This window comes from Schistocerca cancellata, chromosome 1 (assembly GCF_023864275.1).
Source record: "Schistocerca cancellata isolate TAMUIC-IGC-003103 chromosome 1, iqSchCanc2.1, whole genome shotgun sequence".
Classification (NCBI taxonomy): domain Eukaryota; kingdom Metazoa; phylum Arthropoda; class Insecta; order Orthoptera; family Acrididae; genus Schistocerca; species Schistocerca cancellata.
In genome coordinates this window covers 928,704,806-928,776,894 of record NC_064626.1, presented here as the reverse complement: position 1 = coordinate 928,776,894, position 72,089 = coordinate 928,704,806, and positions in this window count along the sequence as shown.

Genomic DNA, 72,089 nt, shown 5'->3' with positions numbered 1-72,089 from the left:
TCCGTATTTTTAAGAGCTTGGTATCATACGAGGTAAATCTTAGTTTAATACATGCTGTTAGTACGTCATTCGTCTATAATTCCTAACTCCTGTGGTGTCGTATCATAAATACAGAACATAGCAGTCTAGAGTTCAATTACAAATTCCATTATACCATGAGATAAGCTGATAAAAAGTATCCCCTCAGTGTTGTCGTCAGTCCAGACCACAGATGCAAACTGTGATAAAAGGCGTCTTGCTGTTCCCTATCAGCTGCTCTTTAAAAGTATTTATTTTCCTGTCTACGATTCGGGCATATAACCATCTTCAGTAGCATCTGGCCTAGAGGAGAAACAAAGAAATGAAAAAATGTCAATGTCTGTAACATAAGAACATTTTTTGTTCATTACAGTACAAGAACAAGACTACTTTCGTATTCTGTACGTCTGTATCAAATGACGTGTGTGTCATGTATGAAATCTTTATGACAGAAAATAGAGTATCCCGTAGATTAAAAACCTAATGATAACTACACTGTCCAATCACATTAATGTGACCATTTGTCAGAACCCTGAATATCGACATTTTTCAGGGCCGACAGCAGCGAGAGGTGCAGAAGTAGTGTCAGTGAGGTTCTGGAAGATGCATACAGGGATGTGGAGCAATGAATTTACACTTAAGTCAATACAATGAAATGAATACCCCTAGATGCATACAGGCGCTGATATAAGTCAACGGGGACAGCTGAAAATGTGTGCCCCGACCGGGACTCGAATCCGGGAGCTCCAACTTGCATGGCAGATGCTCTATCCATCTGAGCCACGTAGGACACATACGACAGTGCGACTGGAGGGACTTATCTCTGGCAAGCTTCCCGTGAAACCCACATTCCCAGCTTATTGTCCCGCAGTATATTCATAGTGCCCATGTCCATTACACACATTACTCGCGTCTTTATCAATTCCCGCAAGAGTTCGGGCAATGTGTGTGCATCCGCATTGTAGATAGTCAAATGGCCCGTGAGTCTTTAACTATTTACGGAGTGAAAAGTATTTAAACAGACAAACTCTGGAAGGTTGTAGGAGACATAAAAACAAATATTTTCCCTAATGTCATTTTTTCCGATGATGATTATTTAAACCAAGTGGAGGGCGTATTACGCTCTTCAGTTGTAGGCAAGTGCTGTCCACCAGTGTAATACGGCATTGTCTCTGTTTGCTAATGGAGTGATACACCTGGAGTGAGTACACTGATATGGTTAGTGCGTACTATGTAGCGCACCACGATGGACCAGCTGCACAACGGGTTTATCAATAATATCCTAATCGCCGTATTCCGCATCGTACGACCTTCGATGCTGTGTACCAACGTCTGCGTGAGACCGGGTCATTTAGCAGATTACCTGGACAGGGACATCGTCGCACGGTAAGAACCCTGCAATTTGAGGAAGCTGTCTTGCAGCATGTGGAGCGGGGTCCTTCAATCAGCACTCGTGCAATTGCACGTAACATAGGGACGAATTAGACGAATGTAAGAACAGTCCTTCGAGAGCGATTGTTACGTCCGTTTCACTTACAGCATGTCCACAACCTGGAACTAGTTGATTATCCATCTAGAGCACAGTTTTCGCAGTGGTACATGGAACTGCATCCTACATTTCCATCCGCTGTGTTGTTTACCGATGAAGCAACGTTCGGGCGTGATGGAGTCTTCAACATGCACAATTCGCATATTTGGATTGAAGATAACTTACATGCCACTGTCACTAGCGCTCAAGTGCGGATCTTCGTTAATGTGTGGGTCGGTGTTGTTGGGGAATGTTTAGCTGGGCTGTATCTCCTACCCAGGCCATTAAATGGCAGGCACTATTACAATTTTCTCGCCAGAGCATTGCCAGAATTGCTCAACATGACGGGGCGCCGGCACTTTTCGGTCGTCGTGTGCGTCTATTCCTGGACCGACGGTTCCCAGAAACGTGGATTGGCAGAGGTGGTCCTGTACCATGGCCTGCTCGATCCCCAGATATGTCCCCTCTGGACTTTTTTGTGTGGGGAGAGATGCGCAACCTTGTTTACGCAACTCCTGTTGCATCAGAAGAGGATGTGGTTCCCCGGATAGTAGCAGCAGCAGGAACAATTCAGGATACTTCTGGGGTTTCTGCCCGTGTCAGACAGAACATGATCTGACGGTGTAACCTTTGTTTACGTGTCAATAGGCATTTTTGAAAATCTACTGTAATTGAAATTGGGTTGTGTTAATGTGTTGTCCCCTGGTCATAAAACATGGGAAAGTGTTTGTTCGTTTAATTAATTTGCCACCAGAGAAATCTTCCTCTTCCGATTTAACTACTCCTCAAAGGAAAAAATGATATTAGGGAAAATATTTGTTTTGATGTCTTCTACAACCTCCGAGAGTTGGTCGGTTTAAATACTTTTCACCCTGTATATGAAGATGGTATCTGTTCTATCGGGCATGTCCGAAAGAATAGATACCATCGGTGACCGTGCAGCTCGTTACAATGAATTTACAATTAAAGGCTCACCGGCTCAGATGAACAGAGCATCTTCCATATAAGCAGGAAATCCCGGATTCGAGTCCCGGTCGGGGCACACATTTTCAACTGTCTCTGCTGACGTATATCAACGCCTATATGCAGCTGAGGGTATTCATTTCATTGTATTGATTTAATAGTAAATTCATTCTAACGACCTGCATGGTCACCAATGGTATCTGTTCTTTTTGGACGTGTTCGAAAGAACAGATACCGTCTTCATATATGTGGAGCCATGTCGACTCCATTTTTCGTCTACGGTTCCATGTCGCGAACAGCTCGAGCGATGTGGTCTCAAAGAATATCGTTTAGTTTTAACCCGAGTTGTTTGGTAGCCAAGGAAGTACCGTAAACCCACCCTGGTGCTTATCGAGACACGCACGTACGCTAAGAGTTGTGTGACACGCTGCAGTGTACTGCTGGTTGATGCCATCGTACCGAGAAAAAGGGTCACATAAAAAGTTGCTGGATTTGGACGGGTTACTCCTGTAACTGAAATATAAGATCTGAAGATGGTTCTGAATGAACCGAAACCGGTCATATGTATAAAAAATTTGCAATCAAGACGGATTTTAAGTAACATTATAAAATCACTGATTGCTGTTATCCCATAAGACATTATGTCTGTTTTTGCAAGGATGTAGATGTAGATGTAGCAAGACACTCACCAACGAGCAGAACCTTCGATTTAGAAATGTTAAGAGAATTACCCGATGCCTCCCCATATGTCGCCACCTAAGTAAGCGCCACGCGAACATCGTCTACATTGCGGAGGTAGAGGACTAGATCGTCAGCATAGGCTGTAAAACAGTAGCGGTGCCCATGGAATGTCGGGCCCACCGGGCGTTGGCGAAGCCACTGGAGTAGGGGCTCTAATGCCAAAGCATACAGTATCGTGGAAAGTTGGAAACCCTGTCTGACAGAGCACTCGATCGCTAGAGGCGCAGTGAGGCGACCATTACTGAGCATTCTTGAAGTCGGGCTCCTCAAGAGCCGCATTCCCAATGTTACTATACGAGCCGGAAAACCCATGCGTTGGAGGACGGATTTCAGAAAGGTATGGTCGACACGGTCAAATGCTTGACTGAAGCCCAGCAATGCTAATGCGCCAGGTAAACCTTGCGACCGCGCGAGTGCGGTCATGTCCCTGTAAAGGCAAAGGGCCGTACGGATGTTGTTGTAACCGCCCAGCCAAGTCTGATCAAGGGAGGTGACGGATCTTGCTGCCTTCTTCAGTCGTGAGGCCAACAAGTGAGTAAAAATTTTCATATCACTGTTGAGTAGAGTGATGGGCCGATAACCACAGATCGATGAATGCCATGTGGCTTAGGGACCAGGATGATGACCCCATCAAGGCAGGTGGCTGGGATCGTCATTGTGGGTGACATCAGCTCACGACAGATGGACGTCCAAGTAGGTACCAAAAGATAGCTAAAACACTTGTAAAATTCAAGGGGGAGGCTGTCAGGTCCAGGGGACTTCTTTGCAGCTCCCACCTTGACAGTATCTAGAACTTTATTGGAGCTCACTTGTTCCTGAAGTTCTTGAACCGTATCCTCTGGCATGGTGTTGACAGTCAGAGCTGCTACCTCCTTTGTTGAGGTCGGGGGATGTGGGACGGCAGCGTACAACCGGCGGAAATGAGAATAGAAAGCGTGACTAATGGCGCACTGCGTAGTGTATCGTCGTCCTTCCGCTTCGGTGAGGTCGTGGATGAGGTCTCGACGATGACGTCGGCGTTGTGTGAGGAGGTGGTACATCGATGGCGTTCCGTGAAGCATATGGTCACGAGTGCAGGATCTGACAAGGGCCCCTTCCAAGTGTCGTCGCATGAGTGAAGTGACCTGCGCTTTAGCATGATGCACTATCATCTGATGGACAGGAGAGAATGCCATCGAAGTACAGTTACAAAGCACCGCATAAAAAAAGTCTATGGTGCTCGCTTGCCAAGCTTTGAAGTCTTTGCCATATCCCAATAGTGCCTTGTGTAGAGCTGGTTTCGTGCAGGATAGCCACCAGAATAATGTGGATATGTATGTGGGGCTAGGCCGACGACAGAGGGCCCACGCATCCTCAACGATATGTCGGCAGTCAGGAACAGTGAGGTAGAATCTCTACAGACCGCGGCTGTGCCACACCTTTTGGTAGGCAAGGACGACATGGCAGATGTAAGTGTCGTGGTCAGAGAAAGTCAGAGGCCATACTTCGGCATGTCAAGTGAAGACAGCAAGGGAACGTTTGAGGTATATGTGATCGAGGCGACTCGACGAATGCGTTGTATCTTTTTCCATGTGTGAACAAGCTGAAGTCTGTCAATGATGACGGAGAGGATCGAACACGAGGAATGACGTGGAGTTGGTCAGCAGGCTCTTGTGTGGAGTTGAAATCGCCGACGTCAACCATTTCATCCAGGGGATCCTCAAAAAGCGGCGTTACCTCGTCAGCAAAGAAGTTGGAGACGACGTCGACTGGAGCCGGATGGCGCATACACATTGAGGATGCGGACGCCGAACAGCGTCAGAACCATACCTCTAGCATTAGGAAGGTAAAACCCTGTTCAGCAGGGAGTCCAGAACGGAGGAGGATGGCGACTCCACTACCGTTGTCAGAAGCATGGGAGATGTTTGCCGTGTAGTTAGTGGGGGCGTAGAAATCAGCGACGATCAATTCTTGGAGGAGGGCAATGTCGACATCAGCAGCATAAATGGTCTCTCGGAACATTACCAGTTTATGTGAAACCCGAATGGTGGCCAGATTCATCGTCGCGATGCGGTAGTGTTGTGGGCTGCTCCCACCATTGGCACAGATGTTCTGGCAGAGATGTCTGGCTGGCGTGTAACATCTGGCACAGTCACTGTAGCCGCAATCACTTCGTGGAAGGTGGGTCAGCCACCTCCAAGGGCACTGCCTAACAAGAGGGCCACCATCTCGATCTGCTCCATCAGCCCAGGAGACTGGAACAGGTGGTAAGCAACTGTCGTGCTCATCAAGGGCGAGGTGTGGTGACGCTTCTGGAGTGGGGTCCAGGGACTCTCCCTCCATGGAATCTATTATTGTTGGGTGAGATCGGTCCTCAGATGGGCCAACAGGAGCGACCACTCCTGTCGTCAGAGCGCTCGAATGGAGATCATTGTCTTGTACCCGCTCCGTTGCCTGTGATGCCATATGAAGAAGTGTGTCATCGGATGGCGTTTGACTACTCTTCTTCCGTTTTCGGGGCGACCATTGCTTTCGGAGGTGGTGTTATGTATCAGAAGGTGGACGTTTAATGTCTGAAGTCGCGCCCGTCTGAAGAAAAGCAGACGTAGGCGCCGCACTTGCATCGATGTCCAATGCAGCGGGCGGGCTGGTCATCGAGCTCTGGAGAGTTGGTGGTCTCGTAGCCGTCGGAGGGGGTAGTGCCGAGCGGGAGCTGAGTCACTGGTCGGGACCTAGAGCAAACTTCGGCGGAGACAGTCTGAACGAACATGGTCCTCTTGTCCGCAACCTGCACACGTCCGTGGCTGAACATCATACATAACGATGGCTCCCACTCCAACCATCTGCAGATAGGATGGTACATGTTTGGAGAGTTCAATTTTGATTTGGCGGACACCATTCAACACGTGGTATGTCGTGAATGTCTGCCATTTTTCCGCGATGTGGCCCACAACATTGCCGTAGGGTCGGAAAGCTTCGACGACCACATCTTGTGGCACATGGAAAAGGGAGCTCAAAGACCCGAATTGTTCAAAGACCGAAACCAGCGTGCGTGTTGTCGAACTACCTCAGCACATGGTTCCTCCGTCATCATTTTAATATAGACTACACTGCCAGTTATAGAGAAGTGAGTAAGTATTACTTTCTGGAGGTCCAGAATAACTTGTTCAATTTCACTAGTGAGTGTTAGTGCATTTTCGGAATGGAATGGTATTTTAAGCGTCGCTCGGCGGTAACACTGCGCCATGAGTTGCAGTAATAATACACGCTACACAGCACGAAATACCGCGACGCAGAAGTAAACAACTGCGTTGCGCTGTCCGGCTCGCGGAACGGTCCGCACGCGACCACGGCCGAGAGCCGACTGAGAGCACTCGGCAACGGAGACGGACACCGGGATCTAAGAATGAACTAACGTACCTTGTCAAAATTTAGTCAAATTTACTTACAGGAAAACAGAGAAAACCCGATCTGTACTTATTTTGTTAAAACGTTCTTAAAATTTTGTGTATACACATTATTGCGTATCGCTCTCTGTCCATTAATGATATTTTACGGACATTTGTCATGTTAAGGTAGTTATCTAGTACTTATAGCATAGTCAATAATCTACCTTTCCTTGCCTGGCGAAGTGATATCATTGACACAATGTTTGCACTCTGTCAGATGAGCAGTAAATGCTTAGAAATTAGATTCACTAACCTCATTTTGGAGTTTTTTCTGTTTTGCCAAACATTTAACTTATGACAGTGCAAACTGATAGCGTAGACCAAAACATTCTGCTACAAGAAAACAATCTGGACATCAGAGCCGCGCGGGTAGCCGCGCGGTCTTGAGCGTCTTGTCACGGTTCGTGCGGCTTCCCCCGTCGGAGGTTCGAGTCCTCCCTCGGGCATGGGTGTGCGTGTTGTCTTCGGTGTAAGTTAGTTTAAGTTTGATGAAGTAGTGCGTAAGCTTAGGGACTGATGACCTCAGCAGTTTGGTCCCATAAGACGTTACCACAAATTTCCAAATTGGACATCAGATGGCCCTGTAGATCGCTTGAGAAAAGAAAAAATTGTTATAAAATAAAAGACAATAGCATGGTAAATCCTTCACACATTGATGTGCTATGTCTTTACAAAGATCACATCGTATGTTATAATTAAACAGTGACAATTATTAAACTATATGAAATAAAATCGCAATAACTTCTGAAAGGTTTGCGTTAGAACGTTCAAACTGCACGGATGACCGTGGGGCAGAATGGGAATTAGTATGAGCATGAATGGTTTGGTATAGCGACGAAGCGCACTTTCATTTGGATGGGTTCGTGAATAAGCAGAATTGGCACTTGGGTGACCGAGAATACGCATTTCGCAATCGAGGCCTCTTCACCCTCAATAGGTGACTGTGTACTGTGCAGTTTCCAGTCACGGAGTAATAGCCCAAATTGACCCTGATTTCGACAACATGTGGTTCATGTAAGACCCCATCAAAGCAGGAGAGTGTCTGATACCGTGGGGACTGCATACTGGCTCTGGGATACCCAGAGGCCACTGGCATGGTCGTCGACTCGCCGCCATATTCTCCGGATCTGAACACATGCGACTCCTATTTTGGGGGCTGCATTAAAGACAAGGTGTACAGAAATAACCCCAAAAGCGCTACTGAGCTTAAAACAGTCATTCAAGAGGTCATCGAGTGCATCGATATTCCGACACTTCTGCTGGTCATGCAGATTGTCGCTATTCGTCTGCGCTTATCATCGCCAGTGATGGTTGGCATATCGAACATGTCATAACCTAAATCCAAATTTCTTTAGTGACGTTTATATGTTGAATAACATGTGTGCACGCCGTATCTTGTAGCTAATTAGGTTTTTTTCATGTAGTTCAATAACTGTCACTCTGTAGAAGATAATGCTGGATACAATAATGCACAATGAATAAGACAAACATTAATCGATCAATGCAACAACTATAATGCTATTGTAATACAAGGCTTTTGGTATGATATGAAACTCCGATCTGCTGTGATAAACCACCTGCACCCCAGTACTCGCTTGAATTTTGACATTTCGGGTAAATTTTTCTCCATGTGCCCTAGAGTTCTGACCGGCCCACCGCATTACAAATATGGTTAAATTTATTATTACTTAGTTGAGATCCTATCACGCCTTCCACGTAGATCTGATACACAGTTCCAGGCCGTGTGGGGACCTAATTGGCGAATAGTTTGAATACTGTCGATTCTCAAAACGATATGGTTCAATTATTCAAATTGCCATTTCTATGACCTCGTCCAGGCTGCCGGTGTTCGCTGTTTCGGCTGCCCCAGGAGCGCCTGTATGTCGAATGCACTTTGTCACCTGGCAGATAATCTGTGTCTCGGCCACAGGGGCGGGAAGGTATGTCCACTTCTCAGTCCGTACCTCACGCAAACGGGGTGAACGGCGTTTATTGTTTAACTGTCAGAACAAGTTACTACTCAGAATTCTTGGAACAGTACTGGCAACGTTTACACAAAACTTGAAACGTCCCCTTAGAAAAATTATGAATGACTGTGCTTAAACTGACACACAATATTTTGAGCGCAACACAATCTGACTTTCAAAAATCCCTACAACAGAATGGCCCTGACTAACATTAACCTATACGTTTCACACATCACTTACCTCACAAAAATCTTCGTTACTCGAACTACTGCAATACAGCTAAATAAAAGATTCAAGCTACTGAAGGCACTAACTACTGATAGGCATAGTTAGCAAATGAAAGATTTTGATAGAGAACAATCAATGTATTTACCTTAGTATTGTTCAAAAGTCATATTATATATAGCAGTTCATGACATCCATTCATACAAATGTACTGTTTCTGATGGACACACGTCCCGATCATCCGCTCTCAAAAATCCGCCATCTCACTTCCCCACATCCACCACTGCTGGCGGCTCACCTCCAACTGCGCAACACTACTCGCTGTTAACAGCCAACAGCCTAACACTACAATAGCGAATATTACAACAATGCCATCCAGTCACAGACTGCACACAGAACAGCCAGTGATTTTCATACAGTGTACTACGTGGCGTTACCAATATAAAACCGGAAACAGCCTACTTACAAACTGCTCGACTTCACTGGAGAAGCAGCAACGCCGAAAGTAGCAGTGCTGTGAGACAATTCCCAGTCTTCAAAAACTCTGGAACCACAAACGTGCATTCACCCAGATAATAGGGTACTATACTAAAGCAAAAGCAGAAACTACAGCTGTGATCAGGTTTTAGTCAGTAGCAGCAATCAGAATAGTTCTTTTAGTTACTGAGACTCTCAGAGCAAACTAATGTTCAAGTTACATATAACTATTTTGTAGGAAATCAAATTCGTCAACTCTTAAGGCATTTATGAAGTGTTACTTAATAAACTGATGCAGTAAACGTTGACTCACTAGGGACATATGTGTTTCTGCCCCACCTGATGGATATTATTCATTTCTTGGCGATCTCGACGACGCAGCATCCTCGGTAACTGCGACTACCTTATACAGGGTGTTTCAAAAATGACCGGTATATTTGAAACGGCAATAAAAACTAAACGAGCAGCGATAGAAATACACCGTTTGTTGCAATATGCTTGGGACAACAGTACATTTTCACGCGGACAAACTTTCGAAATTACAGTAGTTACAATTTTCAACAACAGATGGCGCTGCAAGTGATGTGAAAGATATAGAAGACAACGCAGTCTGTGGGTGCGCCATTCTGTACGTCGTCTTTCTGCTGTAAGCGTGTGCTGTTCACAACGTGCAAGTGTGCTGTAGACAACATGGTTTATACCTTAGAACAGAGGATTTTTCTGGTGTTGGAATTCCACCGCCTAGAACACAGTGTTGTTGCAACAAGACGAAGTTTTCAACGGAGGTTTAATGTAACCAAAGGACCGAAAAGCGATACAATAAAGGATCTGTTTGAAAAATTTCAATGGACTGGGAACGTGACGGATGAACGTGCTGGAAAGGTAGGGCGACCGCGTATGGCAACCACAGAGGGCAACGCGCAGCTAGTGCAGCAGGTGATCCAACAGCGACCTCGGGTTTCCGTTCGCCGTGTTGCAGCTGCAGTCCAAATGACGCCAACGTCCACGTATCGTCTCATGCGCCAGAGTTTACACCTCTATCCATACAAAATTCAAACGTGGCAAACCCTCAGCGCCGCTACCATTGCTGCACGAGAGATATTCGCTAACGATATAGTGCACAGGATTGATGACGGCGATATGCATGTGGGCAGCATTTGGTTTACTGACGAAGCTTATTTTTACCTGGACGGCTTCGTCAATAAACAGAACTGGCGCATATGGGGAACCGAAAAGCCCCATGTTGCAGTCCCATCGTCCCTGCATCCTCAAAAAGTACTGGTCTGGGCCGCCATTTCTTCCAAAGGAATCATTGGCCCACTTTTCAGATCCGAAACGATTACTGCATCACGCTATCTGGACATTCTTCGTGAATTTGTGGCGGTACAAACTGCCTTAGACAACACAGCGTACACCTCGTGCTTTATGCAAGATGGTGCCCGGCCACATCGCACGGCCGACGTCTTTAATTTCCTGAATGAATATTTCGATGATCGTGTGATTGCTTTGGGCTATCCGAAACATACAGGAGGCGGCGTGGATTGGCCTCCCTATTCGCCAGACATGAACCCCTGTGACTTCTTTCTGTGGGGACACTTGAAAGACCAGGTGTACCGCCAGAATCCAGAAACAATTGAACAGCTGAAGCAGTACATCTCATCTGCATGTGAAGCCATTCCGCCAGACACGTTGTCAAAGGTTTCGGGTAATTTCATTCAGAGACTACGCCATATTATTGCTACGCATGGTGGATATGTGGAAAATATCGTACTATAGTTACCCAGACCGCAGCGCCATCTGTTGTTGAAAATTGTAACTACTGTAATTTCGAAAGTTTGTCTGCCTGAAAATGTACTGTTGTCCCAAGCATATTGCAACAAACGGTGTATTTCTATCGCTGCTCGTTTAGTTTTTATTGCCGTTTCAAATATACCGGCCATTTTGGAAACACCCTGTACTTCGTTCCCATAAATTCCTTATCTCTCGACGTATATCTGTATTCCGCAAACTGGAAAAGCGCTCTAATATGTGTTTGGACCCTACCCCCCCCCCCATGAACCATGAACCATGGACGTTGCCGTTGGTGGGGAGGCTTGTGTGCCTCAGCGATACAGATAGCCGTACCGTAGGTGCAACCACAACGGAGGGGTATCTGTAGAGAGGCCTGACAAACGCGTGGTTCCTGAAGAGGGGCAGCAGCCTTTTCAGTAACTGCAGGGGCAACAGTCTGGATGATTGACAGATCTGGCCTTGTAACACTAACCAAAACGGCCTTGCTGTGCTGGTACTGCGTACGGTTGAAAGCAAGGGGAAACTACAGCCGTAATTTTTCCCGAGGGCATGCAGCTTTACTGTATGGTTAATGATGATGGCGTCCTCTTGGGTAAAAAATTCCGGAGGTAAAATAGTCGCCCATTCGGATCTCCGGGCGGGGACTACTCAAGAGGACGTCTTTATCAGGAGAATGAAAACTGGCGTTCTACGGATCGGAGCGTGGAATGTCAGATCCCTTAATCGGGCAGGTATGTTAGAAAATTTAAAAAGGGAAATGGATAGGTTAATGTTAGATCTATTGGGAATTAGTGAAGTTCGGTGGCAGGAGGAACAAGACATTTGGTGAGGCGAATACAGGGTTATAAATACAAAGCCAAATAAGGGTAATACAGAAGTAGGTTTAATAACGAATAAAAAAATAGGAATGCGGGTAAGCTACTACAAACAGCATAGTGAACGCATTATTGTGGCCAAGATAGACACGAAGCCCACGCCTCCTACAGTAGTACAAGTTTATATGCCAACTAGCTCTGCAGATGACGAAGAAATTGAAGAAATGTATGATGAAATAAAAGAAATTATTAAGATAGTGAAGGGAAACGAAAATTTAATAGTCATGGGTGCCTGGAATTCGGTAGTAGGAAAAGGAAACGTAGTAGGTGAATATGGATTGGGGGTAAGAAATGAAAGAGGAAGCCGCCTGGTAGAATTTTGCACAGAGCACAACTTAATCATAGCTAACACTTGGTTCAAGAATCATAAAAGAAGGTTGTACACATGGAAGAATCCTGGAAATACTAGAAGGTATCAGATAGATCATGTAATGGTAAGACAGAGATTTAGGAATCAGGTATTAAATTGTAAGACATTTCCAGGGGCAGATATGCACTCTGACCACCATCTATTGGTTATGAACTGTAGATTAAAGCCGGCCGCGGTGGTCTAGCGGTTCTAGGCGCGCAGTCCGGAACCGCGGGACTGCTACGGTCGCAGGTTCGAATCCTGCCTCGGGCATGGATGTGTGTGATGTCCTTAGGTTAGTTAGGTTTAAGTAGTTCTAAGTTCTAGGGGACTGATGACCACAGAAGTTAAGTCCCATAGTGCTCAGAGCCATTTGAACCATTTTGTAGATTAAAACTGAAGAAACTGCAAAAAGGTGGGAATTTAAGGAGATGGGACCTGGACAAACTGATTAAACCAGAGGTTGTACAGAGTTTCAGGGAGTGCATTAGGGAACAATTGTCACAAATGGGGGAAAGAAATACAGTAGAAGAAGAATGGGTAGCTCTGAGGAATGGAGTAGTGAAGCCAGCAGAGGATCAAGTAGGTAAAAAGACGAGCGCTGGTAGAAATCCTTGGGTAACAGAAGAAATATTGAATTTAATTGATGAAAGGAGAAAATATAAAAATGCAGTAAATGAAGCAGGCAAAAAGGAATACAAACGTCTCAAAAATGAGACCGATAGGAAGTGCAAAATGGCTAAGCAGGGATGGCTAGAGGACAAATGTAAGGATGTAGAGGCTTATCTCACTAGGGGTAGGATAAATACTGCCTACAGGAAAATTAAAGAGACCTTTGGAGATAAGAGAACCACTTATATGAATATCAAGACCTCAGATGGAAACCCAGTTCTAAGCAAAGAACAGAAAGCAGAAAGGTGGAGGAGTATATAAAGGGTCTATACAAGGGCGACGTACTTGAGGACAATATTCTGGAAATGGAAGAGAATGTAGATAAAGATGAAATGGGAGATACGATACTGCGTGAAGAGTTTGACAGAGCACTGAAAGACCTGAGTCGAAACAAGGCCCCGGGAGTAGACAACATACCATTAGAACTACTGACGGCCTTGGGAGAGCCAGTCCTGACAAAACTCTACCATCTGGTGAGCAAGATGTATGAGATAGGCGAAAAACCCTCAGACTTCAAGAAGAATATAATAATTCCAATCCCAAAGAAAGCATGTGCTGACAGATGTGAAAATTACCGAACAATCAGTTTAATAAGCCACAGCTGCAAAATACTAACACGAATTCTTTACAGACAAATGGAAAACCTAGTAGAAGCCGACCTTGGGGAAGTTCAGTTTGGATTCCGAAGAAATATTGGAACACGTGAGGCAATACTCACCTTACGACTTATCTTAGAAGAAAGATTAAGGAAAGGCAAACCTACGTTTATAGCATTTGTAGACTTAGAGAAAGCTTTTGACAATGTTGACTGGAATACTCTCTTTCAAATTCTAAAGGTGGCAGGGGTAAAATACAGGGAGCGAAAGACTATTTACAACTTGTACAGAAAGCAGATGGCAGTTATAAGAGTCGAGGGACATGAAAGGGAAGCAGTGGTTGGGAAGGGAGTAAGACAGGGTGTAGCCTCTCCCCGATGCTATTCAATCTGTATATTGAGCAAGCAGTAAAGGAAACAAAAGAAAAATTCGGAGTAGGTATTAAAATCCATGGAGAAGAAATAAAAACTTTGAGGTTCGCCGATGACATTGTAATTCTGTCAGAGACAGCAAAGGACTTGAAAGAGCATTTGAACGGAATGGACAGTGCCTTGAAAGGAGGATGTAAGATGAACATCAACAAAAGCAAAACGAAGATAATGGAATGTAGTCGAATTCAATCGGGTGATGTTGAGGGTATTAGATTAGGAAATGAGACACTTAAAGTAGTAAAGGAGTTTTGCTATTTGGGAGCAAAATAACTGATGATGGTCGAAGTAGAGAGGATATAAAATGTAGACTGGCAATGGGAAGGAAAGCGTTTCTGGAGAAGAGAAATTTGTTAACATCGAGTATAGATTTAAGTGTCAGGAAGTCGTTTCTGAAAGTATTAGTATGGAGTGTAGCCATGTATGGAAGTGAAACATGGACGATAAATAGTTTGGACAAGAAGAGAATAGAAGCTTTCGAAATGTGGTTCTACAGAAGAATGCTGAAGATTAGATGGGTAGATCACATAACTAATGAGGAGGTGTCGAATAGGATTGGGGAGAAGAGAAGTTTGTGGCACAACTTGACTAGAAGAAGGGATCGGTTGGTAGGACATGTTCTGAAGCATCAAGGGATCACCAATTTAGTATTGTAGGGCAGCGTGGAGGGTAAAAATCGTAGAGGGAGACCAAGAGACGAATAGACCAAGCAGATTCAGAAGGATGTAGGTTGCAGTAGGTACTGGGAGATGAAGCTTGCGCAGGTTAGAGTGGCATGGAGAGCTGCGTCAAACCAGTCTCAGGACCGAAGACCACAACAACAACAACAACAACAACAACAACATGTGTTTAGAACCAAATAACATATTGGGATACTCGCCAGCGTATTAGTAACAAAATGCATTTGATGTCCAATCGGCAGCTGTGTTATTTCCCTTGGACAGTTCACTATGGATACACAAAACAATCCCTAATGAATGAAGCCCACCTCACGTGGATCTCGTCAGTTTCCTTGGCGTATTCTAGACACTCAATGACGCTCGAAACACGACATACAGAGTGACAATTCTTCAGTTGAAACTTCCGGGCTGAGAGGCCGTGGTCGATGTATAAAATTTCCGCACTTTCGTCTCCATCTGCGGGAGACATATTCGGAGGTCGTCCGGCTACTGCCACTGAGGCACTGCACTGCACTGCACTGCACTGCAAATCTCTGGTGACATCAACCAGGAGTGAAACAGGCTAAGCAGCGAAGCCGCTGTTCCTGTGTGGACCTCAAGAACGATTTCTGGCCGCACGGGTGGGATTGGCCTGTGTGAGCGGCCGCGTGGGAGCGGACGCCTCGTCAAAAGCGTGATCGGGGCCGCGGAAGAAACTACTCCCGCAGCAGATCAGGCCAACGCGTGGTCGGCCTGTGGTGGACTTGGTGTCTCAGTCCACGATTAAGACGACTGCCAGAGTGTTCGGCAGAGGCATAGAACACCCTGGCGGACTGCCAGAAGCGCCACTGAGGCTCCAGGTAGTCTCGCATTTATGCAGCGCATAGAGGGCACCACCATTCGTCACGTGATGCCGGCGGTATGCCTATCTTTGTAAGGCGTCACCATTCTCACGATTCGATGTTAGTGGAAGTGTCTGGGTGCACTCAGCCCTTGTGAACCAAACTGAGGAGTTAATTGACTGAGAAGCAGCGGCCCCCGGTCTCGTAAAGTGACATACGTCCGGGAGAGCAGTGTTCTAACCACATGCCCCTCCATATCCGCATCTAGTGACGCCTGTTGGCCGAGGATGACGGTCGGTACCGTTGGGAATTTATGGCCTGTTCGGACGCAGGTCTTTTCTTATTTTTTATTTTTTTTATTTTTATAAAGTTCAGTTTAAACTACTCCGCACGGATTTGAGCTTCGTTATTCAATAACGGCTACACTGGTCTAAACACTTCGCCGGCATTCCAATCGCCAACAATTTACACAACAGATAGCAGAGAGGAATACACCATGGTTTCAGTCCGTCAGTCGGCAGCTATGCCTACCTGTATCTGTTTCACTAACAGTGTATTACAAACGCTGAAAGACAGCCGATGAGGTTGTGTAACTAAATGCCAGAATTCATGCTAAGCTCTTAAATACAGTACTCTGGCAGTGCGCATGAGGTTTGAAACTAGAGAACATATAGTTTGAAAAATTACGCTTGAAAACTGCCGACTAGAGTAATAACTAGGAGAACACGAAGATATTTTGAAGAATTACCGGACGATGATCGGTTTGTTCCAGTGAGGAAAAGGTACCACGTAGCAAATCTCACAATGTGCTCAGTAACGGGAATATATCGAAGAGAGGAAACTTTTCTAGAATCTGAGGCGCTAGAGAAACCCATCGGCAATGTAAGAGTCGGCAATCCTTAGGAAACTGCGACTAAAGTATAAAAACAAGCGAATAAACTAAGACATCAACAAATCCCAATTAATAGTAATAAAAGTGGAAGCTGAAGAAAGATAAATTGAGGTTAATAAGTGTATAATGCAGAGCTATAACTTATTGCTGCAGCTGTTAGATATGAAGTAATCTAAGAAAGTTTCGGAAAAAGAATAAAAATTAAAAAGGTATAGATTCCAAGGTTAAGTCGCAGACGATGTAGGCCTTCTGATATGATGCAGTGGAGAAGCAAGACAGCTGTTAAAATGATTGGAAAATATGCAGAGTACAAAGGAAAACAAAATTAAGACTATATGGGTGTATTCACTCTTCGCCTTTGTGACTACTTGGTATCTGCTGGCGATACTTTCAGTGGAGGAATGACAAATCAGTTTTCGTCACAGCCGGAACCAGAGGAGATAGCGATGTTGGACGCTGGGTCTGGAGCGATGTCGAAGATCTAATTCACACAAGAGGTGTTCCACTGAGTTCAGTTCGGCACTCAGTCCGAACCAGTCCATTTCAGGAATGTTTTTGTTCACAAACAATTGCTTCACAGATGCGTCTTTATGACCCGGTGCTTGCTGACACAACCATCATCTTTGAAACGTTCCTCTAATGTACTCATTAAACATCATTGTAAAATTTGTTCAAATCCTTTCACAATTAGCTTTTTCTTAAGCACAATAAAGGTGACTCAACCACGGAAAACACCACCTCCTCCGTACTTCACTGTTGCCACTAGACACGATTCCAGGTAAATTTGTCCAGACAGCCACCACATGCAAGTGACCAAATGCGCGTAAGATACAAACAGGCAGCTGAAAAAATCGGTAAAAGATAGGACAGCGTTGAGGACAGCAGGAAACTCATCGGAAGACTGATGATTTTTAAAGGAAAGTGTAACCTACGTACTACAGATGCTTAAAAGTGACATGTAATGCTGATTGTAAACTTATTCAAGAAGATACCTGATAATCCATACCATTCCCGAGAGGAAAAAAAATTGTATGTCTGGAAGCCTACAGTGGTGGCTACGAGAATCTATTTGGGTTCCCAACAGCATTTCACTCATGCTCTTCGGTGGCCAATTAAGAGATCGTTCTCCTCGACTGCACAGCCGTTCGACATTAACGGTTTCATCCTCCATGATGAGTAAATCAAATTTAGAAGTTTTACTAAGAGTAAAGGGTGTAGAAGGGCTTACGCTAGATGTATATCACATAAATAGCGAGTAACAATGATCGTGACAAATACAGAAAACATGACAGCAAGGATATTGGAGCTTCCAAGGACTGCACTCCGTGCATCTATACTGTACACCATCAGTAGTTGATGGTTTGGTAACTATCAACTGAAAATACACTGCCAAATAAAAGAAGTTGAGCATCCACGAATGGAGGAGAAAAAGAAATGAAACCTTATAGGTTGAGAGGGTATGTGATGTTATTTCACTGATTAAAAATCGAGGGAAGTTTACAAAGAACTTAACACTATGACGTTGCAAACCGTCTGGCCTAGATAAATGCATTGATACAGTTAGGAACGGCGTCACACAGACGTTGAAACCTCTCCTGTGGCAAGCCGGGTCACAGTTGTTGTAACAGGTTTAGCTGTGGTTGTTACTTCGCACGTCAACTTTAAAACATCATCATCGCAGTTCACAGTACCTCGATACTGCCACTGGTACGAAATTGACGCACAAACTGTTCTGTCACGGAAAGACCTGGAGATCAGCTGGCCGCAGCTGTACCTAAACATGACGCAGACAGTTCATAGAACCACGCGTCAAGTGCATTGTCCTGTTGAAAAATGTCACTCCGATAATGTGGAATGAAAGGTAACACACTAGGACACCAAATGACCATGACGCACTGTTGTGATGTCAGGGATCCATCAGTCACTACCAAGCGTGACCTGAAATGGTACACGTTGGTTCTCCACAACGTGACGGCACGACTAAGGCTGCGGTCTCAGTGGCACCGATATCTGTGGATTCTACCGACAGCCGACATCGCCCGAAGACGGCCAATCGTTTCACATCACTCCGCCACTACGTGCGCAGTTACATCGTCCGAACGTGCATATTTCGGACGACAACTGCTGAAATTCAAATCAGTTTCTTTTGTCATAACAGCCGACACATGAACTGTGAGAATCTGATAAGTTTAGTCAAAGGCGGAGTTTGTGGCATCCTGAACATAAAAAATATCATGACTGGGATACAGTTCGGAATCTATGTACTGAAATAGCAATTTTATTGGAAATCGCAACCAGGCAAAATCTTTATCAGAAATTTTAGTTGTGGATCTGGAAAAATAATTTGTCAAGTGACAAAGAGGGATTACCTTTCACTTAAAGTTACTGCAGTGGATCTTTTTGGGTTGTAGTAGGTGGACATCAGCTGTCTACAAATTATTATTACTGCTTATTGGCGTTGTTTTTACGGCAGTAGGGTGGTGATTCTGTTATGTCCAGTGATTTGCAAATGTGGTGTACGTATGTGTTTCCACTTTTCAGTGCCTTAGGTGTTCAGAGTATCTTTCACACATATATTGAATAATAGTCATTGAAGGTTAACTGACGTATGCCTGCTGAACATTAAATAACTTCATCAAAACAGATTTTGTGTATGCCCCTACTTGTAGAGGTGTAATTCGAGGTCTATTAAAAAACCCAGAGCTCACATTAAGATGCAGTTCTGCTTCATACTGTTGTTTACATCTTTCTAATAACTAGGCCTATACACATCATATACATGTTCTGAAAAGTACTGTTTCAAAGTTTTGTGTGATATTGAGATGTTATTTATGATGGTCTAAATACTAATTTAAAATCTAGTACTTTGCTCTTGCACCTCAAATACCTGTAATACGATATTCTAAATTTTTCTATACCGAATTTTGAAGTAGTGCAAGTGCACTAAAAGACACTGCAATATTGCTGATTTTCTTTACTAAAAGCAACACTCAATCTGAAATAGTACTGCGCCCAGGTATACTGTTACTTCCTCTCTCAAATTCACTGGGTAAGTTTTCAGAGAATAGGGAAGTGTACTAGGATCTGTTTATCTGAACATCCTACCAGCACGGAATCAATTCTCACCATTTTTCGGATAAATGAGCTGCTGTGAAATCACAAATCTACCTTTAATTAATTAGATAATACCTGCTTCCTTACACACAAATTTTATCCATGAATCATAAAACAGAAAAATGTACTTTCACCACGAAAATTAACCATTACGTGCTCATAATCTCATCGGTGAAAGCTTTACACACAGAAGTCGCACTCCTTGCCACTGTAGCATGATAAAAAACACTGAACAGCTTGTTATGGGGAGATCATTAGTGATATGTATCGATGAAACTACGTATTTCCGTAGTACACAAGTATAAATATGAAAAACCTCAATTATTGTCTGTTATTTTCTAAGGTGTTGGTCCCTTCTCACGCTAATCGCTGGTGAGAGAAGGAAACTTGCGTCACAAAGTTAATACGCTTTTAACTTTTGTGGCATGGTGGTTTTCCCTTCGTCTCGTATATTCGTAAAACTTGCCTGGTAATCTCAGTAACTGAGAAGAGAATATATAGTATTCGTCACGTTCGTTTCCAGACAGATATATATCCATACATATTTTAATACCAAAAGTTGCACTAGAACACTCGCGACCAAGCACAGAAGCATTGTGGAATCCATCCCGTCCTTGGAGGTTAAAATATAACCAACTTCATACATAAAATAGATTCTAGTCTAATCTAACCTTACCTCCTCGATCCCGCCAAAAACCGACGAATGAGATCGGGCACAGTGGCCAAGCTGTCGGCCGATGTTATCGGGGAAGTTCTGGCGATGGCGTTTGACGACTGTTGTGGGTACCACTGTGAACGCAGCTTAACACCGCTGTGCCTTACTCGCCGGCGATGATAATCTAGGTTAGTGTAGAACCGTGATTCATCGCTGAACAAAATGTGACGTCGTTCACCACCCTGTGACGGCTCCACTCTAAACGCAGTCGTGTGTGCTGTGGTGTTAACGGCAGCCTAGACAGGGTACGGTATTTCAGTAGCCCGGCTGCCTCTAGTCTCCGCTAGTGTGCGGGATGACGCATAATACTGAAGAGAATCCATTATTTTTTTGTGAAGGGCGAGCGCAGTTATGGTGGGATGACGATGTAGCTTAATGCACAATACATTTACATCTACATTTATACTCCGCAAGCCACCCAACGGTGTGTGGCGGAGGGCACTTTACGTGCCACTGTCATTAACTCCCTTTCCTGTTCCAGTCGCGTATGGTTCGCGGGAAGAACGACTGTCTGAAAGCCTCTGTGCGCGCTCTAATCTCTCTAATTTTACATTCGTGATCTGCTCGGGAGGTATAAGTAGGGGGAAGCAATATATTCGATACCTCATCCAGAAACGCACCCTCTCGAAACCTGGCGAGCAAGCTACACCGCGATGCAGAGCGCCTCTCTTGCAGAGTCTGCCACTTGAGTTTGTTAAACATCTCCGTAACGCTATCACGGTTACCAAATAACCCTGTGACGAAACGCGCCGCTCTCCTTTGGATCATCTCTATCACCTCCGTCAACCCGATCTGGTACGGATCCTACACTGATGAGCAATACTCAAGTATAGGTCGAACGAGTGTTTTGTAAGCCACCTCCTTTGTTGATGGACTACATTTTCTATGGACTCTCCCAATGAATCTCAACCTGGTACCCGCCTTACCAACAATTTTATATGATCATTCCACTTCAAATCGTTCCGCACGCATACTCCCAGATATTTTACAGAAGTAACTGCTACCAGTGTCTGTTCCGCTATCATATAATCATACAATAAAGGATCCTTCTTTCTATGTATTCGCAATACATTACATTTGTCTATGTTAAGGGTCAGTTGCCACTCCCTGCACCAAGTGCCTATCCGCTGCAGATCTTCCTGCATTTCGCTACAATTTTCTAATGCTGCAACTTCTCTGTATACTACAGCATCATCCGCGAAAAGCCGCATGGAACTTCCGATACTATCTACTGGGTCATTTATATATATTGTGATCCTCCCTTGTGGTTGCCAGGCGCGGCCGACTAGAACCTTGACAACGACTACACATGCTCTCACGTTTCCACGCAGCCAAACATCGCGACACTGTCACATTCGAAGGCCCCACAAATCTGGATGCTGCACGGTTTGACGATCCGGCCATAGGGAGACCGACAATGGGGCAGCTTCCAAACTCCCCCCTATTGCTGATAACGTTCTCTCACGTGATTAGGTGGCGTTTCCACGTCCTTCACAGTTATCACTCATCATCTGACGCTGTCCATCCCCGTATCCGCCCTATAAGGCTTGGTAACAACATTCAGGACGAAAACAGGTAATGCACACTGGAGGCCGTTCTACCTGTCACAATTCTAATCATTTATGTACCCTCCAGTGGTAGGCAAGTGATATGTGTACGAAGCAGCCATGTCAAAAGTCAACTATGGCTCACTTTTTTTTGTCACGCAGTTTATTCAAGATACATACGAACAAAATCTGTATGAGGAAGTGCATCAAAAAAGAGAACACAGTATTTTGTAATAATGTCCTAAAATTTTATTAAAATAACTGCTGTGTTTGAGTTACTGTCCGTTTAGTTCCTTGCAAGGAAATCCTTGTGGGTGAGGTAACAAGTTCAGTGTTTAGTGAGGTTCATTTTAAGATGTTGCGTTAACAATTATGACATGAAAAATATTAAAACTTTGTGCCGGACCGCGTCTCAAACTCAGGAGATCTGCCTTTCGCAGGCAAGTGCTCTACCATCTGAGCTACCGACTCACGCCCCGTCCTCACAGCTTTACTTCCGCCAGTACCTCGTCCCCTACCTTCCGAACTCCACAGAAGCAGATACTGGGAGAAGTAAAGCTTTGAGGACGGGGCGTCAGTCCTGCATAGAAAGCTCAGATGGTAAACCAGTTGCCCGCGAAAGGCAAAGGTCCCTAGTTCGAGGCTCGGTCCAGCACGCAGTTTCAATCTACCAGGAAGTTCCATATCAGCACACACTCCGTTGCAGAGTGAAAATCTCATTCTGGAAACACTCCCCAGGCTGTGGCTAAGCCATGTCTCCGCTATATCCTTTCTTTCAGGAGTGCTAGCTCTGCAAGGTTCGCAGGAGAGCTTCTGTAAAGTTTGGAAGGTAGGAGGCGAGATACTGGCAGAAGTAAAGCTGTGAGTACCGGGCGTGAGTCATGCTTGGGTAGCTCAAACGGTACAGCACTTGCCCGCTAAAGGCAAAGGTTCCGAGCTCGAGTCTCGGTCCGCCACACAGTTTTAATCTGCCAGGAAGTATCATTTCAGGGTACACTCCGCTGCAGGGTGAAAATCTCGTTATGAAAATATTAGCTGTTTATGACTTACTATGTTCATCCGCAGGGTGAGAGAGTGTCCGGGAGGAGCTAGGATCGACCTTCTAAGGGATGTGTGTATTACACTGGACAAAATGGACATCGTCGACATTCAAGAAATGTTCAACACAAACCATTAACTTGCACCACGAACACCGAATGAGAAATGGTGCACGACATTGATCACAAACGTTAGCACCATGAAGATCGAAGGCAAAATCTTTGGGAGCTACAAACCGCGCAGGGCATTCAGCTAGGTATCCATTCTTAGAGAATGTATAGAGAATCACATTGGTGTAACTGGGTGATGAGGACTGATGGAATATGTTGGCATTCAACCGAATGCGGAAAAGTCAGTCGTGGGGCTTATCGTGAAACTGGCTATCCATTAAGGCGTAGCTCTAAATTTTGCTACAATGTTTTATGGACACGGAAAAAACAAACATCCAGAGGGCGAATTTGTCCAGTGGTTGCAGATGATATGAACTACAATATCAAATACTTTTCAGGCGGGATACTTTGTGCTAAAGGAGAATGAGTCTTATGCACACACCAGGATTCAAGCAAAAGCAAGTTATTGTGACCATGTATTGGCTAGAAGCAGTGCTCATACCATAAGTTTAGTTCTCTTACGCCCATTTTCCCACTCTCCTCGCTCTGACCTAAATATTCCCTACCGCCGTTGCAGAATCACAAAAATAAGCAAGAATCGTTGGGGCAGAGCACCTCCTACTTCTCACAGCACAATAAATAACTTTTCAGCCAGTTTACCATCCAGATTAATAGCCAGCATAAATGTATAAGAACGCATTAAGACATTGATGACAGCTGACCTCAGAACAACTCTCTTGGTACCTTTAAGTCCTAGGGTTCCTTTCATATGCATTTCCCCTCCAAATCTCGAGTTGTTGGGGTTGAAAACGAATTCTTTATTGAACGATGCGATAAGTTTGTTTATCTCATCTGCAAATTTTCAGGCCGATTCCGTAGTTTGTTGTGTATCTTCAAGTTGACGCTTTCCTTGAAATTTCAGTATCTTGCGTCTTCCAATTTTGTAGCACTGTTCCAAGTTATGCAACCATCCCACTGTATACCACTACATAACTGTAATCAATGTCACGGGCAGTCTGATGTGCATAACGTACTATGTTACTATCGTGCACATCCTGATGGAGTATCGAGCATCCTCAAACTGTGCAAACACCAGTTTTTGTAAAAAGTGCGGCTTGTCATCTCGTGAATAACCATAGTTTTTCTTATGCACTACACGGTCATATTGCTGCGTACTTATTCAAAATCTATTCATAACTGTTTTTTTCTATGCTGCGGATAATCTTACATGTATGTCATTACGTGTAGTACCCGCCCTTTGGTCAACAATAGTCCTTTACTACGTTTCATAGAGACGGGATTTGTGGTTCCCTGTCCGATGAGGATTATAACTGCATCGCTCGATACCTGCTTCAGTATCGCTTTCACTTGTTAAGGACGTTTCGTCACCACTGTACTCCTCATGTATGTTGTCCGCACATTCCACTGACTCACCCTGCAGAAACTCTAATATTTCATCTGCCACTTCTTTCTCACTCCGTGAAATTCCTTGGGTTTTTTTCTGAAGAAATGTCAACTTCGGCAACTGTTGTTGTACATACAATGCAATGTTTGTTTTGTTTGTCGTTGCCATTTCTCTGACTTGTATCAACACGACTAGCACTGTAGCAATGTTGTCAGTTACTCGTCAACTAAACAGTTCATAGTCACATGCTGTGCTTACCTTTGGATCCAATCTGTCACTGCCCCTGTTGTCCCTAGCAGCCAATATTGTGGCTGAATGTTAGATAATATGTGAGGGGTCGAAAGCCGTAAACAGTGACCTTTTGCGATCTCGCATTCAAGGGGTTCCTTGTTAGAGAGCACAGGCAACATGGAAATTAATAAAAAAGGGAAAAAAAGTCGTGCTCGGTTTGTGGAATAGTGGTATTAAAAGTCGTGTGTCTCTAACTATACAGTAATATAATCTACGAACATCAGAGATTGTGCCAGCGATTTTTGTTGAGTCGATATCTCGGTCACTGTTGCCTTCCTCGAGTGTGTATTTCAGTACCTTTTCTAAATTAACGTGCGCAAAGAGACGGAAGATGAGCACGGGCCTGTGGTGGCGGCATCTGCTCGCGCTCCCGCGGACTGCAGTTGCCATCTGTGGGCGAACTGTTGTACTGCGTGCATCCGCTCGCCGCCGCCTGTATTATTTAATAAACGACCGGAGGACGCAGCCTTCTTCTCGAACGACGTACACATGTGCTGCGTCCTCCGTCGTTGTATTGTCACATTACGACCTCTGCAGCAACTGTTGTAAGACTTCGCACGGACAATTGTCTCTCGTCCGTGACCGATAATAGCATGTTCTTTCGCATAACTTTCTAGACGTAAGCTTGTTTGTCAATTGGACCTTGGCACCATTCTCATCACGTGCAGGGCGTAGTAATGGTTGCTTCATAACCTTGACATGTTTTTTTTTTTTAAGTATTTGGTGTCTTGCGCTAGTTTTATTCTTCACCATCGTCTAATATCTGTCACTTTTGATTCTAAATCTCAGACTATTGAATTTACTGTATTTTTGTAAGAGTTCATTGATTTGTCATTTACGTGTTTATAAAATTGTCGTAAAAGCACATTTAATATCTCATAGTATATATTGTTAGTATATTCGTCGAGTTGCATAGTCCTGTTTGGTCGGAAAATCCAAGAAAAGAAATTTACAGCGAGGAGAGCGATTACGTATAATATTGTGAGGAATACGGTACAAGCGGCCAGTACAGCGTTCGTGATCCATAGTTTTCATGATCCATAGTTTTCATGGCGCTTTCTGCAACAACCATTGGACCTGTGAGTCCCCCGTGCTTGCTCCCCATACGATTATACGCTCTTCACTACAAGTTTGTTTCTAATTTACTTTGTCCTGGAAGTATCTTAGCGAGTCCGTCAGCCTAACGTTTCTTTTTCGTGTCAGGAAATCAACTAATCACAATTTTTCAGCCCAGTACTGAGCTATACACCTGACACATATGTGGTTCTGTTTCCCATATATCTTCAGAAGAATGTCGGGACAGATAAGTCGAGCGGTCCATGTCTGTCCTGATTCGAATCAGAAAGGATATTTTCCTCAACCTCCATGCCCCAGCTTTCTGCTCGAAAGTTGGTTCTCAGGGGCGACGTACCTGCTCGTACCCAACTGAGCCTTCATCAGGTCTTCTATGGAACTTTCTATTCAAAGGTATCAGTGGACTCCATTACGAGTTTTCTTCTAAGCTGTGACATGAGAATCCTTCATTTTAATATTTTGAACATGGATGCAGTTCAGCAACTGTCATAAAATAACAGGTGAATAAGATAGCCAACCATATGCAATAAGCGATGGTTTTCCATTAACCTTAACTATGGTTTCAACGGATTTAAACTCTTCTTTTTCGGAAGGACAAGAAACTGCAGACAATGCGATGGCATAAATTACAGTCCAAACATCATGGACCAATAAACCTTTGGGAACAATTAGAGATCTATGAACATCTAGAGCACAAAGTTGGGAAGTGACTGAACTACCAGCTGCAACTCGCCTGTAGACAAATTTTCGATGGTTTCAAACCCTTATTGTTCGCAAAAGAATCTTCATACGATTGCCGGCAGTCTTTGCGGGTGGTTCATTTCCTCTAAATTCTACAACACAATTTTTCTGCATGCAGTTTCGTTTGTCAGTCAGTTTTACTAGATACTGATGCCACCCACACTTGTTACGTTTGTCACAACACAAGAACCTATGAATATTTGCTTTACTATTATTACGTTTAATATCGTGCTTAAGCAACATTCTGCGTGGTGTCTGTTTGTTCTGTACCGTGTCTCCCTACCACTTTCGCGCAACGACGCTCTGAGCGTGTTTTTTAGGGAATTGACTAGTTTGAGCCTGGGACCTGTTGCTGGTAAGGAGACGTCAGACCACACATGACATGTAGAGTTCAGAAGAGTTCAGTGAGACTAGCTATGATATAACCAAATACTTAATGATTTCAGCGTCAGCTCCACTGCACTCCCTGTAAAAGAATCTTAATACTAACTAAATTTAGCGGAAGGGGTTCAAGGCTTTCCTATTTTTAGTTACCTGGTAAAATAACGTCGAAAAAGCAGTTAAGTTTACCATTGGAAATTTTATTCTACTCACAACACATTGTTTATAAATTGCACTATTGATAGAAGAAAATGTTTTAATACAGGATGGTAAAAACGAACTGCGTTCAACAAAAATGTGAACGAATATTCCCTGAATGGGTTTCCAAGGTCTACAATGGATCGAAGGATGACCTGTGCCATATCACATCTATAATCTAGGTTTAAATTAAGTTTCACAAAAGAGAAAACTATCAAAATGGTCTACAGTGACCCTCAATTATCTTTAATTACTTATCTAACTTGTCGTAAATTACAGTGGCTGATGTGGCTTCTCAATAACTATATAACAGAAAAATCATCGCGTTTCAGATTTTTACTTCAAGTGGCATATGTGAACACCATGAGCTTTAATTGACGATCGACACTAGTATTACGCAAAAAGGGTGTGCAACAGATGAGACTTCTGCAGTTCTGAGTGAAGCTTTATGCGCTGTTATGCGGCATTGCGTGCATTCATTACCTTGTCGGTGTTTGTCAGGGGGCGGCGGGCAGCACAGGTCTGCTCACCTCGCCGTCTCGGAAGCAACTCTGCCCTAACTTCTCCTTACTACAATTTACCGAAGTTGGTTTAAAAAAACTATCTGGCTGTGTTTTCATCTGACCAATCAGGTTCTCAGTGTTAACCTTAAGCTTCGCCTACAAAAATTCTGTCTATCAAATGAGAAACGTTATACTTTTCGTTGTGGGGCAATGTTTTTAATGGTGGAACTTAACAGAGACGCGAAAAAGTCTCACGCTAAAACTTGCAGCTGGTGTGGTCCTTTTAATATTATCGTAAGATCTATACTGTTCTTCTGGAGGGCTCTATCTTTTAACATGGGCTGGGAGGTGGTCCTGACGTAACAGAGACGCGAAAAAGTCTCACACTAAGGCTCTAGCTTTTAACATGGGCTGGGGGGTGGTCCTAACGGTTAGCTGGCGACGTGGGTGTCCGTCCCTTATCGTAGGGACTTCTAACTTAACACGGTTCTGCTCTCGGCTTCTGTTCTCGTTTCTCCCCTCGGAACTGTGTCTGTCTCACGGTGGGAAGGTATGACATGCATTTAGGCATTCTTGTGTTAGTCTGTGGTATTCCATTTGCTCACTCGTTACTCGTATTACTTTGGTTAATTTAATGTCACGATGTAATCGGAGCTATGTGACATACTACTGGATTTGCTTATCATGTCAGGGTTTTCATGGAAAGTGTTGGATTTGCCTGACACCTTACACAGGTGATGTTAATTTCTTTGCTGTCATTATGCTTGTAATAACGTATTTACACACAGACGTCATTACTTCCGTACGATAATATACTGACGGTCGTATGAGGCTCTTTACGTATGCTACTATATTTATCTGTATTTGTTTTTATTGTTGATGCCACCAAGCGTACATGTTTATCGGCGGATATGTCTCAGGAATTGGTTTCCTGTTATCTACGCTCTCCACTGTCCCTCAGTCGACATATAGCTCGTAACATGATCTGGCATTTTATGTGATTCACTTTACTGATGTGACAAGATTTGATTTTAAGGGCCTTAACTTTTACAAGTGGATGGACAGATCGATGCCGACACATTTCATGTGAAGACGTTAGATCACTTTACTAATTGACTGTTTGCTAATGTGACGTTTGTAATTATTGCTTGTCCTTTGTTGGTACTTATCATGTTGCTCATGACATGCCCGCACTTGTCGAAGGTAGGAGTTCTGTACGACAAGTAATATTGGTACATGAAGTTTTGATTGTAATTTATGTTACCGCATTGTGTGCAGCTTTATTGTCTTTATGAATAAGATGAGTTTAAATCTGTTGAAACCATGGTTGAGGTTAATTTAACCCATCATTTATTGCAACTGACTGGGTGTCTTTTTCATCTGCTATTTTTATTTTAGTTATCGTCTGCACCGAATGCAACCACTGCTCCGTAAATCAGATGGCTTACGCAGAAGGACTGCTTGAATTTGTGGTCATATGCATGAGGTGCTATAGCAGCGAAAAACGGCTAGCAGCAGTCGAGTATACCATTCACGTCAGTTATGCAAATGCTGATAATTGACACCTACTCCTTTCTCCCTTTGGAACAATCAGAGATCATCATCGTGATCAAACAGCAAGGTGATACGTCTTGACGATAGCATTTTAGCACAGTGCTTTATCGACGGGAGGGACAAAGGTTCACATACGAAACGCCTGTCTCCCGGGGCAACCGCAACGATGTGCCGTAAGAGACTACCTCATTCGCTCTTTTGTCATTTTCGCCAGAGATTCTCCGTATTCTGTTTTTCCAACACTGGACAAGCATCAGATGTTTACTTCTTCGATCAGGCATAATTAGATGTCTGTGCAGACAAACAAAATCTAACCATATTAAAAAGTTCCTTTTCCACATCCACGGTTATTAAAATAGTGCAACCCACTTTAACCGGCTAGGCACTCTGCATTTATGACGACAGGCTTGCACCTGGCCTGAGGTTTCGTCTGCTGAAGTCAGATCTCGTAATTCACGTTCCATAGACTGAGAATGTAGAGGCCGATCACGACCACATTTTAATACAAAATAGAATATGATATTTTCTATGCTTTCCGTCGTAGTAGCGAATTGGTTTTTGTGAAATTTTCTGCAGAATATTTCTGAGAAAGGTTTTATCCCGAACATTAATTGTCTTATGTGATACACGGACAAGTTAGACCACGAAATGAAGATTCCAATGTATGAAGTGTCCTATAACAGTCTTTATTTTGTTTTGCAGCTAATTTAGGTAATTACGTAAGTGGCTCTCTGTTAATGTAATCGAAACAGGAATGAGTCAGATGTGCAGCAACGTCTGGCACGACGGAAGAAGGGTGAAGGTATGATTGTTCTGAAACTCAGAATGATACTTTCCGCCATCATTATTCTTATGAAACGTCAATAACGCATCTACCGACTCCATCTATGCTGAGCATTCAGGGTAATATTTCGGGATTCTGTCCCGAGCAGGTAATAATAGTGACTGAAATATCAATAATCCTGCGGATCCAGATAAACACACTGAAATCCGGAACAACACAGGCTTTTATTCGCAAAATCAATATTACTGTGAATATCCTAGGGTATTCGCGTCCGCTCAGACCTCTAGATGTATCATAAATTTAGACACCATTATCTATGGAGTGCAGCGAACTGACTGATGCTATATTTAGGTTAAAAATCAACAGTCGAGAGCCGAATAATATTTGTTTATTTACCGGTTTCGGATTATGTTTAAGCCATCTTCAAAATTTTGCCCGCCTATGGCTGGTGCTATAGGCACCTTCGTTTTCTCGTGGTACCACGATCTTATACATCTAAGTCCTTGTCATCTGTTATGTTTTCTCTGAGTACATACACTACTGGCCATTAAAATTGCTACACCACGAAGATGTGCCACCCGTAGCCGGCATCTTCACACTTGAATGATAGGTAGCATCAGAAGTACAGGTCACGATGAGGTCGGTAATGCCCCTTCTCTTTAAGAGATGTGGGAAGGGTGTCGGGGGCTGGGGAGCAGGAGTGGGTAGGGAGCGGGGACGGAGGGGGGGGGGGTGAGTACAGTACAGGCAGTTTAGATTACCATGAATGTAGTAACCCTCCAAAATCTCTCAGTCTCTACTAGACCACTGGGCAGGGACAGTTGCACGATAACTTCGTTTCTACACTACTGACCATTAACATTGCTACACCACGTAGATGACATGCTACAGACGCGAAATTTAACCGAAAGGAGAAAGGTGCTGTGATATGCAAATGATTAGCTTTCCAGAGCATTCACACAAGTTTGGCACCGGTGGCGACACCTACAACGTGCTGACACGAGGAAAGTTTCCAACCGATTTCTCATACACAAACAGCAGTTGACCGGCGTTGCCTGGTGAATCATTGTTGTGATGCCTCGTGTAAGGAGGAGAAATGCGTACCATCACGTTTCCGACTTTGTTAAAGGTCGAACTGTAGCCTATCGCTATTGCGGTTTATCGTACCGCGACATTGCTGCTCGCGTTGGTCGACATCCAATGACTGTTAGCAGAATATGAAATCGGTGGGTTCAGGAGGGTAATACGGAACGCCATGCTGGATCCCAACGGCCTCGTATCACTAGCACTCGAGATGACAGGCATCTTATCCTCATGGCTGTAACGGATTGTTCAGCCACGTCTCTATCCCTGAGTCAACAGATGGGGACGTTTGCAAGACAACAACCATCTGCACTAACAGTTCGACGACGTTTTCAGCAGCATGGACAATCAGCTCGGAGATCATGGTTGCGGTTACCCTTGACGCTGCATCACAGACAGGAGCGCCTGTGATGGTGTACTCAACGATGAACCTGGTGCACAAATGGCAAAACGTCATTTTTTCGGATGAATCCAGGTTCTGCTTACAGCGTCATGATGGTCGCATCCGTGTTTGGCGACATCGCAGTGAACGCACATTGGAAGCGTGTATTCGTCATCGCCATACTGGCGTATCACCCGGCGTGATGGTAGGGGGTGCCATTGGTTTCACGTTTCGGTCACCTCTTGTTCGCACTGACGGCACTTTGATCAGTGGACGCTACATTTCAGATGTGTTACGAGCCGTGGCTCTACCCTTCATTCGATCCCTGCGAAACCCTACTTTTCAGCAGGATCATGCACGACCGCATGTTGTAGGTCCTGTACGGGCCTTTCTGGATACAGGAAATGTTCGACTGCTGCCCTGGCCAGCACATTCTCCAGATCTCTCACCAATTGAAAACGTCTGGTCAATGGTGGCCGAGCAACTGGCTCGTCACAATACACCAGTCACTACTCTTGATGAACTGTGGAATTCACGCCATCCAAGCTCTGTTTGACTCAATGCCCAGGCGTATCAAGGCCGTTATTACGGCCAGAGGTGGTTGTTCTGTGTACTGATTTTTCTGGATCTATGCACCCAAATTGCGTGAAAATGTAATCACATGTCAGTTATAGTATAATACCCGTTTATCATCTGCATTTCTTCTTGGTGCAGCAATTTTAATGTCTCGTAGTGTATAACACGGAGCTCCCTTATTTTGCTGATATACGTACTCACCCTCCACGCCAAAATATTCTCCCTAATTCTCCATACAGAGCTGGCCATTTTACTTTCTCTCTTTCTATCTGTCTACTACTTTCTATTTACGTACCACAAAATGTATACTTCCCATCAGCTGGCGTGACGCATAATGAGTGATGAAGTGGTGGTTGTAGTGCTCTCTCTGCTTAGTGTGTGATTTTTGTGCCCAGTTACGTCCTGCGAATCTATAAATATTGTTGCTCTCTCATAGTGTCCATTTGTGACACAAGTGCAGCTGTGCAACAAGATCTCAGTATAAACTTTATCGGTACTATAAAGCCTCAAATGACTCTTCTTCTAAAACACGACTGAAGGATCACATACTAACTATGCGTCTAACATGTAGTGACACCACGTAGGCGCTACGTCCTCGGAAGTGAGCGCTCTTGTTTTGTTCAAAATGTTTAAATGCGTGTGAAATCTTATGAGACTTAACTGCTAAGGTCATCAGTCCCTAAGCTTACACACTACTTAACCTAAATTATCCTAAGGACAAACACACACACACCCATGCCCGAGGGAGGACTCGAACCTTCACCGGGACCAGCCGCACAGTCCATGACTGCAGCGCCTTAGACCGCTAGGCTAATCCCGCGCGGCTCTTGTTTTGACCGGAGGGACAACACATCACGTCTTGTAGCATGTATCATTGATGAACTGACCTCACGAAGTGATCTAATCAAAGAACATACAAGATATTCTTGTAAGATTGGTCCAATTTCAGAAGACTACATATTCTAACGAATGAAAATAGAAACTTGGAGGAAATATGCACTCAGTAACACGACCTTTTTTTTATTTTTCAAAACACTATCCGATTGTACAAGTGTATAGACTAATCAGTCAGAACATTATGACCACCTACCTGATAACCGGTATGTGCACCTTTGGCAGGGATAACAGCGGCGGCCTGTTGTGGCATGGAAGCAATGAGGCCTTGGTAGATTGCTGGAGGGAATTTGCACCACGTCCGCACACTTACGTCACCTAATTCCCGTAAATTCCGCGGAGGGGATGATGAGCTCTGACACCACGATCAAACACATCCCAGATGTGTTCTATCGGGTTCAGATCTGGCGAGCTGGTGGCCAGCACATCGATTAGACCTAGCCACTCGAACCACCCCTTCACGATCCTGGTCTTCTGATACTGCGCTTTATCCTGTTGAAAAATGCTACTGTGTCGGGAAACATTACCGTCATGAAGGGGCGTACGTGGACTGCAACCAGTGTACGATACTCCACGGCCGTCGTGCTGTCTTGCGCAAGCTCCACTGGATCTTTGGATGCCCACGTGAACGTTTCCCAGAGCATGATGGAGCCGCCGCCGGCTTGTCTCTATCCATTAGTACACGTGTCAAGGAGCTGTCGCCCTGGAAGATAACGGATTCGCGCCCTCCCGTCGTCATGATGAAGAAGGTAGCGGGATTCGTCAGACCTGTGCCAACGGTCACGTGCCCATTTCAGTCTTAGTTGCCGATATCGTGAAGTTAATATTGGCACTTGAGTACATCGATGGCTGCGGAGGCTTATCGTTTAAAGTGTACGGTGGACTGTGTGTTCAGACACACTGGCGTTAGTACCACCACAGTACACCGCCTGTTCTGTTTTGCCAGTCTGCTCAGCCTCGGACGTCCGATATCTGTAATGTGGGGTGGCCGCCCAACCCCACGACCTCTCGACGTGGTTTCGCCAAGTGTTGTAGACACTCGCCACACCATTCCCCGAATATCCGACAAGTCATGCAGTTTCCTAAATGCTCGTGCTCAGCCTCCGGGCCATCACAAACGGCCCTCCGTCAAAATCAGATATATCCCCATTCTACACACGTACAGCACGATCGCTTATACTATATGCACCGTGCGTGTGTATGACTAGAGGTTAATCCTCGCCAGGTGACGCTGCTATCGTCTCGACGGGTTTTCATCGCTTATAGGCTGATGTTCACAATATTCGGGCTGATCAATGTGTATTTACACATATGCACATAGAGACTTGAGGTACATTATACAGTTTGTTGTTGTTGTGGTCTTCAGTCCTGAATCTGGTTTGAAGCAGCTCTCCATGCTACTCTATCCAGTGCATGCTTCTTCATCTCCCACTACTTACTGCAACCTACTTCCCTCTGAATCTGCTTAGTGTATTCATCTCTCGGTCTCCATCTACGATTTTTGCCCTCCACGCTGCCCTCCAATACTAAATTTGTGATCCCTTGATGCCTCAGAATATGTCCTACCAACCGATCCCTCCTTCTTGTCAAGTTGTGCCACAAACTACTCTTCTCCCCAATTCTGTTCAATACCTCCTCATTAGTTATGTGATCTACCCATCTAATCTTCAGCATTCTTCTGTAGCACCACATTTCGAAAGCTTCTATTCTCTTCTTGTCCAAACTATTTACCGTCCATGTTTCACTTCCATACATGCCTACACTCCATACAAATACTTTCAGAAACGACTTCCTGACACTTAAATCTATACTCGATGTTAACAAATTTCTCTTCTTCAGAAACGCTTTCCTTGCCATTGCCAGTCTACAATTTATATCTTGTCTACTTCGACCATCATCGGTTATTTTGCTCCCCAAATAGCAAAACTCCTTTCCCACTTTAAGTGTCTCATTTCCTAATCTAATTCCCTCAGCATCACCCGATTTAATTCAACTACATTCCATTATCCTCGTTTTGCTTTTGTTTATGTTCATCTTACATCCTCCTTTCAAGGCACTGTCCATTCCGTTCAAATGCTCTTTCAAGTCCTTTGCTGTCTCTGACAGAATTACAATGTCATCGGCGAACCTCAAAGTTTTTATTTCTTCTCCATGGATTTTAATACCTACCCCGAATTTTTCTTTTATTTCCTTTACTGCTTGCTCAATATACAGATTGAATAACGTCGGGGAGAGGCTACAACCATGTCTTACTCCCTTCCAACCACTGCTTCCCTTTCATGTCCCTCGACTCTTATAACTGCCATCTGGTTTCTGTACAAATTGTAAATAGCCTTTCGCTCCCTGTGTTTTACCCCTGCCACCTTCAGAATTTGAAAGAGACTATTCCAGTCAACATTGTCAAAAGCTTTCTCTAAGTCTACAAATGCTAGAAACGTAGATTTGTCTTTCCTTAATCTTTCTTGTAAGATAAGTCGTAAGGTCAGTATTGCCTCACGTGTTCCAATATTTCTACGGAATCCAAACTGATATTCTCCGAGGTCGGCTTCTACAAGTTTTTCCATTCGTCTGTAAAGAATTCGCGTTAGTACTTTGCAGCTGTGGCTTATTAAACTGATTGTTCGGTAATTTTCACATCTCTCAACACCTGCTTTCTTTGGGATTTGTATTATTATATTCTTCTTGAAGTCTGAGGGTATTTCCCCTGGTTCATACATTTTGCTCACCAGATGGTAGAGTTTTGTCAGGACTGGCTCTCCCAAGGCTGTCAGTAGTTCTAATGGAATGTTGTCTTCTCCCGGGGCCTTGTTTCGACTCAGGTCTTTCAGTGCTCTGTCAAACTCTTCACGCAGTATCGTATCTCCCATTTCATCTTCATCTACGTCCTCTTCCATTTCCATAATATTGCCCTCAGGTACATCGTTCTTATATAGATCCTTTATAATACTCCTCCCACATTTCTGCTTTCCCTTCTTTGCTTAGAACTGGGTTTGCCTCTGAGCTCTTGATATTCAAACAAGTGGTTCTCTTTTCTCCAAAGTTCTCTTTAATTTTCCTGTAGGTAGTATCTATCTTACCCCTAGTGATATATGCCTCTACACCTCTACGTTTGTCCGCTAGCCATCCCTGTTTAGCCATTTTGCACTTCCTGTCGATCTCCTTTTTGAGACATTTGTATTCATTTTTGCCTGCTTCATTTGCTGCATTTATATATTTTGTTCTTTCATCAATTGAATTAAATATCTCTTGTGTTACCCAAGGATTTCTACTAGTCTTCGTCTTTTTACCTACGTGATCCTCTGCTGGCTTCACTACTTCATTCCTCAGAGCTACCCTGTCTTCTTCTACTATATTTCTTTCCCCCATTCCTGTCAATTGTTCCCTTATGCTCTCCCTGAAACTCTGTACAACCTCTGGTTTAATCAGTTTATCCAGGTCCCATCTCCTTACATTCCCACCTTTTTGCAGTTTCTTCAGTTTTAATCTACAGTTCATAACCAATAGATTGTGGTCGGAGTCCACATCTACCCCTGGAAATGTCTTACAATTTAAAACCTGGTTCATAAATCTCTGTCTTACCATTATATAATCTATTTGATACCTTCTAGTACCTCCAGGATTAAACAGTTAGGTTTAGGAAAAAAGTTTTCACAAATGTTCATTGTGCCCTCCGACAGACAAGGACATTATTTCATATAACCGTTTCCATCACATCTTACTCTGACTGAAATGTATATAAATAGTTTTAATACGTCTGCATGAAATGTAAGAAGTAGACTAAGTACGTCTTCATACATTGACGTAACGTTTGTCAAATTTAAAACCGTTGATGCAAGAGGAAACATATTTACTTGGCACGAGCTACGGAACATATAATGAGAAAAGTATGTAGTCTGCTACGGCAACATACAACGAATAGTTTTCTTACATAATTTTACTGGTGTTTCGGCATCAGTGCATGAAGACATCTGCCCTTTTACCTGATCTCTGGAACTCAAAACTACCCTACATGTACAATGAGATAACTTAATTATATCTGTAGAACACAACGAGGAGCGGCAAAAATTGACCACACTAACGTACAACTGTGTATGGATCTAAAGATATTCTGACTCGGAACAGTTTAATTTTATTTTCATATTCTAAGAGATTTTTCACTTCACTTTTCCCGATTATCATACTACTGGCTCTCTATTTGTTTGCGAACAAGCCAACTTCAATCGCTTATATGTTGATCGCATTATTTTTGCTGTCTTTTTCTTTATACTTAACCACTGGACGGTACTGTCTGCGACGCGGTTAATTTTAAGCTAACTCAGCTTGAAACTTCGCTAAAATCGTGACAACCGGAGGGTTTGGTATAGCTTCATTGCCTATATACTTCATCGATGTGTTCCATTGTTGTACACCATATTACGAGCCTTCTATTTCTTTTCTGGGTTCACTTACTAGTCAGCTGTTAAGATCGAAATTAAGCTCTCTGTGCGGGAAACTATGCACTCCTCTGCCGTGCAGCCCTAGCGGAGCCTAGAAAGTCGAAACGTGCATATTAGGAGAGTTCTCGGAGACTGGACAGTCATGCTTTCCCGCGGCCGACTACTGCCACAGCGGACAGTTCGGCTAACTGCATGCTGCACGTTTACGGAGAAACTCGCAGACTCTGAATAGATTACAGAGAAAGATATTCAAATTGCTTCCGTGTAATATGAAGACAGGGACAGAGATACTGTCTTTCTTGTCAGTACAGTAACTAGTGGAAGAGAAGTTAGTACAACGGCGACGTGAAGTTTAACTGCTACACTCTTAATGAAGTTTATTTGTAAGGATCTCAGAGAGAGAGAGAGAGAGAGAGAGAGAGAGAGAGAGAGAGATTGACCTCACCCACGGACAGGACCCGTTCACTTGAAGGCCCAGGCAGGTTTTCTGTACAGCTACTAGGTAAATTGTTTCAGATGAATGCTTGATAGTATACATCGTGACCGTAACGATCCATTCCTCTACTGTGTTTTAGTGGAAGCATAAATGTCTCATTTACAATGTTATCGTAACTAGTTTGTGCCACTCATGATCATATAGCGAAATAAGTTCCATGTCTGACTGTTACTGACACAAACAGCAGAAAAAAAGGTCTAATGAGGCAGCTCTTGCGAAAAGAAAATTAAAAAACAAAAGAATGGGAATAATCAGTGCTGGGTTTCCGCGGATACCCCAGGGGATGCATTCACTTTAACTTTTTGAATCTTAAGACGGGAAAAAGCTACATTTATTTACCTAAAAGGCGGAAAAATCATACAGCAGTGACACTATTAGCAAAAGCAGGTAATGACATTAGATTTCGTCTATATCTGATATTCCTTTAGGTGTCATGGCAGCTTAGCTCACAGAGTTTTCGAAATGTGACTACAATGTCGACCTGTAAAATATTATTGAAATCGTTACACACATGAATATCAAGAACCACAGAAATAAAAAATAGTCTTATGCGGTCAGATTTTAAAATACATTTCGAGAAGACACTGCCCTCACTTTTATGTATTGGTGTCGTAATGGTTCAAATGGCTTTAAGCACTATGGGACTTAACATCTGAGGTCATCAGTCCCCATAGATTTAGAACTACTTAAACCTAACTAACCTAAGGACATCACACACATCCATACCCGCGGCAGGATTCGAACCTGCGGCCGTAGCAGCAGCGCGGTTGCGGAATGAAGCGCCTATAACAGCTCGGCCACAGCTCCCGGCGTGTCGTAATGTCGTTTGTTCACTTCTTTAGTCGATGTTGAAGAGGTTAAGGGGAAGAATGGAATTCTATTAAAGTTTCAGAGTCGAAATTAATCATAAGATTAGGTAGCATCTCTCATCCTCAGCTAATAAAAATTTTCAGTTATTTGACGGTGGGGGTGAAAATGGCAGAGGTGAAGAAAGTGAGGAAAACATTTGAGATGTGCCATTCTCTTGTGGGCCTATCTCTCTAAACAATGTCAATTGTGATCTTCCTGAATGTTGGACAATGGAACAAAAAGAAGTTACCTGTTAGAAGAATGAAAAAAATGCAAGAAACTGGGTGCAAAATTTGTAAGAAAGTTGGGACACTGGGACCAGAAAGAACTAAACAAGAAGTGTTTTTTTCGCAACACTGGTCAACAGTTTCAGTGCCATACTTTGCAGAAGGAAAAACACACCAGATAAACTTTCTCCGAAAAAGATAATTCCAACACCATGATAGTTCAACCCATAAAGCAGCTTTAAAAATATTGCCTGAAGAAAGTGAAAAATCTTTGGAATCTGCTTGTATTAAAGCCTAGTTAGAACTGCCTACAAAGTGGCCAAAAGGGATCAACCATCGAAAGGTTTTGAGTCTGAAGCTGATTTACAGAAACTAAATGGAGTAGCCATGGGTCGTATTCCCCTTTCCAAGTTTGTTTGTGACAACATCGTAAGTCATATTGCGGCAAGTGTGAAACACAGAATCATCAGAAGTATATTTGAAACACAGAAAAAAATTACCTTGTCACTTGAAAGTTCAACAGTCACTCAATTATCGCCATCGATTATTTGTATTCGAACAATGCTATCTGCTATGATGGAGCCAACTGATATTTTCCTAGATTGAAACAGAATGAATGATACCTAAAGGTAAATTTAATGCTGTAAGGAATAATGTAAAGACTTTAGGTTTTCAGTAACATTTTTTGTATGAAAATCTCATTTTTATTGACACCATTTGCGCCACAATTATGCTGGAGAAAAAAGAAAGATGCAAGTTTATCCGCAAATTTTAGGTTGGCACTCTGCCAGACGTAAACTACAGCTATCTGTTGATGATGCCATAAGAAAATATTTTTCTTCAGAAATAAACCATTTTAAATCCTTCCTGGATAAGCTGTACGCCATCTACCACCAGCCACCCAAAACTGACGAAGAACTAAGATGACATGCAAAAGTACCTGAAACCTAAATTCCTAAGACCGGCGAAGTCTTGTGTACCCGGTGGGTTGCATCAAGCTTTAGAATTGTTATGAGGCACTAGCCTCAAATTTTACTTGTGCTAAATGTGATATGACGAGGACAACACTGACAGGAATATGTATGGAGTTTTTTTTTTTTTTTTTAAAAGAAAGCCACCAGTAATGACGTTATTTTGAACCTGAGTTTAATGTGCGATGCACTATGAGAGTTATCTGATCTCAATTTAGAACCATCATAGCACTCTTCTACTGCTACCAAAAATAAATAAATAAAAACACAACTCAGGGTACTTGAAAAGAGGAAGGTAACTTGTGGTTCTTATAATAATGAGCTCTCAAACCAAAGGTACAATTACAGTTCAAGGGGATTCCTCTTCAAAAAGAAAACGGAAAGAAGTGTTGTGCTAGGTGTAATCACATTGATCCAACATAGTTTTATGAAAGGTTATGCAAGCAATTGGAAGACAGACTTTTGAGTCATAAATATGATATTTGTTCGTGCACTAAAGTAGTTACTTCGTACCGGCTTGATAATTATGTAGTAACATGTCAACAGTTCAGATTTCCTAAAAGAAAAGTAATCTTAGCTTTTCGTGAGTTCTTAGAACAAAATACATGTGGGGCATCTCTATAACTTCTGATAACACAACTAACTGCATATGAATTTTCAGCAATGAATGTAAGAGGTGATTTTCACAAATGAAATTTTTTTAACCACATTCAAATTGTACCTGCATCTGCCACAGTGATATCCATCGAGCTTTTCATTCGGTCACATTTTATGGAGATCGGTTCCTTAAAGGAAGACATCTGGCGAAAGCAGGTCTTTGCTCTGGACTATCTTAACAGACATGACTTAATAATCGTCTAAGAACTCGTAGGATTGTACTTAATAATGACGTAAAACCCGAAATCTGGATAGTACCAAACATAAATGTAATAACACACAGTCAGCTGGCGATTTACTCCTTAAAAATTGTAATACTACTATTTTCGCCGAAATAAAAAACAGTCAGCATCAACCTGTATATGGACACATCGTTGCTCCTGCGACTTTAGCCTAGTCTTGTATAAATATAAAAAGATTTGTGCTTCTCCCACTATCAATATCTTTGAATCAGGAAATATATGACCCCGTACCAAGTACTATTCATTTCTATGTTGGCTTTGTGTGTGAAGGACGTCACTGACATGACGTTAACTACTGATGAGAGTCAGGTTGGTGTAAGCTCAGACTTGCTGCCGCCTTGGTAATCTGGGGCCCCATGTTGCTGACTGCACCAAATGGTTTGGACTTTCGTATATCTGCATGGCGTTATGCATGTCGTCTTACAGCCTTCAGCCTATTTCTCATTTGAAAGAACGAGAATATATGTACAGAAAATATTTTGCGTATGCTGCCACTGATTCTTACATCAAGCCGTAACCTCTCTAGTACGTGGATCATGTCGAATTCGGTGTTTTGTGGTGCCATATTTCTCTCACTTCCCTCATCTTATGTAGGCCAAACTGTTTTGCTAGTCATCCGGAGAAATTATATACGTTATCTGATCACGTCACTGATGTGAATCTTGTGGTACGGTAGCTGCCACGTCCTGTGAAATCGTTATGAAATTCGCCTAACCTTTGGGCGGTATTCGATAATACTAAACTTGTTGCTCTTCTTTGGACTTCTTCGATGTACTCCGGTAATCCTATCAGGTAATGATCACACACTGCGCAGCTGTATTCCAAAAGAGAACCGACAGTTCTTACTTTTGGCGGTGTCTTTAGTAGATCTCCTGCTTCTTCCAAGGGTTCTGCGAGTACAACGCAGTCTTCGTTCTCCTTTTCACAACATTTTCTGTGTGTTCTTTCCAGTTCTTCGTAATCGTAATCCCTAGGCATTTAGTTGAATTTACGGCCTTTAGATTTGTCAGATATATCGAGTAACTGAAGTTTTACGGATTTCTTTTAGCATTCATGTGGATGACCTCACACTTTTCATTATTTAGGGTCAATTGCCAATTTTTGCACCACACAGGTATCTTACCCAGATCGTTTTGATCTTCTGATGACTTAACTAGACGATAAATGACAGCATCATCTGCAAAACACCTAAGATGGCTGCTCAGATGTTCTCCTAAACCGTTTATGTATGTAAGGAACAACAGAAGGTCTATGACACTACTTTGGTGAAAGCTAGAAATCACTTCTCTTTTACTCGATGACTTTCAGTCAATCACTACGAACTGTGACCTCTATGAGAATAAATAACGAATCCAGTAGCGTATCTGATACGATATATTCCCTAAGCATGAAATTTGATTACAAACCGCTTGTAAGGTATGGTGGCAAAAGCCTTCTGGAAATCTAAAAATATGTAATCAATTCGAAATCCTTTGTCGATAGCACTCAGTACTTGCTGTGGGTAGAGAGCTGGTTGTGTTACACAAGATTGATGTTTTGTAAATCCGTGTTAAGTAAGTGTGAATAGGCCGTTGCCTTTCTAGAACATTAGTGTGACCTGTGAAGCTTTCCAGTATTTTCGTACAGATCTGTCGTGGAGCGAACGATTGTATATGACTGTTAAATATGGAGCTATTGCATCAGCATACTCTGAAAGGAGCCTAATTGGTATACAATCTTGACCAGAAGACTTGCTTTTAGTAAGTAATTTAATTTGCTTCACTACTCCGAGGATATCTACGTGTTAGTTACTCATGTTGGCAGCTGTTTCTGATCCGTATACTGAAATATTTACTTCGTCTTCTTTGGTGAAGGAATTTCGGATGATTTTGTTTAATAACTCTGCTTTAGCAGCACTATCATCGATAGCGTTTCCTTTGGTATCAGTCAAAGAAGGTACTGATAGTGTCTTGCTGCTAACATATTTTACATACGATCAGAATTTTCTGCCAGCTTTCGAGACAAAGCTTAGCTGTGGAAACTAATACAAACATGTCGCATTGATGTTGGCGCTAAATTTCGAGTGTCTGTACAAGATTGCCAGTCATGGGGGCTTGCGTTTGTTTAAATTTGGAATACTTTTTTCCTTGTTTCTAAAGTGTTGTGACCTGTATTGTGTACCATGGGGGATCAGCTCCATTGTTAATTTATTTGGTATAAATCTCTCAATTTCAGTCGATGCTGTTTCTTTGAATTCAAAATATATCTGGTCTACACTTACATTGTTAATTCGGAAGGAGTGCAAATGGTCCCTCAGGCCGGTGTCAAGTGAATTCTTACCCGCTTTCTTTAATAGATATATTTCTCGTTTATTTTTGGAGGATTTGGAACTTACAGTGTTCAGTCACGCTACGACAGCACTGTGTTCACTAATCCCTGTATCCGATTTTATGTTCGTGATTAGTTCAGAAATATGTGTTGCTAAGAGGTCAAGTGTGTTCACTATTCGAATGGGCTCATGACCTAGTGGCTCGTAATAATTGTCAGGTAACGCATTTAGCACAATTTCGGTTGATGTTTTATGCGTACCTTCGGCTTTAAACATATATTATCGTCAACATATCGAGGATAAATTGAAATTATCAGCAACTATAATTGTATTAGTCGGTTACGTGTTTGAAATTAGATTCAAGCTTTCTTTGAACCTTTCGGCAATTGTATCATCTAAGTTGGGAGGTCGGTAAAAGCGTACAATTATTATTTTATTACGGTTCCCCAGAATGACCTCTACCGATATTAACTCACAGGAACTACCTACTTTAATTTCACTACAAGATAAACTACTTCTAACTGAAACAAACACACCACCGCCAACTGTGTTTAACATATCCTTTTTGAACACCGTTCGGTCCTTCGCAAAAGTTTCAGTTGCACTTTACCCAGCTTTCAGTGCTTATAACGATCTCAGTATCAGTGCTTTCTATTAGTGCTTGGAGCTCCGGTACTTACCCAACACAGCTACGAGAATTTGCAATTGTTAGACCGATGGTTCCTAGATCTACTTTCTTCCTGTACTCGACCTTCTTCCTTTGAGACTGAAGCCCTTTTTGTATTCCCCCGAGACCCTCTAACCGAAAAGAACTGCTCAGTCCAAGCCACACGTGGCCCCCGCTACCTGTGCAGCCATCTTCTGTATGTAATGGACTTCTGACCTACTTAGCAGAATCCGAAACCCCATCACCCTCTGGTGCAAGTCGAGCGATCTGTAGCCTACACGGTCGCAGAACCGTCTGAGCCTCTTATTCAGACTCTCCATTCGGCTCTGTACCAGACTGTGCGGTAAACTGTAGCTCTGCCTTCATCTCGGAAGGAAGACTGGCAGACCAGAGAGAATCTCTTCTGATCCAAAGCGACACACATCATTGGTACCGACGTGAGCCACCACCTGCAGTTGGCTGCACTCTTTGCTCTTCATGGTATCCGAAAGGACCCTTTCCAAGTCTGGAATGACTCTACTCGGTATTCGGATGGAGTGCACATTGGCTTTCTTCCCCTCCTTAGCAGCCATGTCCCTAAGGGACCCCATAACGCTCCTAACATTGGACCTCCCAGTTACCAATAATGGCACCCTCGATGAGTGTCTGTATGAAGGCCCATACGAACTTTCAACCTTGTAATCTCATCACTAACCAATTTATTTTTGTTTCATACCCATTTTTCAGACATTTTCTGTAAGATATGAGTGAATTATTAGCGCAGAGAGTTAATCAGATTTGATTTAAAATTTGATTTTGAGCCTTTAAGTATTGACTACGCATATTAAAATAATTACATACGTTTGATCCCCGGTTATTACCGTTTTGTAACAATTTACGTGAATTATCCGAAGTCGCTTATGACAGAGTTTTATATCCCAAGTATTATATTCCATATTTCATATTTAAAACAAACGGCCATTATAAATATGAAGTGCACTTTTCTTAGCTCCGTTATGATTAAACTGAATTTGCTTATACCACAAAAATCCGAACGATGTCATTATCGCTGTTAGCACAATATCCACTGTCGCTATTGGCACACAGTTTCGTGAGCCAATGCAACTCGTCAAGCAATTCTGCAGGCAGTAAGCTGTGTTTTGAATTGCAGTTGAGGACACTTATCAGCCCTTTAGTCTAGTGATCAGTCTTGATCAGCCTCTTCCTTCCATCCGACTGTCGTAAGCTGTAATGAAATTCACCAATGTGTTGTCCAGACAATGATACGCCACCTAAATAGACAATGAATATCATGTGTAACATACACTTCGAACTTTTACATGTGTGTGTGTACAATGTGGTCTACAAATGTGATTACATCCAGCCAGTAGCATTAACAATTTTTTTTTTTTTTGTGTATTGGTTCTGTGTGTGAGGATGAACATTGCTATCCAACCCACCACAGCAATTATTCTTGTGAAGCAATCATAAAGGCAATTTACGTCGGCTGACGAAGTCTGTTAGGACACTGATCATCCATCAGATCCTGTAGTCACGAACGACACAACGACAGACATTGGCAGGAGCAGAGAGCCTGTTCTTCATGACAGAAATGTGCAACCAGTCAATTAAAGAAAATCTCATTACGAACTTACGAGTTATGACACGCTTCCGTGAAATGAACTGGAAAACTTTGCGAACACAACCGTTCCGTTTTGTGTCATTTATTATGAGCTTTCAATAAGACTACCTGTGCGCTCAACAGTGTGTATTCTGCATCACTGCAATGTGTCGTTTGTGTTTTCTATGACGGTTTCCTATTCAGTGGCATGTTCAGTACTTTGTGTGAATGTATACGTGTTCGTCTATGAATGCATCAAAAGTTGCTGGCCTATAGGCTTCTCATGACACATTTGAATACAGGTGTGTGATGCATCTATTCGATGGAAAATTCTTGAGGCACACCATCAGCGGTAATGCAAGTTGTAGAGTCCTGTAGCCTCATAATATTTCATTGTGCATTTGTTTTATGTTGAAATAGTTCTAATCTGTGTTGAACATATCAGTGTTATGTTTCGTGTAGTTGGTGTGTCACACCAATTATAAGGTTCGCAAACTTGTGCTTAACTTTTTCTGAGACAGTGATACATGTGATACTGTAGACGAAATTTTCTAATGCTTTAGGAATTGTTATTGTACTGCATGTACATATATGTTCAAATGACACTATAGCTATGTGTTTACCTGTGTTTTAAATATTACATCAATGTATTTCTGTGTTTTTTAAGTACAGTGTTTTCATCGTGAATAATAGTGATACTATCTAAAACTTTGAATGTTTTCCGATTATAATATAGAAAGTACGAATGTTTAATAAATAACTGTTGATTATGACTGAATATGAACAACAAGCCATCCTTGTGTGTGTGAGAGAGATTCTTAACGCCATGCCTATTCTCTTGATCATTGTAAAATCAAATAGTAAGATGAGTGCAATTTTGTGACATGGTGCTCCAGTGTTTAAATGTATTCCAAAATAGTTTTTCCTAATGCCAGAAAATAGGAGTATTTGTTTGGTGGCTTATGGCCTTGTCAAGAAGATACCAAAATCCATATCATAATCCAAGGCATGAAGCACAAAGTAAGATAGAAAAATAGTATCCAAAACCTCAGACAAATCCCAGTACAAATATATCAGCATTAATTTTAAAAACTGAGGAAAGGTGATGTTACACGACACCTTTCATAAAACTGCTTCATAACCTTATTAATAAACCGTTATTCAGGTGAGGACCCCAAATCCACTTAAATTATCAATGTTGCCTTAAAGTAAGTACACAACTGAATCACATATCGACGACTGCAGATGTAAGTAGAGAAGTTTTCTTTAACTCCGTATGGTGATAGGTCCTTTGGTGTTTTTCTGTGAATTTGGAATGGCCAACTTGCTATAACAGTAGACAATGGCTCCAAGAGAGAGCGAGGCAAGCAAACAATAAAATTGTTTTTGCTGAAAGCCATGAGTCAGCCAGATACGGGCCGGGAACAGAGCGCTGTTTATTTGGCAGATATGAAAACACCAGCGGGTTGCCGAGTGGGCAACAGGGTGAAAGAGATGCCGAACAGGTTTTAAACTTTCAGAAAGTGTAAAGCTTTAAGAATGCCCTTAGAAAATATAAAATCAGCTACAGCATGAGGAAAATACGAGATAGTCATTGTGGGCCAACCGAAGTTACAAGTGTTCATGTTTAAATTTTGCAAGAAAGCCCACGATTGGCACATAGTAATTAGTTTTGGTATCAGGAATTGGACTCGTAAGTGCGTATGTGCAAGCGTTTTCACTGGCTCAAACACAAAATGATATACATAGATGGAGAGAATTGCTGTCTACTGGTCCACTCTATGAGCAGATGAGTAGTATTGGTTAACTGTGTCAGCTTCGGTAGGAGAAGGGAAATTGTTCCATTTCTTGTAAAATCTTTATTAGTTGGAACTGAGAATGTGTACTGCAATTGAATACCGAGATTCCAGCGCTGGGAGACCAAGCTGGATTTTGTGGAGCGGAAGAGGAATACCGTTCATCCGGAGATGGCAGACTGAACAGACTTCGTTGCAAGATGTCAGGGGGAGGGACAGACGTCTTCACATTAGAGACGATCACAGATACCAAGGCTGAACTTAGAATTCTCAGGCACTATTACAACCTCCTCTGCATCTCAGTATCATCACAGTGGTAAGCTTGAGCCCTTTTATGTATGTCATGACAAGGGGACTGTGAAGTTTGTTGTTTAAATTCAAAATTTAGTTCTTCTGAATTAATTTATTACCAGATATCTGCACTCACTATGCATGTAAACAAGGAATCTGGTGCATGTTCTTACATTTCTGTGTCTTTTCTTTAGATTGTTAACTTATTCAGCAATCTTTGGGGACGTCCGTGGACTTAGAACAATACAAAAACTATCTGAAACGCATCCATCTATGTCAGAGTCTCTCGTACATGTTTTTTGCATCTTTGTACCCTATTGTAATTATTTGTACAGTTTATTTAGTTATTAGAATCATATAAAAGCGTCTAGCAATAAATCGGATTGTTGTAGCAACCTTTAGTTTTATTTAGTAGCTTGATGGAAACCCTTGTCAATATCTCTATCATGATTTGTGGCAGCTATATTTGATGTTCAATTTGGCCATCCCTGTTCCCTGTTTAATTCATACAGGCGATTAATTTTCCGTTGTGCGACTATGCTTTTTCATTTCACATCACTTCATGAGGATACATTGGTTCACCATAAAGGTCACCAAGTATTGATCTCGTAGCTTCTCAGGGGTATACTGAATGTAAAGAAGAAATGAATATGTGTGTATTTATACCACTCATTTTTTGTCTTTCTGTGATTTATCCTTAAAAAGCAAAGAAAAGACACTGAAACATATAAGAAACTGAATTAAACTTGTATGTTACCATCTTAGTGCAATGGCAGCAAAAATATTGTATCATTATAAAATGTTTTTCAGCCTTGTAGAACCTTGTGGTATAGTTACATTGTCGTTTAACATCTTTGTGCTTGAAGCTAGATACGGTGCTGTTCTAATAAATGCTTTTTTAATGGAGTCATATTACCCACATCCAGTTATTGTCTATAGGAAATAAATATTCAGGCTGTACTGGAAAGCAATCAATAAAATTTCGAAAGCTGTACAGGGATATTTTCTGAATACTTTGGTATAACGGGTCTTTCGTCACCGGTGGCTTAATACCTCGTAAGGAATAATTGCATTTCGTTTTTTCGTTCATTTCTTACCCTTATTTATCTTTGCATCTGTATAGCACTGAGAACATCTCCACAACAGTGCAAATGTAGGCATGTGCTGTGTGTCTTGCATGGAAACAAACATTATCTATTTAGTCACGGGACTTGCTGTCGACCAGACACCTGCTCACTTTACTCTTCGCCATCAAGTTAAGCTTATTTTTCAGTACTGCTTGGACCGGTCTCAGGTTTGTTTTTCTAACAATGTTAGTAGTACGTTAGCGGTGATACCAAACAGTACAGACAGCTTTACTGAAGAGGAGATAGCAGCCATGCCACTCACGTATGGATCCACTGAATCCAATGCGTTGTGGATCTGCTGCCGCAGTAATGGTAACCACATCACAGTAACTCCATTACAGGTAAAAACCGAGCGCCGGGCAGTGACCCAAACCAGTAACACTCCCCTTCGTCGGTTCATGCTCTTACCACTGAGCTACCTAGGCAATGCTTGAGAAACCCACTTTCTCTCAGCTTTTGAAAATGAATTATCTGTGAGGGTAAATCTGTATATGTGCAGAACTAAAAAGTATACCCACTGACATAAATATTTAGACGCATCAATCAGACCAGAAGCATGACCTAACTGCAAACAGATTGTATGAAATTAACTAGGCAGGGAGCACTTACTTTTTTGACGCAACGTTTTATAATGAGAACAGCAAGAGGAAACTGAATTTACGTGAACCAGAATAATCGTATCAAACATTTCACTATGAGTAAAAAATGTGTAAATCAACGTGATCTATAACCGAGTCCAGTGCTGCGGGCATATTGACCCAGTCTGTTTGAAACGTCCCCTCTGAAAATTTATACAAGACTGTGCTTAAACTGATATACAATATTATTTAGCGCAACGCAATCTGACTTTCAAAAATCCCTACAAAAGAATGGCCCTGACTAACATTAAACTATACCTTTCACAAATCACTTACCTCACAAAAATCTTCATTACTCGAACTACTGCAATACAGCGAGCGCCACTACTGCCAGCTAAATAAAAGATTCAAACTACGGAAGGCACTAACTACTGATAGGGATAGTTAGCAAATGAAAGATTTTAATAGAGAACAAACAATGTATTTACCTTAATAGTCATAATATATGATATCCAGTATTACAAACTTCGAAACTCCGCCATCCCTCTCCCCACATCCACCACTGCTGGCGGGTCACCTCCAACTGCGCAACGCTACGCGCTGTTCACATCCAGCTGCCGCTGCCCAACACTACAATGGCAGACAACAATGCAAACTAGCCACAGACTGCACACAGCACAGCCAGTGATTTTCATAGAGAGCGCTACGTAACGTTGTCAATAAGAAAACATAAACAGCCTACTTACATAAAGAAAACATAAACAACCTACTTACATAGCCCCCACGCTCCCCACAAAAAAATTTTACAAATTGTTTTGGACAGTGGCCAATAATGATTTGATAAATTTTTTCATAATTACAATAACCAAGAAATCAAATGCACACACTTATTGATACAATGTTGGTCAAAAGCTAAAATTTTCTCACAGTCCATAAAGACAGTCCTGATCATTCATCATAATAGTAATTACAGTTTTTGTTTTTCACAAAGTCTCATTAGTAAAAGAAATTGCACACAGAAGTAGTGGATTTCCATGCAGTCTTGAAGAAGTAGTGTTATCCTTCCAACGGAAAGACAGTGCTGACTCTTGACATGCAGACAGGTAATGGGCAACAACAGAGCAAACCCACAGCAGAGTCATTCGACGTGTTGAAGAAGCAAATGAAAGATTTTAATAGAGAACAAACAATGTATTTACCTTAATAGTCATAATATATGATATCCAGTATTACAAACTTCGAAACTCCGCCATCTCTCTCCCACATCCACCACTGCTGGCGGGTCACCTCCAACTGCGCAACGCTACGCGCTGTTCACATCCAGCTGCCGCTGCCCAACACTACAATGGCAGACAACAATGCAAACTAGCCACAGACTGCACACAGCACAGCCAGTGATTTTCATATAGAGCGCTACGTAACGTTGTCAATAAGAAAACATAAACAGCCTACTTACATAAAGAAAACATAAACAGCCTACTTACATGTTATAGTACATCACAATTATGAGACATCCGCCTTGCAGTAGTGGTAACACCGGTTTCCTCCAGATCACCAAAGTTAAGCGCTGTTGGGTGTGGCTAGCACTTGGATGAATGACCGTTCGGTCTTCGAGAGCTGTTGGCAGGCGGGGTGCACTCACGCAAATTGAGGAGCAACTTGACTGAGAAGTAGCGGCTCCGGTCACGAAAACTGACAACGGCCGGGAGAGCGGTGTGCTGACCACATGCCTCTCCATATCCGAATCCAATGACGCCAATGGCTGAGGATGACACGGTGGTCGGTCAATACCGTTGGGTCTTCCGAAGCCTGTTCGGACGGAGTTTTTTTGTGTAGAACGAAGGACTTATATTCTGCCCACTGCGTCAACTGCAACACGAACCTTTTCTGCTGGAAGATCATGCAAAGAAACGCGAATTATAATATTCACAGCGTTTGAATCTAGTTTTGATATTAAGTGCAGTAAAAAATCATTAATATTCTACCAGTTGCTGAATACATATGGTATATTTCGCAACGGGTGTTCGTACGCCGACTGCTGAGCGCGCATCGGCATAAACTTAGTCATAAATGAAAATTGGCAAGGAGAAATTAATTTAAAAGAACATTAGATTAGAAATCCACATAATTGTCTCAAAAAAGTAATTAAATCACGTTAGTACATGTAACTTTGCAACCCGTAAAACAGTGTTCTACTAAGTGACAAAATTAAGTTCGGTACAAGACGCAAAGCATTGACAAAGCCTCATTGATAGGAAGTGTGAAGAAATTAAATATTCTAACAGTCGGAAGACTGAGAAACAGACAGATTGTGTTGTTCAAAAAATGTGTGTGAAATCTTATGGGACTTAACCGCTAAGGTCATCAGTCCCTAAGCTTACACACTACTTAACCTAAATTATCCTAAGGACAAACACGCACACCCATGCCCGACGGAGGACTCGAACCTCCGCCGGGATCAGCCGCACAGTCCATGACTACTGCGCCCCAGACCGCGCGGCTAATCCCGCGTGGCAGACAGATTCTGTACCAAGTATCGAAACGTACTCGCGTCACCAAAGCACATGGAACAGACCCACACAGTCGGAAGCCTGAGAAACAGACAGATGCTTACCAAGTATCGAAACGTACTCGCGTCACCAAAGCACATGGAACAGTCCCAAACATTGAAGACACAGTTTCAAGCCCTGAAAATTGCAGCGAAATTCTCTGTCTTCAATTTCGCGATGCGATCGAAGAAAATATTTAAGCATTGTCCACACGATTTCCGTGAACGAATAACAAACACATAAAACGAATGTGCACACTGTCAAAGCACACTCTAAAGAACAATGGGGAATGGAACGAAAATCGGTTGATGTGATGTACACGTGTACATGTACAGACAAACAAATGATTATAAAATTTCAGAACAATTGGGTGATTTATTCAAGACAAAGAACTTCACAAATTGAACAAACCACTATCACGTTGGTCCACGTCCGACCCATATGCAAGCAGTTATTCGGCTTGACATTTATTGACAGAGCTGTCGGATGTCCTCCTGAGGAGTATGACCCAAAATTCTGATCAATTTCGGCGTAGATAGTCAAAAACCCCGAGCTGGTGGGAGGATGGTTCAAATGGCTCTGAGCAATATGCGACTTAACTTCTGAGGTCATCAGTCGCCTAGAACTTAGAACTAATTAAACCTAACTAACCTAAGGACATCACACACATCCATGCCCGAGGCAGGACTAGAACCTGCGACCGTAGGGGTCGCGCGGTTCCAGACTGTAGCGCCCAGAACCGCACGGCCACTCCGGCCGGCTGGTGGGAGGACCCTGCCCGTAATTCTCCTAACATTCTCAACTGCGGAGAAACCCGGCGTGCTTGGTGGCCAAGGTAGGACTTGGCAAACACGAAGAAAAGCGGTAGAAACATTCCCCGTGGGCCGAATGGCATTATCTTTCTAAAATGTAGGCTCAGGATGCCTTGCGTTGAAGGGTAACAAAACGGGCCGTTGAATGTCGTCGACATATAGCTATGACGTAAGGGTGCCGTGAATGACAGCCAGAGGGGATCTGCTATGAAAAGAAATGCCACTCCAGACCATCATTTCTGGCTGCCGGGTGTTCTGTTCGCCAACAGGTGGTTTGGTATCCCACCACTGCCCGGCTTGTCTGCAGACACGTCTTCACTAGTCATCGGGGCTCAGTTCGAAGCGAGACTCATCAATGAAGGCAATTATACTCCAGTCAGTGACATTCCAGGCCGATTTCGTAGCAGTACCCCTTCTACATCTACATCCATACTCCGGAAGCCACCTGATGGTCTGTGGTGGAGGGTACCTTGAGTACCTCTATCGGTTCTCCCTTCTATTCCAGTCTCGTATTGTTCGTGGAAAGAAGGATTGTCGGTATGCCTCTGTGTTGTGGGATCTAATCTCTCTGATTTTATCCTGATGGTCTCTTCGCGAGATATATGTAGGAGGGAGCAATATACTGCTTGACTCTTCGGTGAAGGTATGTTCTCGAAACTTCAACAAAAGCCCGTACCGAGCTACTAAGCGTCTCTCCTGCAGAGTCTTCCACTGGAGCTTATGTACCATCTCCGTAACGCTTTCGAGATTACTAAATGATCCTGTAACGAAGCGCGCTGCTCTCCGTTGTATCTTCTCTATCTCTTCTATCAACCCTATCTGGTACGGATCCCACACTGCTGAGCAGTATTCAAGCAGTGGACGAACAAGTCTACTGTAACCTACTCCCTTTGTTTTCGGACTGCATTTCCTTAGGATTCTTCCAATGAATCTCAGCCTGGCATCTGCTTTACCGACGATCAACTTTACATCATCATTCCATTTTAAATCACTCCTAATGCCTACTCCCAGATAATTTATGGAATTAACTGCTTCCAGTTGCTGACCTGCTATATTGTAGCTAAATGATAAAATATCTTTCTTTCTATGTATTCGCAGCACATTACACTTGTCTACATTGAGATTCAATTGCCATTCCCTGCACCATGCATCAATTCGTTGCAGATCCTCTTGTATTTCAGTACATTTTTCCATCCTTACAATCTCTCAATATACCACAGCATCATCCGCAAAAAGTCTCAGTGAACTTCCGATGTTATCCACAAGGTCATTTATGTATATTGTGAATAGCAACGGTCCTACGACACTCTCCTGCGGCACACCTGAAATCACTCATACTTCGGAAGACTTCTCTCCATTGAGAATAACATGCTCCGTTCTGTTATCTAGGAACTCTTCAATCCAATCTCACAATTGGTCTGATGGTCCATATGCTCTTACTTTGTTCATTAAACGACTGTGAGGAACTGTATCGAATGCCTTGCGGAAAAAAAGAAACACGGCATCTACCTGTGAACCCGTGTCTATGGCCTTCTGAGTCTCGTGGACGAATAGCGCGAGCTGGGTTTCACACGATCGTCTTTTTCGAAACTCATGCTGATTCCTACAGAGTAGATTTCTAGTCTCCAGAAAAGTCATCATACTCGAACATAATACGTGTTCCAGAATTCTACAACTGATCGACGTTAGAGATATAGGTCTACAGTTCTGCACATCTGTTCGACGTCCGTTCTTGAGAACGGGGATGACTTGTGCCCTTTTTCAATCCTTTGGAACGCTACGCTCTTCTAGAGACCTACGGTACACCGCTGCAAGAAGGGAGGCAAGTTCCTTCGCGTACTCTGTGTAAAATCGAACTGGTATCCCATCAGGTCTAGCGGCCTCACCTTTGGTGGTCATCCGGGGCACCCTTAGAGCACCCTTAGAGCACCCTTAGAGCACCCTTAGAGCGTTGCGTCGACGATTTTCTAAGCCCCGTTCTGTTGCCCTTCATGGCAACCCATCCTGGGCTTACATTTCAGCAAGATAATGCCAGACCGCAAGCGTCGAGAGTTACTACTACTTGTCTTCGAGGCTGCCAAACGTTACTTTGGACAGCAAGTTCGCCGCATCTCTCCCCAATTCAGAACCTTAGGACCATTATGGACAGGGCTCTCCAACCATTTCGTGATTTTGACGATCTAGCTCGCCAGTTTTACATAATCACGGGGACATCCAACAGCTCTGTCGATCAATGTCAAGCTGAATAACTGCTTACGTAATGGTAGGAGGTGGCCCAACGCGTTATTGACTCGCACCGTTTGCGAAGTTCTTTGTCTTGGCTCAGAGCACTAAGGGACTTATTTTCTGAGGGCATCAGTCCCCTAGAACTTAGAACTACTTAAACCTAACTACCCTAAGGACATCACACACATCCATGCCCGAGGCAGGAATCGAACCTGCGACCGTAGCGGTCGGCGAGCCCAGCCGGCGTTCCTTGTCTTGAATAAATCATCCAGATTTTCTGAAATTTGATAGTCATCTGTTTGTCTGTAGATGTGCATCGCATCTACCACATTCCTTTCGATTCTGATAATTCCTACGTGGGGTGTCGTCTTTTTTTTGTTTCTCCACCCCCCCCTCTCTCTCTTTCTCTCTCGCTATCTATCCTTGTCTTATTATGTACATCTTAGCACACTGCAGAGCTGCAAATAGGCAACCGCCTTATCAGACTGCAAAAGAATACTTACTTCGAGGATGCCAGAAGACAATGCACATCTTCGAACTCGTAACCTGAAATGCCGCGGAATCAAACACTACTTCCGGAACACCTTAAAGATAGACCCAAGGCTCAATTATGCTGCTCGTAATCGACAACAATGTACAGAATATCTTTGCAGAAGACCTGCGTTAACTAATACGTGAAATAATTGAATAGTGGATGTTGCTGATTAAATAGTGAAAGCTTCCTGCCGCCGTTGGATAAGCAGCTGCAGCAGCAAGTCGTATACTCCTAGCTCACTCATTTGTTACATAGTTTAATTCTTAATTTCTTTGTGTGTTTTTGGTACTTGCATTGTTTAATTCATAAATTTCGGGCGTATTATAGTATTTGAGAGTTGTAGCATCGCGTTTTAGTACCTGAATAGTGTAAATTCGCGTAGTCTCCTTCCGCCGCCGAGCAGTGTGTCAGCAATGCACAAGTGGCAGCATTACTGCATTTGCTAGGCAATCTTGTATTTTAATAACCGTTTAAATTTTGTGTCGATTTGTTTGCGCTCTCTGTAGATTAGTTCAGACGTTCTTTGCACAACAGTTTTTAGCATGGATAGGGACTGCAACTGCTGTGTTCGGATGCAGACTGAGTTGGCATCCCTTCGCTCCCAGCTTCAGGCAGTGTTGGCTTCGGTCACACAGCTTGAGGCTGTTGCCAATGGACATCACTGTGAAGGTCCGGATGGGGGTTTGTCGGGGACGGCCAGCTCGTCCCACTCATCCCCCGATCGGACTATGACTGTGGTTGCCCGGGATACTGCCCGCATTGAGGCTGATTCCTCACTTGTGGTAGAGTGGGAGGTCGTCTCGAGGTGTGGCAGGGGGCGAAAGACATTCCGGAGGGCTGAACGGAAGGCCTCTCCAGTTTGTCTGACGAACCGGTTTCGGGCTCTGTCTCAGGCTGATACTGATCTTCGGCCTGACATGGCTGCTTGTCCTGTTCCAGAGGTTGCCCCTCAGTCTGCAAGATCCGGGCGGTCGCAGAGGGTGGGCTTACTGGTAGTTGGGAGCTCCAACGTCAGGCGCGTAATGGCGCCCCTTAGAGATATGGCAGCAAGGGAGGGGAAGAAAACCAAAGTGCACTCCGTGTGCATACCGGACGGAGTCATTTCAGATGTGGAGAGGGTCCTTCCGGATGCCATGAAGGGTACAGGGTGCACCCATCTGCAGGTGGTCGCTCATGTCGGCACCAATGATGTGTGTCGCTATGGATCGGAGGGAATCCTCTCTGGCCTCCGGCGGCTATCTGATTTGGTGAAGACTGCCAGTCTCACTAGCGGGATGAAAGCAGATCTCACCATCTGCAGCATCGTCGACAGGACTGACTGCGGACCTTTGGTACAGAGCCGAGTGGAGGGTCTGAATCAGAGGCTGAGACGGTTCTGCGACCGTGTGGGCTGCAGATTCCTCGACTTGCGCCATAGGGTGGTGGGGTTTCGGGTTCCGCTGGATAGGAGTCCACTACACGCAACAAGCGGCTACACGGGTATCAGGGGTTGTGTGGCGTGGGCTGGGCGGTTTTTTAGGTTAGATGGCCTCGGGAAAGTACAGAAAGGGCAACAGCCTCAACGGGTGCGGGGCAAAGTCAGGACATGCGGGGACCAAGCAGCAATCGGTATTGTAATTGTAAATTGTCGAAGCTGCGTTGGTAAAGTACCGGAACTTCAAGCGCTGATAGAAAGCACCGAAGCTGAAATCGTTATAGGTACAGAAAGCTGGCTGAAGCCAGAGATAAATTCTGCCGAAATTTTTACAAAAGGTACAGACGGTGTTTAGAAAGGATAGATTGCATGCAACCGGTGGTGGAGTGTTCGTCGCTGTTAGTAGTAGTTTATCCTGTAGTGAAGTAGAAGTGGATAGTTCCTGTGAATTATTATGGGTGGAGGTTACACTCAATAACCGAGCTAGGTTAATAATTGGCTCCTTTTACCGACCCCCCGACTCAGCAGCGTTAGTGGCAGAACAACTGAGAGAAAATTTGGAATACATTTCACATAAATTTTCTCAGCGTGTTATAGTCTTAGGTGGAGATTTCAATTTACCAGATATAGACTGGGACAGTCAGATGTTTAGGACGGGTGGTAGGGACAGAGCATCGAGTGACATTATACTGAGTGCACTATCCGAAAATTACCTCGAGCAATTAAACAGAGAACCGACTCGTGGAGATAACATCTTGGACCTACTGATAACAAACAGACCCAAACTTTTCGACTCTGTAAGTGCAGAACAGGGAATCAGTGATCATAAGGCCGTTGCAACATCCCCGAATATGGAAGTTAATAGGAATATAAAAAAAGGGAGGAAGGTTTATCTGTTTAGCAAGAGTAATAGAAGGCAGATTTCAGACTACCTAACAGATCAAAACGAAAATTTCTGTTCCGACACTGACAATGTTGAGTGTTTATGGAAAACGTTCAAGGCAATCGTAAAATGCATTTTAGACAGGTAGGTGCCGAGTAAAACTGTGAGGGATGGGAAAAACCCACCGTGGTACAAGAACAAAGTTAGGAAACTACTGCGAAAGCAAAGAGAGCTTCACTCCAAGTTTAAACGCAGCCAAAACCTCTCAGACAAACAGAAGCTAAACGATGTCGAAGTTAGCGTAAGGAGGGCTATGCGTGAAGCGTTCAGTGAATTCGAAAGTAAAATTCTATGTACCGACTTGACAGAAAATCCTAGTAAGTTCTGGTCTTACGTTAAATCAGTAAGTGGCTCGAAACAGCATTTTCAGACACTCCGGGATGATGATGGCATTGAAACAGAGGATGACAAGCGTAAAGCTGAAATACTAAACACCTTTTTCCAAAGCTGTTTCACAGTGGAGGACCGCACTGCAGTTCCTTCTCTAAATCCTCGCACAAACGAAAAAATGGCTGACATCGAAATAAGTGTGCAAGGAATAGAAAAGCAACTGGAATCACTCAACAGAAGAAAGTCCACTGGACCTGACGGGATACCAATTCGATTCTACACAGAGTACGCGAAAGAACTTGCCCCCCTTCTAACAGCCGTGTACCGCAAGTCTCTAGAGGAACGGAAGGTTCCAAATGATTGGAAAAGAGCACAGGTAGTCCCAGTCTTCAAGAAGGGTCGTCGATCAGATGCGCAAAACTATAGACCCATATCTCTGACGTCGATCTGTTGTAGAATTTTAGAACATGTTTTTTGCTCGAGTATCAAGTCGTTTTTGGAAACTCAGAATCTACTATGTAGGAATCAACATGGATTCCGGAAACAGCGATCGTGTGTGACCCAACTCGCTTTATTTGTTCATGAGACCCAGAAAATATTAGATACAGACTCCCAGGTAGATGCTATTTTTCTTGACTTCCGGAAGGCGTTGGATACAGTTCCGCACTGTCGCCTGATAAACAAAGTAAGAGCCTACGGAATATCAGACCAGCTGTGTGGCTGGATTGAAGAGTTTTTAGCAAACAGAACATAGCATGTTGTTATCAACGGAGAGACGTCTACAGACGTTAAAGTAACCTCTGGCGTGCCACAGAGGAGTGTTATGGGACCATTGCTTTTCACAATATATGTAAATGACCTAGTAGATAGTGTCAGAAGTTCCATGCGGCTTTTCGCGGATGATGCTGTAGTATACAGAGAAGTCGCAGCATTAGAAAATTGTAGCGAAATGCAGGAAGATCTGCAGCGGATAGGCACTTGGTGCAGGAAGTGGCAACTGACCCTTAACATAGACAAATGTAATGTATTGCGAATACATCTAAAGAAGGATCCTTTATTGTATGATTATATGATACCGGAACAAACACTGGTAGCAGTTACTTCTGTAAAATATCTGGGAGTATGCGTGCGGAACGATTTGAAGTGGAATGATCATATAAAATTAATTGTTGGTAAGGCGGGTACCAGGTTGAGATTCATTGGGAGAGTCCTTAGAAAATGTAGTCCATCAACAAAGGAGGTGACTTACAAAACACTCGTTCGACCTATACTTGAGTATTGCTCATGAGTGTGGGATCCGTACCAGATCGGGTTGACGGAGGAGATAGAGAAGATCCAAAGGAGAGCGGCGCGTTTCGGCACAAGCTTATTTGGTAACCGTGATAGCATTGCGGAGATGTTTAACAAACTCAAGTGGTAGACTCTGCAAGAGAGGCGCTCTGCATCGCGGTGTAGCTAGCTCGCCAGGTTTCGAGAGGGTGCGTTTCTGGATGAGGTATCGAATATATTGCTTCCCCCTACTCATACCTCCCGAGGAGATCACGAATGTAAAATTAGAGAGATTAGAGCGCGCACAGAGGCTTTCAGACAGTCGTTCTTCCCGCGAACCATACGCGACTGGAACAGGAAAGGGAGGTAATGACAGTGGCACGTAAAGTGCCCTCCGCCACACACCGTTGGGTGGCTTGCGGAGTTTAAATGTAGATGTAGATGTAGAACTTCCAACTTTTACTTCCAACAGTACCTCTGTTATACCTTCTAAATTTCACAGAAGCTTTCCTGCATAGCTTGGAGGATTACCACTCCTCTAAGGACGGATATTGTGGAGCCAAGGCTTATACACACAACCGAGTGGCTGGATTAGTCTGTCACTTAACAACGGAGTCTACGTCTTTGTGAAACTTTCTGATAGATGAAAATTGTATGATTTCTTCCAGAATTACAAAATGATGTGCGTGCAGTGCAGTTTTTCAGTAGATAATATCTTCGCAGTTATTAAAATTTGTTTTCTAAAAAAACAAAAAGCAGAAGCATTTTTGCAACACCTCAGCGCGTCCTGGCATCATTTACACCACGTAACCCTGTTTACGGCCCATTCAGTAAACTCTGAACAGCTACGGCAGTAATCACCGCAGCGTTGTACGGAATCAGTGGCAGTGGCTGGCGAGATCGATTTCGCTCCGTGTTAGTTGCTCAGTGACGAAGAGCGGAAACACGCCAGATCGTGTAAGTGCACGGCGGAACACTCGATCGCCTAACGAAGTCGGATGGAGATCTATTACTTCCTCTGCAAGCCTTAATTGTCCACTTATAATTGGGAGTCCAGTAACTCTCAATTAACGAGCGGCTGCGCGCCACTAAATTACTCGTAATTGGGGACGCCCGGCACTGGGACGCCCTGCGTAGCTCCTTGTCTTTTTCGAGTACAGCGCCGGCTTTGCGCAGACTGACAGCTACCACGGATAAGGCACAGCAGTGAAAAAGTCCTGAAAGTCTTGCAGTGGCGCCTGTGGGTTGTACGAATCTCCGGCCTGCGTCAGCACATCAAGTAGTTCCGTACAGTTTAAGTAAAAGAAAGCTGTCTTCTAGTGATGTTTTATGCATCAGCCATGAAATGTGTCTGCCACGATTGCCATTTATTTCGTTTTCTTACTTATTGATCAGGTTTCGTGGAACTATGCGAGACAAAGCTACTTAATCTTGAAACGAGTTTCTACGTAATTTACAGAAAGCTGATTATAAAATTTACAAACAATACTGATAAAGAATTAACAGAACACAAAATATTGTGTGACAGTACACAAGTATGTAACACGTTACAGAGAAAAATTCTCAATGAGGACAAGGAACACGTGACGGAACTGAAGGCAACTTTTGAACGTAGATCTGCATATTCTGTGTTTATCAATCTCTTTTAGTTCTGCTGGAAGTCTACAGAAAATGAAATATGGTGGATAGTGGACAATTTTCTGGACAGGGTTGAAGGAAGTAATATTCAAATGAAAATGTTTTTCCTCATAGTTTCCACTGCATGAATGCTGCACTTTCGTCTTAATGAATCAACACCGTTTACCACAAACCCCAAGATGGAGTAGATGGTATCGGATGGCAGAGTTAGCAATCCTGGACGCCTGAACAGTGGCCTACACCAAGTCTGCGAACTGACACCTCAAACCTGTTTGACTACCCTCTTCTGAGTAAGAATATTCTTGACGACTGTACACAATTGGCCCAAAATATGATACAGTAAGAGATAATGGAATGAGAGCAAGTAAATCAAACAAGCCTTCTCGTTTCAGTATCAAGAGATAGATGAGATAATTTTTATATTGAAGATATCTGTATAAAATCTTGAAGGAGATACTTCCAAGAAATGTAATAATTTTAAATTTACCAATTCGCTTACCGCGTTCGGATGATGGAAATCGCTTTTTCAATATTTCTTTGTCAGAAAGCGTATGAACTGCGTTTTGTTGCACTAAAGTAAAGTGTTAATCTGTTCTCTGAAACCGACGCACAGTGGGCCAGAATCTTGAAAACGTGGCCAAAAAGGAAAAAAAAAGTTTAAAGATGAGGATTTTGGACTATCAGGTTGGCAGCAGCAATGCTGGGACAACTGAATGCCGGCTGTGCGGACGACCAGATGTTCATTTGTTCGGTAATATCTCGGGTCAAATGCGGCAGTACATTGTTAGCGTGCACGCAGCTGGCCAGGCTACAAAAACAGTCGTGTTGTTGAAGGAAGTTATTTATGTTTTGTGCAAGTGAAACCTGTGGTGTCACCGCCAGACACCACACTTGCTAGGTGGTAGCCTTTAAATCGGCCGCGGTCCGTTAGTATACGTCGGACCCGCGTGTCGCCACTACCAGTGATTGCAGACCGAGCGCCGCCACACGGCAGGTCTAGAGAGACTTCCTAGCACTCGCCCCAGTGGTACAACCGACTTTGCTAGCGATGGTTCACTGACAAAATACGCTCTCATTTGCCGAGACGATAGTTAGCATAGCCTTCAGCTAAGTCATTTACTACGACCTAGCAAGGCGCCATTACCAGTTACTATTGATACTGTAAAACATGTACCATCAAGAGCGACGTTCACATTTACGGATTAAAGTTAAGTATTCCAAAAGCCATGTCCTTTTTTTGTAAAGTCTAATTTCCTTGTCCTGTTCCAGACCTCACGCCAGCCTGCATGAGCTAAAACGCGTTCCTGTCGGCTTCCTCTCATACCGGTGTTGGCTCTCCTGCCAACCCACAACATTTGGCGACGAGACAACACCGCGTTCGTACCTATACTGCCCTGATTTACTTGTGTAATGGCTTCGCCACAATCTCCAGATGTACTGTCCGAATTTTATCGCTTACAGAATCAGCAGTCGCAGGCCTTACTGGATGCCCTTGGACAGCTCGTCCAGGGTCAATGTGCAATGCAAAACGATGCGGCAGCCGTCGCCCCACCACTAACGCAGCCACAACACGCAGTTGCACCACCTTTTCGTCCTTTCGATGCTGCACTGGAAAGCTGGACGGAGTGGTCACGCCAATTTGGATTCCATCTCACCGCCTACAGCACTCGAGGTGACGAGCGGCAGCCTTTTTTATTATTCTCCGTAGGGGTGACCACGTACCATGTGATAGTCAAATTATTTCCCCGACGCGACGTAGCAACTCTGTCTTACGACTAAATTTTGTCTGCATTAGATGCCTATTTCAAAGAATCAGTCAATGTAGTTGCAAAAAGGCATACCTTCTTTTGTACGAAACGTATGGCAGGTCAGACTAATCGGGAGTGGGTTGCAACCTTGCAAGGCCTTACTAGGGATTGTGCTTTTGAGTGTCAATGTGGACTCCCTTATTCAGATACTATGGTGCGTGACACAATTGCATAGAACGTTTCTGATGTTCGTATCCAGGAACAGATTTTGAAACTAGTCAATCCCTCCCTTCAACAAGTGATGGACATATTGGATCGGCAGGACACACTTGACTTTGCTCAGGAATCATTTGAAACTTCGCCACCCGTGTGTCAGGTTCACCGGCCCACCGGGCGAGCTGCACGGAACAGTAAACAGTCCTCGCGCACGATCGCGCCACTGCCGCCAGGCTCTCAGCCACGTGTACCGCGCCAGCAAGCAAATGCAGTGCTACAATCATGCCCGCGGTGTGCTACTAGACATTCGCGTGAGAATTGCCCGCCCAGCTGGGCTATTTGCTTTTACTGTAATAAGAAAGGACATGTTCAAAGTGTTTGCCAGGAAAAGCTCCGATCGGAATCTCACAACCATTCCAGGCCCTTTGCTTCGTGCCGGAATCGGAATCGAACCAGGATACTCAGGCTCACGACACTTCGCCCATGGAAATTCATATAGTTCATGCCCCTCCGCCCAGTGCCACTCTCTCTAACAGTGACTGTGTTCGTCCCACAAATAGTGTGCGTCGACATTGTAGGAACTCCCGTCAAGTCGCAAGTGATTTGGTACCAGTGTCAGTTCACGTTGCACGAGACAGTCGCTCTTGTCGTCAGCAGGACAGTAAACATTTTGTGGACTTGGACATTAACGGCAAAGTGATACCATTCCAGCTCGATACCGGGGCTGCAGTTTCACTGATCAATAAAGACACTTACAAACTGCTGGGCGCACCTCCGTTGTGTGCCGCAACTGTTCAGTTAACTACCTATTCAGGTCACGAGCTCCCTGTGTTAGGACAGTGCAGCCTTCTTGCAACATAACAAGGGACAAACAAAACTTGTCATTTTACGTCCTTCGTTCTTCTTCTGCAGTGAACTTGTTTGGTTTGGATTTATTTCAGTTGTTTAACTTGTCTATAGTAAATCAGGTCCTATCAGTGAACCAGACTGTGCCTTTAGACAGTGTTTCTCGTCTATGTGAAGAATTTGCGGACATTTCTGCCCCTGGCCTCGGTTGCGCTACGAACTATAAAGCACATTTGGAACTGAAAGTAAACGCGCAACCGAAATTTTTCAGAGCGCGCATTGTTCCCCACGCATTGCGTGATGAGGTCGCAAAAACATTACACGATTTGGAATCACAAGGTGTAATTGAACGTGTGCAGGCTTCTCGCTGGGCATCACCCTTTGTAATTTTGCCAAAACCTTCCTGAAAATTGAGACTTGGTGTGGACTTCAAGGCAACAGTGAATCCACAACTAGTGACTGCAACTTTTCCTTTACCCCGCCTGGAAGATCTTTTCGACAAACTGTGCCCGGGTAAATATTTTTCGAAGTTGGACCTAGCAGATGCGTACTTGCAAATACTGGTGGACGAAGAATCCCAGCGCGTTTTGGTGGTTAACACGCATCTTGGTTTGTACCAATTCAAACGACTACCATTCGGGTGTGCATCCGCCCCTGCATTGTTTCAGCAATATCTACAAACTGTTTGTGCGTCGGTCCCTACTGCAGCAAACTATCTGGACGATATTGTGATCTCCAGAAAGACGGAAGAAGAACATTTAGCCAATCTCAGAACATTATTTCAGGTCTTGCGACAAAATGGTCTTCGCTTGCGGAAGGACAAATGTGTGTTTTTTGCTCGTGACTTACCCTATCTGGGACATGTACTCAATACCCAAGGCATACATCCCAGTCCAGAGCACCTCCGTGCCATACAAGACTTGCCTTCGCCGCAGAATTTGAAGCAGCTACAGAGTGTGCTGGGAAAAATAAATTACTATAACAAATATGTTCCCCACGCCTCTTCCATTTCAGCTCCGCTTCATCGCTTACGCCGTAAAGGTGTTCCGTTCGTCTGGACGACGGAATTCGAACGCGCCTTTCGCCAGTTGAAATCGGCGTTGCTTTCCAATACTTGCCTTACACCATTCGATCCCCGGAAGCCCCTTTTGTTTATGGTCGATGCATCGGATTGCGGGATCGGTGCTGTGCTTGCGCACAAAGATGGTTCGCACGATCACCCTATTGCCTTTGCGTCCAAATTGCTCTCGTCTGCACAAAGAAATTATTCACAGATCGAGAAAGAAGCATTGGCTCTCGTCTTTGGTGTTACAAAGTTTCATGATTTCTTGTATGGTCGTCACTTTACCATCATCACCGACCACAAACCTTTGACATTGCTTTTTCATCCGACCAAGCCTGTTCCTCCACGTACAGCGCAGAAATTCATTCGCTGGTCTATTTTCCTCTCGCAGTACCGCTACGATATCTTGTATCAGTCCACTGCTAAGCACGGAAACGCCGATGCGTTGTCCCGTTTGTCTGTTGCTGAGGATAGAGCATTCGATTCCTCCGAACTTGCTTGCATGTTCATTGATTCGGAAACCGATGACGTGGTCGAATCGTTTCCGATTGATTTTCGTCGTGTAGCTACAGCCACAGCTGCCGACCCTGTCCTTGCTACCGTTCTGCGTTTTGTTGCTACGCAATGGCCCTTGTCAAAGTCACGGATCGGGGATCCGTTGGTTCGCCGATTTTTTGCTCACAAGGAGAGCCTTTTCGTACGACGTGGTGTTTTGCTGTTGCGTTGAGATAATGATCAGTCCTGGGTCGTGGTCCAATGTTCGTTACAGTCCTCTGTCTTACAGCTTCTCCACCAAGGACATTGGGGTATAGTGAGAACGAAACAACTTGCTCGTCAGCACTGTACTTGGTTCGGAATCGATGCCGCGATTACGAATATGTGCTCTTCTTGCAGGTGGTAGCCTTTAAATCGGCCGCGGTCCGTTAGTATACGTCGGACCCGCGTGTCGCCACTACCAGTGATTGCAGACCGAGCGCCGCCACACGGCAGGTCTAGAGAGACTTCCTAGCACTCGCCCCAGTGGTACAACCGACTTTGCTAGCGATGGTTCACTGACAAAATACGCTCTCATTTGCCGAGACGATAGTTAGCATAGCCTTCAGCTACGACATTTGCTACGACCTAGCAAGGCGCCATTACCAGTTACTATTGATACTGTAAAACATGTCCCGTCAAGAGCGACGTTCACCATTTACGGATTAAAGTTAAGTATTCCAACAGCTACGTCCTTTTTTGCTAAAGTGTAATTTCCTTGTCCTGTTCCAGACCTCACGCCAGCCTGCGTGAGCTAGAACGCGTGCCTGTCGGCTTCCTCTCATATCGGTGTTGGCTCTCTTGCCAACCCACAACAAATCCAATACTTTCAATATGGAATCTATTCCAGGAAGTATGTACTAGTGAAAAAATACTTATATCACTATTAAATCATCAATTATGCACGTTCACATTTCAATTAACGTACCACAGGGAAATGAATGACAAAATCGTAAAATGCGCTTAAAAAGTAGAGATAAGTTACGAATTCCACGACATTCCGCTTTCTTTTGCGCTGTGTACGCAAGTATATATTATTACCTTTGTAAATTAAGCTTCAAATCCTGCGACTAGTTGCGACTCTGGCTTTGAGTCACGTTTTAAGCGACATTTGCAAAATGTCATTGTTCAGACATCTTCAAAAAGACAGTAGAATCAATTAATTATGAGTTTTATTTATACAATTTAAATTACAATCGACAGGTAGAAGCATTGTTAAGAATAAAATAATTAGAAAAATGTAACAGATTTTTTTTTTTTTAATTTCAGTTTCATCTGATCCAGCGCATTCCAGAATCGGATTTTCGAGGAAAGATACTTTTCTAATAACAAAAGAGTATTTGTCAAATTATTCGGAAGGGGTCATAGAACATTTGGAAAGGTCGTTGACAGAAAAAAGTGGACATACAATTAAAATTCCCTATGATATGAAGCCTACCATTTCGATTTTGTTAACAAAGTTAAGAAACAAGTATAAGGAAGCAACTCGGCGACAAGAATATTTTTTCAAGAAGAACGAAACCTGGCTAAATACAATTGTATATATTCCGATTGATTCGAAACCTGCAAGTGTAACTAAATCAACAGGCCGCCCTGCCACAAAATTTGAAACATTATCTGATAGGTCTAAAAGAAGGAGAACTGAGGAGATTCGTACGAAGTTCAGTTCTGTCGAATTATCGTTCGCCGCGCAAATGAGTCTTCGATCTTCGGGGCACCCAGATGCTGCGAAGATTGTGAAAGACGTCACACTCTCAAGTCCATCCAAGGTGAAAAAATACAAGGCAGGCTTGCGATTTTCAACACCATAGCCATCCTCATATGATGCAAATGAAGGTCTAGCACTCCTTTTCGACTTGAAATTGTCAAAAGAATCTTACCAGCATTTGAGAAATGGGGCTAAAGGAAAAGGCTTAAACACACTATATCAACCGTATTCAGCTGTTTTGGTAGCAAAAAAAGCTTGCTGCCCTCCAGACGTAACCCTCACTTTTACCGAATCAAAAGCTGAAGTACGGTTGCAAGCTTTGTTAGACCACACTGTTCAACGTGTTCTACTGCTGAAACGAGACGATATTTTACATATGAGTGATTCGGAAATGTCTAATATGGCCCTTATTTGTAAGTGGGGCTTTGACGGAACCTCCGGGCAAAGCATGTATAAAATGAAGTTTTGAGATTCGAGTATTTCAGATGCAACTTTATTTTTCACTTCGCTTGTTCCACTGAAACTTGCAGGTGTAAATGAAGAAACTAAAGAAGAAAAGCTCTTATGGATTAATCCGAAGCCTTCTTCAACCCTCTTTTGCAGACCACTGAAGTTAGAATTTACAAAGGAAACAGAGCAAACGTCTTTAAATGAGAAAGCGTATTACGACAAACAGATCTAACAACTCCAGTCATTCGAAACAGTTATTCATGGGAAAGACATTTCCATTAAATACAATTTAAGCATGACCATGGTAGATGGTAAAGTGTGCAATGCTATCACCAACACGAAATCCGCGCAACGGTGCTATCTCTGCAAGGCTACGTCTGCCCAATTTAATAACATTGACGATGTTTTGAAAAAAACAAGTTACCGCCGATCATCTGCAGTACGGACTATCAACTCTTCACGCCTGGATTCGATGTTTTGAATGTTGTATTCATTTGGAATACCAAATGAAAACAAAAAAGTGGCAGGCACGTAAAGCTGAAGATAAAGAGGAAAAAGCAATACTGAAAGCCAACATTCAAAAAGCTTTCAAAGAGCAGCTTGGAACTGTAATTGACATGCCGAAACAAGGGTTTGGCAGTACGAATGACAGAAACATCGCTCGACGTTTTTTTGAAAACACTCCAACATCAGCGCTGATAACTGGAGTTTCCGAAGAACTAATCCACCGTTTCCATATAATTTTGCTGACGATTTCGAGCGGACGTCAGATCGACATTGAAAAGTTTCGAGCATACGCCTTAGCAGCTGCCAGGCACTACGTGAATACCCCTGGTACAACATGCCAACAGCAGTCCATAGATTGTTGATTCACGGTCCAGACATTATTTCTTCGGCCATTTTACCCATCGGTCAACTATCGGAGGATGCTCAGGAATCAACCAATAAGTTGATAAAGCAATATCGCCTGAGTTTTTCTCGAAAGTTTTCAAGAGTTAAGACTATGGAAGACGTGTTCAGGAGATTGTTGGCAACGACAGACCCCTACGTTTCTTCCTTACGCAAATCTTCGCCGAAGAAACTGAATAGTTTGTCGCCAGAAGCCGTTGCCCTCTTAGTTCCTGTGGCGGAAGACTATGAAGATTCAGATGCAGATGCAGATAATGAGGAAACAGTATTTGAGGATGATGAAGATTCAGTTGAAGCAGAAGATGAAAAAGAATAAGAAAATGAAAACTTGTAATTTAAGTTATAAAAAATTTACAAAATAAAAAATTGTAATTAAAATGAAATAAGTTTTTGTAATATTTTACACCATCTGGTAACCTATATTTGGTCCTTTCTTCGAGTTTTCCACTTTTTTGGTTTATTTTTTAAGCATTAACTACAATAACTCCTAAATACTGACTTTTATATGAATAAAAATATGTAATTATAAATAAATAAAAAGACATAGATTTTCACCGCCATCTTGGATCCACCATTTTTAAATTTTTTTAACTCTGTCATCATCAGTAACCTCGATAATTCCCTAAAAATTACTTTTTTATACATAAAAAATGATAGTAGTATTGGGTCCGCCATTTTGTTTTTTTTTCACTTTTTGATATCATATTCTTAATCAGAAACTCCGTAAACCCTTACATACTAAGTTTGGTACAAATTGAAGAACTACTTATATTTTGACCAGCTTTTTGGGATTCTGACCCACTGTGCGACGTGCTGATAGTAGAGACTATCCTATTAGTTAGAGAATCTGCATTACTGTACACTCAAAAATATTTGGGTCTCAGAAAATAGAGGAACGAAAATTTTATTGATCAAACAGTTGCTCCAAAAACAGTTTCGTATTTCGTTTTACACTGGATACATAATATCATAAATTCAACGACGGGTATGTCTGTAGTACGACGTATGTTAGAAAAGTGAAGAGACTGGTAACTTACAATTTTGTTTCCTCCCTCTTCGCACGGAAGCTCAGCTAAGTTGTTTTCTTTAATCAGTACCAGTTTGGATTTTCAGCAGTTCCGTCACGAGTGCTGATGTGAAGCCGCATTTTATCAAGTGTGCTGCGAATGAGGACCAGTAAAAGTGTGAGCAACACTGCACCGTTAAATTTTGTTTGAAACTTGGAAAGATCACTCCTAAGTTACGAAGGACATGCGGAGTACATTTCCTAGCCATATACCAAGGGTTGTTAAGCTCCCACAAGCCTTTTTAGCACGCCAGGAGGAAGCGGAAGACGTAGCTCGACAGGGAAGATATTTCCAACATCAATAGCGTAGAACAATGTGGATAGACAGAATCGTCCTGGGACGTAGGTTTATCGATTGAGGGTGACAGTGATTATTGGTGAGCTTTTTTGCGTGTTTAGCAGCGATTTAATTATTACACAGAAGTTGGATGAACGGTATTTGTACAAAAATGATTCCAAAGACTGTCCAGAACATTCGAAAGGGTAAGTGTACTGATTTTCTTGACCGCCTTCACAGGGGGCCAGAATTCATCAGTCGCATTAACACAGATTACGAATCATGGATTTTCGAATACAATAGCGGGACAAAACTCCAAAGTCGGAAACTGCACACTGAAAACTCTCTTCGTCCCAAAAAAGAAAGAAAGAAAGAATTTGTCGCTCGACAAACTGTCAGTTAACGTCCTTGACAAACTGAGGAAAAATGCAGCATTTCTGCGACAATGCAATGCACGCGCTTTGGTACTGCACTATGACAATGTTTTCTAACGCATGACAATCTCTAGCCATAAATTTTTGACAATCAATGGCATTTCATGATACCTCTGACCATCCCGCCCCCCTCCCCCCCATCCCCAGCCGCTTGCCTAATTCGTCGTAGTCAGTCTCAGTGATTACTTTCTTTATTCCTTCTTCTCAAAAAACCACTTGAATTGGCTGCAGTTTGATACCTTGCACGAGCTGAATGTTTTCCAGCTGAAGGCTTCCTTGAAAGCTTCAATCGCTTCCATCACTGGGTAACTGCCGAAGGGAATAAATTTAAAGTGGACAATCTTGATGCGTAAAAAGAATAAAGTTCTTGGTTACAACAACAACAATCTCACTATTTTCTACCACTCCTCGTAATAATTTAAAGCATTTTTTCCTTTAGAATGGTAGAAGATGATGGACTTCCATCACATTTGAAAAGATAATTACCTAAATTTACAGCAGGTTTTCTCGACGGAGCTTTCTATTTTCCTTCTTGCTCCTAGTTACTAACCCGCTGCGTCTAACATTACAGTAGAAGGGAAATATTGCGAGTGTGAGTCAAACGAAAACCTTAAATATTTCCTTAAATATTATTTATTGTGCAGAAGTGGTACAAAGCTGTATCACTTTTCAACATAATCTCCCCCACGCTCAATGCAAGTCCTCCAGCGCTTACAAAGTGCATAAATTCCTGTAGAAAAAAATTCTTTTGGTAGTCTGCGCAACCACTCATGCACCGCGTGGCGTACCTCTTCATCAGAACGGAGCTTCTTTCCTTCCATTGCGTCTTTGAGTGGTCCAAACGTATGAAAATCACTTGAGGCAAGGTCTGGTGAGTATGGTGGATGAGGAAGACACTCAAAATACAGGTCTGTGATTGTTGCAACTGTTGTACGGGCGGTGTGGTGCCTGGCATTGTCATGTTTGCAAAAGGACACCTGCTGACAGCAATCCACGTCGCTTTGATTTGATTGCAGGCCGCAGATGATTTTTAGGAGATCTGTGTGTGATGCACTGATGAGAGTGGTCCCCCTAGGCATGTAATGCTCCAAAGTGACGCGTTTTTCGTCCCGAAAGAGTGTCAGCATAACCTTCCCTGCTGACGGTTCTGTTCGAAACTTCTTTGGTTTTGGTGATGAGGACTGGCGCCATTCCTTGCTCGCTCTCTTCGTTTCCGGTTGGTGGAAGTGAACCCAGGTTTCGTCATCAGTAACGATTCTTGCAAGGAAGCCATCACCTTCTCGTTCAAAGCGCCGAAGAAATTCTTCACAAGCATCAACACGTCGTTCCCTCATTTCAGGAATCAGCTGCCGTGGCACCCATCTTGCCGACACTTTGTGAAACTGGAGCACATCATGCACAATGTGGTGTGCTGACCCATGACTAATCTGTATACATGCTGCAGTGTCATTCAGCGGCACTCAACTGCTGCAATGTTCTGTGGAGTCACAACTCGTTGTGCCTGACCTGGACGAGGAGCATCTTCCACTAAAGTCACACCATTTGCGAACTTACTACTCAATTCGTAGACTTGCTGCTGTGACAAACATGCATCACCTTTCTGAACCTTCATTCGTCGATGAATTCCAATAGGTTTCACACCTTCACTACGCAAAAACCGAATAACAGAACGCTGTTCTTCCCTGGTGCAAGTACCAAGTGGGGTGGACATCTTTATACTGATACTGCGACGGTATGTGTGCATCTGCACTATGCGGCCACCTACAGGTCATTCTGCACGCTGTTTGTAGCACGCTTACCAACTTACACGATTACGACGCGAAATTTCGATTTGTTATTACAAATTTAAGGTTTTCATTTGACTCACGCTAAATTCACATGTCTCTCTCATTATTTCACTGCTGGTCTCAAACACACCTACAGAGTGACATCAAAAGCCGGAATGGAACATTTAATGTACCCAGAAACATATATAACCACATGTTGATTGTCTAAACAAAAGTGTTCGGACACCTATTAGTGTATACTAGTATGGG